This window comes from Tasmannia lanceolata, unplaced genomic scaffold, assembly GCF_043159265.1.
Source record: "Tasmannia lanceolata isolate RefF3 unplaced genomic scaffold, GAP_Taslan_0.1 ptg000037l, whole genome shotgun sequence".
NCBI lineage: Eukaryota > Viridiplantae > Streptophyta > Magnoliopsida > Canellales > Winteraceae > Tasmannia > Tasmannia lanceolata.
This window is the reverse complement of record NW_027518714.1, coordinates 19,697,751-19,769,839: the sequence shown is the minus strand read 5'-3', so window position 1 is coordinate 19,769,839 and position 72,089 is coordinate 19,697,751. Positions and strand designations below refer to the sequence as shown.

At 37.9% G+C, this 72,089-nt stretch overlaps 1 protein-coding gene, 2 long non-coding RNA genes and 2 other non-coding genes across 6 annotated transcripts; 4 read left to right on the top strand and 1 right to left on the bottom strand.

The window, feature by feature from the left end:
* Positions 1 to 8,680: 8,680 nt before the first annotated feature.
* LOC143862743 (U6 spliceosomal RNA) lies at positions 8,681 to 8,786 on the top strand. Its single transcript, XR_013240460.1, has one exon. It is a non-coding gene; the product is annotated as a U6 spliceosomal RNA (small nuclear RNA).
* A 1,629-nt stretch (positions 8,787 to 10,415) lies between these two features.
* On the top strand, positions 10,416 to 11,057 carry LOC143860054 (uncharacterized). Its single transcript, XR_013239562.1, has 2 exons — positions 10,416 to 10,545; positions 10,624 to 11,057. It is a non-coding gene; the product is annotated as an uncharacterized LOC143860054 (long non-coding RNA).
* A 2,355-nt stretch (positions 11,058 to 13,412) lies between these two features.
* On the top strand, positions 13,413 to 13,514 carry LOC143862741 (U6 spliceosomal RNA). The gene has a single exon (XR_013240458.1). It is a non-coding gene; the product is annotated as a U6 spliceosomal RNA (small nuclear RNA).
* A 3,721-nt stretch (positions 13,515 to 17,235) lies between these two features.
* LOC143860694 (uncharacterized) lies at positions 17,236 to 17,719 on the top strand. Its single transcript, XR_013239786.1, has 2 exons — positions 17,236 to 17,379; positions 17,454 to 17,719. It is a non-coding gene; the product is annotated as an uncharacterized LOC143860694 (long non-coding RNA).
* A 33,915-nt stretch (positions 17,720 to 51,634) lies between these two features.
* Positions 51,635 to 71,878, bottom strand: LOC143860693 (protein NLP2-like). 2 transcript variants are annotated; one of them, XM_077371474.1, is made up of 6 exons: positions 71,704 to 71,878; positions 70,599 to 71,573; positions 69,939 to 69,986; positions 69,112 to 69,822; positions 53,236 to 53,359; positions 51,635 to 53,017 (listed from the first exon to the last, which is right to left on the bottom strand). In XM_077371474.1, exons 2-6 carry the CDS (start codon positions 71,550 to 71,552, stop codon positions 51,972 to 51,974), a joined length of 2,883 nt encoding a protein of 960 aa, XP_077227589.1. In that variant the 5' UTR covers positions 71,553 to 71,573; positions 71,704 to 71,878; the 3' UTR covers positions 51,635 to 51,971. The 2 variants fall into 2 exon arrangements, with proteins under 2 accessions (XP_077227589.1, XP_077227588.1); XM_077371473.1 differs by having other exon boundaries at positions 70,599 to 71,878.
* Positions 71,879 to 72,089: the final 211 nt, after the last annotated feature.

Below are 72,089 nucleotides of genomic sequence, written 5' to 3'. Positions count from 1 at the left end.
GCCCTTCCTCTCCTCCTCAAACCCCTCCATTCTTCCCCCTGTCCCTTCATTTGTTCTCCGCATACGCTCCCATCCATTTTTCAAATCCTCCTCTATCTTTCCGACATCTTCCTCTCTTTTTCCAACATCTTCCTCTCTTTTTCTTATTTCTTCCCATGCTGCTCTAATCATCTGCCACTGTCTATCCACTACATCTCTCTCTCGCCAAAATTTTTATATGCTTCCACTCATCTTCACTACTTCCTTTCTTCAATTCACTTTCTACTCCCAAAACTATCCCCTCGGATTCCAACTGTTCCTTATCGGCTTCCATTGTCTCCTCAACATCCTGCAGTTTACACATGACAGTCAATGATCAAATTTAAAATATCAACAAGTAAAATAAAATAAAGTAGGCAACATAGTCCTGCTCGACTGCATTACCTCATCCTTTAGGTATTGTGACTTCTCTAACAGAGATACTTTCAATGTCACCAGCACCTGAATTTTTGGAAAACATAGTCAGTTAACAAGATAGTAGTATTGATATATACGTTAAAAAAAATTTAATATCTCACCTCAGATTTCTTTATCTGCTTCTGCTCCACTAATCGATATGTCTTTGATTCGTTTGCTTTCCAGTCCCATTTAAGCACACGTGGACGAGCAGTTGGATTGATGGGAATCCAAAATGTGGTATGCTCGTATAACCATACTTGCATACATATGAAACACCATGTTAATCATACTATAAACAACGCAGTTAGAAAATTAAACGTCAGGAGTCCAAATTACCTGAATTACCAACGAGCAGCCACCAAGGTACCTGCCACCCTTGCTGACTCTGTCTAGGTAATCTACAAGCCATTCATACACTGCCATCGCCCAATTATACTTGCCAATCTTTCCTATGTCGTCGATGTAGGGCCAGAACAACTCGTCAGCTCGATGTGCGCTTTTTGTGAAAAGGACAGACGCAAAAAGATACAGGAGAACATATTTGAGGGTCTTCTCTATCAAAGCTTGATTTCCTTCTCTAACTATTGCTGTAATCTCATTCTCGATAACCGAGGCCTTCACGTTCGCCTCTGGAAATGGCCAGCCAGGCACTTTAGGTTGGGGTTTTGTCCTGTCGAATGACAGAACCCTCACCACGTCCATTCTCTCTCCACTAAGTGGCAATCCTAATGCCAATGCAACATCTCTTGGAAGGAAGGGAACATTTATACTCCCTAACGTGAACGTGTTAGTGCCAGGAGTCCACTTATCGTGGATAGCTCTTATGAGAGGCTTGTGCATGATAATGTCCTCCATGCCAAACAGATGTCGGAAAGGAGTCTTTTTTCTATGGCATGAAAATGGACTGGCTTGAACTTTATCCTGTCCATTGCCGATTTGAAAGAAGCTGGAGAACATCGTACTGGGACGTATGGAGCCTGCAAAACAAATTACATCGCCAAAATATATGTGGTAAATGAAGTAACTTACTATGATTGATACAATTAACAACATACACACTTACATCTGTTCGTCTCTTCTTCACAGCTCCCGTTTTCGTCTCCTCCCCTTTTAAACTCCTTTCTGACCTTCTTGGAGGCTTTGTTACTTTCAGTCTATCACTCTTTCGCATCAACATCTTTCAAGGCTTTGCAATGGCTCCTGACCGGATAAAAATGTATGGCAATGAACAACCAAATCAAAATCACCGAGATCAATTCATAACCCAAAAACTCAGTTATATTGACCATCATTAAAATTCTGATCCTCATCATCTTTAAAAGAAATTACCAAGAAAATCAATAAAATCCAACCCATAGCATAAACTCATATTCCCAATCAGTACTATTATGAAGAAAAGCTAGCAAGCAAACAAACAATTATTACAATTCTCATACTAAGCTGAAAATATGTATCGTGTCTATAACCTCTAAGGTCTGCCTTCTTAGATATCAAGCAAAGCAAACAAGAAACAAAAGAGCTGACCAATAAGTGCAAAGATCAGTGTTTTATATGAATTTTCTCAAAGCACAACAACAAGGACAAACCCCCAAAACAGATTAGGATGTCTGTTAAAATTCTGATCCACATGAGCATCAGGCAAGTATTAGCTCACATGACTTTTTTTAAAACACTCATAGCATCAGACCTTTTGAGAAAGAAAGCAGATAAGCACTAGCTATTGGAATTCAATGACCACCTTTGGACCAATAATTTAATAAATGAAATCCAAGATAAAACAAGTGAACCATGACTGCTTCAACAATGAACATGGGTCTCCACATGGTATTAAAGAAGGCCCATCAAGTAGAAACTGTGGTCTTGAAATTCACACTCAAGGGTTTCTAGCTACCTATATTGGGTTACTGTTAGGTAAAGGGGGACTCTATAGGGCAATATAGGGGAGCTGTACATGGTATTGAAGAAGGTGTTATGGGTCCTTAAATGGGGTGGAAGAAGTCCACATAGAGGGCCCATCAACTTCCCACCATGGTCTCCAAGTTCACAGAAAAGGGTTTTCAGCTACGTAGGTGGGGTTACTAGTACCTAAAGAGGGTTTTGAAGGGCAATATAGGGGAGCTCAACGTGGTATTGAAGAAGGTGTTATGGGCCCTTAAATGGGGTGGAAGAAGTCCCCATAGAGGGCCCATCAACTGCCCACCATGGTCATGAAGTTCACACTCAACGGTTCCTAGTTACCTATATTGGGTTACTGGTAGGTGGTGGGGGACTCTGTAGGGCATTACATGGGTCTCCACATGGTATTGAAGAAGGTGTTATGGGTCCTTAAATGGGGTGGAAGAAGTCCCCATAGAGGCCCCATTTACTTCCCACCATGGTCCCCAAGTTCACAAATAAGGGTTTTCAGCTACCTAGGTGGGGTTACTAGTACTTAAAGAGGGTTTTGAAGGGCAATATAGGGGAGCTCAACGTGGTATTGAAGAAGGTGTTATGGGCCCTTCAATGGGGTAGAAGAAGTCCCCATAGAGGGGCCATCAACTGGCCACCATGGTCATGAAGTTCACACTCAACGGTTCCCAGCTACCTATATTGGGTTACTGGTAGGAAGTGGGGGACTCTGTAGGGCATTACATGGGTCTCCACATGGTATTGAAGAAGGTTTTATGGGTCCTTAAATGGGGTGGAAGAAGTCCCCTTAGAGGCCTCATCAACTTCCCACCATGGTCCCCAAGTTCACAGAAAAGAGGTTTTCAGCTACCTAGGTGGGGTTACTAGTACCTAAAGAGGGTTTTGAAGGGCAATATAGGGGAGCTCGACGTGGTATTGAAGAAGGTGTTATGGGTCCTTCAATGGGGTAGAAGAAGTCCCCATAGAGGGCCCATCAACTGGCCACCATGGTCATGAAGTTCACACTCAACGGTTCCCAGCTACCTATATTGGGTTACTGGTAGGTAGTGGGGGACTCTGTAGGGCATTACATGGGTCTCCACATGGTATTGAAGAAGGTGTTATGGGTCCTTAAATGGGGTGGAAGAAGTCCTCATAGAGGCCCCATCAACTTCCCACCGTGGCCCCAAGTTCACAGATAAGGGTTTTCAGCTACCTAGGTGGGGTTACTAGTACCTAAAGAGGGTTTCTCATGGGCAATATAGGGGAGCTCCACGTGGTATTGAAGAAGGTGTTATGGGTCCTTAAATGGGGTGGAAGAAGTCCCCATAGAGGGCCATCAACTGGCCACCATGGTCATGAAGTTCACACTCAACGGTTCCCAGCTACCTATATTGGGTTACTGTAGGTAGTGGGGGACTCTGTAGGGCATTACATGGGTCTCCACATGGTATTGAAGAAGGTGTTATGGGTCCTTAAATGAGGTGGAAGAAGTCCCCATAGAGGGCACATCAACTGCCCACAATGGTCCAGTTCACAGAAAAGGATTTTCGGCTACCTAGGTGGGGTTACTAGTACCTAAAGAGGGTTTGTCATGGGCAATATAGGGGACCTCGACATGGTATTGAAGAAGGTGTTATAGGTCCTTAAATGGCGTAGAAGAAGTCCCCATAGAGGGGTCATCAACTGCCCACCATGGTCCCCAAGTTCACAGATAAGGGTTTACATCTACTTCACGCCATTTATATAAATTACCATTCCTTCCGGGCACAGAAAAGCATACAAAAAAAAAATAGCAACATTTCTTCTGTCCACATCGTATATGAAATGAAATCTCATTTCTCCACTCCACAAATTGTAAAAATAAAATCCTACCATAAACAAATAGCACACGAGCATTTGCATTTATTTTACTCTGTAGGTGGAAATGCGGTAAGTGATATGTACATGAAATGAAATCGTATTTCTCCATTCCACATATTAACGTAAAAAATAAAACCCTAGCATCAGCAAATAACATGCAACTCTATTTTACTCTGTAGGTGGATTTGCAGTAATATACGCACATATGAAATGAAATCCCATCTCTCCATTTCACAAATTAATGTACAAAATAAAACCCTAGAATCAAAAAACAGCATAACATTTCCCCATTTCACAAAATAATGTAAAACATAAAACACTAGCAGCAACAAACAGCATTTACAAACATTTAAAACTATTTTACTCTGTAAGAGGAAATGCAGTAACTAACATGTATATGAAATGAAAAAAATAAAAAACAGATTGCATCAAAAAGGATTCCCCCTCCCCTTTTGCATCTCTCTCAACCTGATTTTCCTTTTAAAAATAAAATAAAAAATAGATTGAATAAAGGAAGGGAAGGAAACGACGTACCAGGTAGGGTTTACTGTTTTCGAGGTTTGATACGTGCTTCACCTTCGTCGAGATCGCCGAAGAGATCGCCGGAGGACAGGACAAAAAATAAACACAGACGAAAGGAGAGAAGAGGGAAAACTGACATGTTTTTTTTAATTTTAGAAGTCAAATCACTCTGTTTCTGCCAGAGGGGCATTATCGTCCTTCAAATTTTCGTAAACCGGGTTTTGACCCCCTTCTGTAATTTTCAATAAACACTTGACCCCTCTGATATTATGTCATTTTTTGGTCCCCCCTCTGTCAAATTTTCTAGTTAAAAATATAGCATGGGGATTGCAGCCACTTTGTAAACACTATGATTTATTCATTTCCTTTTTACTTATAACAGGGTTTCATAGTTAATTTGCGGCCCCTTGATTTGCATTCCCCTTCACTAATATAAATACTCAAACCTAAACCTATCTTTGGATTACTGTAATCAGGAATTGGAATCAAGATAACCTATTCTGTTTCACATGTAAACAGAATGGAAAAAATTAAAATAAAATTTTAATTCAAAAGAGCTCTAATAAAAATTCCATTCTGACATGGTGGAATTAGAAAATTACCTCTTGGGTAAAGGAAACAGATTTTTTCCATATTTCTCCCTTTTAATTTCACCTCGCTGTCAATTCCACCTCACTTATTATGTTCAAGTTTTTTGAACCAAATGCTGGAATTTGTTGGAATCGGAATAAGATGTCCATTCCAGCGGGGCAATCCAAAAGTACATTTACCACCAAAATGATACCTCTTTCACTTTGCTTACTTCATCTTTAAGTTTATCTCAGCTAAATAAAATTACCTAGAGGTCCTCTCCCTAAACCATATTCTGACTTATTGGAGAACATTATGATCTTCATTAAGACAAATGATGAGATCCAATTCGATCCAACTTAATCGGAAAAAATCAACAATACAAAACTTTTCTGATGGGGGGTACCACACAAAAGCAAGATCCCACATCAGAAAAGCTAAGAGATGTGGATGGGCCTATAAGGATTTGGGCAACCTTCCCTTAATGGCTAGCTTTTAAGGGTGAGTTTTACCCTGAGTCCTAGCACGTGGCATCAAAGCTAGGGCACGGTAACCCGGTGTACCCTTCGAGGATGAAAAAGTCCCTCGGGAAAGATCTTGGTAATCCCGGTGTGCCTCTGAGGAAGGTGAACATCCCTTGGAGAAGATCTCGTAGTTCCCACGTTGTCGCCTCATGGAGGGGCGAGATTGTTGGGAGTTCGGAGTTCCACGCAAAAGCAAGATCTCACATCAAAAAAAGTTAAGAGATGTGGATGGGCTTATAAGGATTTGGGCACCCTTCCCTTAATGATTGGCTTTCAAGTGCGAGTTCTACCTGCGTCCCAACAATTTCTATAAGATTACATTAAGTAAATTGGGGTTTGCTAGCCAATTGCACGAAAAGCCATTTCGCGGCTGGCTTTTGCATGTGAGAACAGCCACCTCAGATGAATTAAATGAATAAGATAAAATCTGCCAAAAAGTCAACATGTATGGCTGTTCTGACATGCAAAAGCTAGCCACGAAATAGGTTTCCACGAAATTGGCTAGCAAATCCTATGTAAACTTATTTGGAGAACTTGGATAAGAAAAATGTAATGAGAATTTGCAAGACTGAATTAGTGTAGCTACACTAGCCCATGAATTTAATGGTCTGCGGACAAGAGCGCTCCAGATTTAGCTAAACCCTCAATAAACTAGGAATCATGTTGGAGTACAGACTGGTGAGTATTTATTTCTCATTAGTAATAAATAAAGAAAACAAGATCCTAGGCAATCTCCTTCGTATTGAGATGACCAGACTACGCTCCTATTTTCCTTTCGATTTCATGCAACAAAACATGTCTAGGGTTTCTAGTTCTGCATTCTAAATTACCTAACTACAATAGATACCTGACCAAAATGCAGGATAGTCAAATTGCCTAATGCAAAGAAGACTATTAATTGACAAAGAAGTTCTATGGGCCTTCCCACAAACTTTTGGAAGATCTAGGGCTCTTCTGAATCAAGAAAAGGAGTATGAAGGAAGATGCATGGAGGGTCTTGGGTTTGGTACTTTGGTTAACGGATAATGGGGGTGTTTTTGGCCTGAACTGGTGGTTCAAAGGTTGTGTAGGGCTAAAATAAAGGATTGAAAGGGGTGTTGGTAGATTTTGCAAGAGAAGTGAGTGGAGATAATTAGCGGACAGCGTTTGTTTGACACAGCGTCAGCTTATGCTGGAGGTGGTAGTGACAGAGGAGAGGGTTGGCGGGCACAAAATACTTGACAGTGGAGGGGGTCTTTTGAGTGCAGTCAAAAAGATTAGAGGCACTATCAAAATATGGTTGTGCTGATAACACTTCCCTATGGAAATTATGGATATAACTCTAAGAAGTCTCCGAGAGCTAGCACAATCAATTGGAAAGTGTGCAATAAAGTGAGGAGTATCAGTATCAAAATAAGAGTGTGTAGATATCATTGCCTTCACCTTTTAATATTTTGGATGGAGGGTGGGTTCCCTTTACTTCTAATATTTTGGGCGGAGAGAGAGAGAGAGACGAAATTAGTTGACAGGAATGCCCTCTTAACTGCATAAAAGGACAACATTAATAGAAGGGTATTAAGGTCACTTGGGGTTAGGAAGATAGTGTTAGTGATTTTGCATTTTCAAAATCATGTATATTACATGTTTTAGTGTTTTGGAAAATGTTTTATCAAAAGCGTTTGGGAAAAAGAAAATGTTTTCTTGAAAATATTTGCTTTTACAAAATGATGTAGAAGTGTAGTTGAAAAGATAGTCCCACATCGGATGAGAGAAAAGAAAGAGAAGGGCTTATAAAGCACTACATTTTCTAACTCTTGTTGATTGCACATTGGGTTGAACCCATGGTTGGACCCGCGGGACGGTGCAACGCACCGTTCGCACACGCGCACGCGCGTGCGCGGCGTGGGCAATGGGCTATAGGGCGCATAGTGGCGCTTTTTTAGGCGCCACTATGCATTCCCTTGGATCAAGATGACCGTTGGGGGCGAGGAGCGATTGGAGCCTTTAATTTTTCCAGATTTGATATGCACCGTTGGATCAAGATGAAGGTGGACTGGTCGGATGGGTGGGTCAAATGGTTCGCAGGCCCATCAAGCCGAATGGTTCAGTTGGGTTGGGCTTCGGTTCGGGCCTAACGGTCGGCCCAATGGGCCCATGACTCCAACGGTCAAAGGGTGTGATCAAATGGGTTGTGTCCCTTCCCCCAACAGTCATGTGCCAAGAGGGTGCGATCCACACCATAGATGGTTGATCTAACGATGACTGGGTTGGAGAGAGGTTTTACTCAAACCAACAGTCACCTCTAGAATCGATCAGGACCATTCCATATCAATGGGTGCGATCTAACGGTCAGATTTCAAACATTCTGGAAAGGTGCCCTGTAGAGGTGTTTTCCACACTGAAAAGACACCAGATGGTCTATAAAAAATGTGCAAACTTCAGTCATTTCACATAGAAATCGAATTGGCAATTCTGACAGACTTTACACTCTCTTCTACACTCCTACAAAAATCCCCAAGTATTTCTACATACTGTTTTTCTTTTGTTTACTGTTCTAGATACTGTTTTTCTGCAGAAACAGAATCTAGAGATTTCTCTAAGGCTTGAGATTTCGGAAGGGCATTTCGGGTTTGATTCCGCTAGTGCTACGCGTCATCAAACATTAGTAGAGCTTCCCTACTAGGCTTCATTGTATCTTGGAGGCAATTCGCGGATCCCCTTTGCACACTACTAGTGGGGGCGAATCTTGTCTTAAGGAAAGTGATATCACGCCTTGAAGCAACAAGTTTCTGTTTTCTATCATCAACAGTACCCTCAACAAATTTTCCAACAGATAGTCCCACATCGATTAATTCACATGAACTCTTGTGGCTTATAACTGCTTCCGTGCTAAAAGTGTCTCTTCGGAGACATCCGATAAAATTGGAACGATACAGAGAAGATTAGCATGGCCCCTGCGCAAGGATGACACGCACAAATTTCCTGAATCTGATTCCTATAATTTCCTGAATTGATGCTGGAGTTAACCCGCTCATATAATCAGTCAAAAACTTCCAGCAGAGATAATGATCGAGCATTGGAGGCCACCGCCTCTCCTACTCGAAGCAGCTAAGAACTGTCCCAAATCAGGTGTGCCCATTTCTTCTTCCCAAATCCCTCTCTACCCCTTCTTCTATCTAATAGTAGATAATGGGAATGCATAATGACACCATATTTATGGGAGTGGACAGTTTTTGTAACATTGTGACTGTAGAAAGTCTGCTCTGACGGCGTTTATATGTCTTCCCTTGCCGCCTTCCCTTCTTGCAATAGAACTAGTGGTTTGTTTCTGCCCATGTATAATCCAATTCTTGTTGGGGAAATAGGGTGGAAAAAAATTGATGAGAGGAATAAAAAATATGATAATAATAAAATTAAGGGCAAGGCGCACCACTTAAGGTACTGTCTTTAAGACAGCAGATTCCTCCATAATATATCATATCCAAAATAAATTGCAGGTGGCTCTTGGAATCGCTGCCCCTAGGATACAATGCCAGACACACTTGTGAAATCAATGGCTGCAATCCATTGATACAGAATGAATCAAAAGCCCATAAATAAGTCAAAATAAGTAATATAGTCATGGGATAAGTCAAAAGGTACACTTCATATGAGAGAGAATTGGAAATGGAAAAGGGTATATTTTTAAGTATTTCCCCCTTTTTTCATGACTTACTCCTTTATTTATAGTGCTAGAAGGAATGCACCCCCGCCAATTCTTCTCGTAACCTTTCATGGATGTGTCTTTTAGGACACCATCCAATAGATGGGTCTTCTTAAGACACAACCCTTACTCTCCTTTATTTCATCCAATGGCACCCTTTCATCCAATGGATGTAACTACAACCACCACTTTGAAATTTGAACTTTTGTGGTGTCTCTTAGGTGTAGTGTCTTTTTGGAAGAACCAATTTGAACCATTGGATGGAATTTCTTGTCAACGGTTGAGATCACGCAGAACGAAGAGACATAGCACAAAAGTAATGCTCTTGAGGCTTGAGCCCATGACCTTAACAGGAAATCAAAATACTTACTAAATATACCCAATCATTTTTCTTGAATAAATCAAGCAATACTTGTAATTTTAAATTGATATTTTTGAAAATAACCCAGCAATTCTTGTTTCAAATTCATCACTTTTCTTCCTTGAAGAATGTTGAGATCATATGAATCATATATTTGGCCCATGCTATACATGGCGTAAAATAATGGGCCCAACCCCATCAAAACATGAGGCGTAAAATGGTGGGTCCCACCATATTGTGCATGATCTCAGTTGATCTGAACCGCATTATTAGTCCAGCCATGAGATGTTGAGAACACGTTGATCGGATGATCCTAGACCCTTGATCCATCAAGCCTCAATTAAGGTTCTGTGGAGAAAACTCATTCCATGAAAAGTTATGACCATCCAATAAACCCCAAAGGGTCACAATGTTGTGATGCATCCAAGATATGTTTGTTTGGTCCCAAAGTATCTAAGATAAATTTGCAGGGTCCCATGGCCCTCTAAAAATAACAATCATTGGTGGTAAAATGAAATCTATTGGATTCCCCATCTTCCACTATAAAAATGGCTTAATGACAACACCCTCTTCATTCACCCCCAATCATTAAGTTGTTTGCAAAAGCCATTGTTGCTGAAAAATGGTTCCCTTCGATTTATTGAAACGACTCTCTGTGGCCCTTATGCTCATGCTTTTCATCACATCTTCCGTGTTAGGTATACCACTCTCTCTCTCCCTCGTTCTCTCTTCTATGGAGGGGCCTAATGTAAAACTAATTTCCTTTAATTTGACAGTGGATGCAGCTGAAGAAGTGGTGATGCCCGAGGGGCTCGTATGTATTGGTGAAAGTGGATGCAGTCCCCCCTCCCTTTGCAACCCACAGTGCGTCCAAAGGGGTTACAAAAGTGGAAAATGCACGATTTCTGGTTATAATGTCGGCTGCTGTTGCTCAAAATGACAGGCCTAAGCTTCTTATCAATGTCACCGTATATGCCTACATTTTACTATTAATAAAGAAATAAGTAGCTTATACAAGGTTGCAGATTTCTCACCTTCTCTACGCTCTTTGCCCTCTACGTTAAATTCTTCTAGTTGTTTCTTTATGCAATGGTGCTTTAATTTCTCTTGGTGTTACTGAAATGTCCAAACTATATAGTTAAAAATATAGGATGGGGATTGCAGCCACTTTGTAAACACTATGATTTATTCATTTCCTTTTTACTTATAACAGGGTTTCATAGTTAATTTGCGGCCTCTTGATTTGCATTCCCCTTCACTAATATAAATACTCAAACCTAAACCTATCTTTGGATTACTGTAATCAGGAATTGGAATCAAGATAACTTATTCTGTTTCACCTGTAAACAGAATGGAAAAAATTAAAATAAAATTTTAATTCAAAAGAGCTCTAATAAAAATTCCATTCTGACATGGTGGAATTAGAAAATTACCTCTTGGGTAAAGGAAACAGATTTTTTCCATATTTCTCCCTTTTAATTTCACCTCGCTGTCAATTCCACCTCACTTATTCTGTTCATGTTTTTTGAACCAAATGCCGGAATTTGTTGGAATCGGAATAAGATGTCCATTCCAGCAGGGCAATCCAAAAGCACATTTACCACCAAAATGATACCTCTTTCACTTTGCTTACTTCAGCTTTAAGTTTATCTCAGCTAAATATAACCTAGAGGTCCTCTCCCTAAACCATATTCTGACTTATTGGAGAACATTCTTCATTAAGACAAATGATGAGATCCAATTCGATCCAACTTAATCGGGAAAAAGCAACAATACAAAACTTTTCTGATGGAGCCACGCAAAAGCAAGATCCCACATCAGAAAAGCTAAGAGATGTGGATGGACTTATAAGGATTTGGGCAACCTTCCCTTAATGGCTAGCTTTTAAGGGTGAGTTTTACCTTGAGTCCTAGCACGTGGCATCAAAGCTAGGGCACGGTAACCCGGTGTACCCTTCGAGGATGAAAAAGTCCCTCGGGAAAGATCTCGGTAATCCCGGTGTGCCTCTGAGGAAGGTGAACTTCCCTTCGAGAAGATCTCGTAGTTCCCACGTTGTCGCCTCATGGAGGGGCGAGATTGTTGGGAGTTCGGAGTTCGGAGTTCCACGCAAAAGCAAGATCCCACATTAGAAACAGTTAAGAGATGTGGATGGGCTTATAAGGATTTGGGCACCCTTCCCTTAATGATTGGTTTTTAAGGGTGAGTTCTACCTGCGTCCCAACAATTTCTATAAGATTACATTACGTAAATTGGGGTTTGCTAGCCAATTTCACGGAAAGCCATTTCGCGGCTGGCTTTTGCATGTGAGAACAGCCACCTCAGATGAATTAAATGAATAAGATAAAATCGGCTAAAAAGTCAACATGTATGGCTGTTCTGACATGCAAAAGCTAGCCACGAAATAGGTTTCCACGAAATTGGCTAGCAAATCCTATGTAAACTTATTTGGAGAACTTGGATAAGAAAAATGTAATGAGAATTTGCAAGACTGAATTAGTGTAGCTACACTAGCCCATGATTTTAATGGTCTGCGGACAAGAGCGCTCCAGATTAGCTAAACCCTCAATAAACTAGGAATCATGTTGGAGTACAGACTAGTGAGTATTTATTTCTCATTAGTAATAAATAAAGAAAACAAGATCCTAGGCAATCTCCTTCGTATTGAGATGACCAGACTACGCTCCTATTTTCCTTTTGATTTCATGCAACAAAACATGTCTATGGTTTCTAGTTCTAAATTCTAAATTACCTAACTACAATAGATACCTGACCAAAATGCAGGATAGTCTAATTGCCTAATGCAAAGAAGACTATTTATTGACAAAGAAGTTCTATGGGCCTTCCCACAAACTTTTGGAAGATCTAGAGCTCTTCTGAATCAAGAAAAGGAGTATGAAGGAAGATGCATGGAGGGTCTTGGGTTTGGTACTTTGGTTAACGGATAATGGGGGTGGTTTTGGCATGAACTGGTGGTTCAAAGGTTGTGTAGGGCTAACATAAAGGATTGAAAGGGGTGTTGGTAGATTTTGCAAAAGAAGTGAGCGGAGATAATTAGTGGACAGCGTTTGTTTGACACAGCGTCAGCCTATGCTGGAGGTGGTAGTGACAGAGGAGAGGGTTGGCGGGCACAAAATACTTGACAGTGGAGGGGGTCTTTTGAGTGCAGTCAAAAAGATTAGAGGCACTATCAAAATATGGTTGTGCTGATAACACTTCCCTATGGAAATTATGGATATAACTCTAAGAAGTCTCCGAGAGCTAGCACAATCAATTGGAAAGTGTTCAATAAAGTGAGGAGTGTCATTATCAAAATAAGAGTGTGTAGATATCATTGCCTTCACCTTTTAATATTTTGGATGGAGGGTGGGTTCCCTTTACTTGTAATATTTTGGGTGGAGAGAGAGAGAGAGACAAAATTAGTTGACAGGAATGCCCTCTTAACTGCATAAAAGGACAACATTAATAGAAGGGTATTAAGGTCACTTGGGGTTAGGAAGATAGTCCCACATCGATTAATTCACATGAACTCTTGTGGCTTATAACTTATTGCTTTCGTGCAAAAAGTGTCTCTTCGGAGACATCCGATAAAATTGGAACGATACAGAGAAGATTAGCATGGCCCTGCGCAAGGATGACACGCACAAATCGAGAAATGGTCCAAATTTTTTTGCCTTTCTTTTTCTCATTTATTGTTAACATGTTCACCCTTTTCTAACATTAGAAGTAGCTAAAACCCATTATTTGATAGGAAAATGTAGGCAAAAAATCAAATTAAATGTTCCCTACATCATGTGTTGTGATCAAATCTTATCCATTGATCCGCTCGGCCTCTTCATTTCTATCACTAAACTGTCACCAGTGTTACCAATTTAGGAGTAACATAAAAACCTGATATCCCCCCCCTCCCCCCCCCCCACGGATAAGATCCCCCCTTCAACGTTTTCGGTGAGAATGGTTCACTGCTTCAGGATAAATTCACCCCTTTAATGTTTTTCCTTGCCTCGAAAGTTAACGGATAACGTTAGAGGGGGGGGGGGGGATATCATTTCCCAAAAACAAAATCTAATAAGACCATAAATACTAAATATTTTAGCACATTTCAGACGTTGAACATTTTTCTTGACAAAAATGTCCTTTGACTAAACTCTAAGGCCATGTTTGGCAACAGAGAAATTTTTTTCAGGGAATATTAGGGCGTCTTCGGCAAGGCTTCTCATTCTCGCCTCAATAATCATGCGGAAACCGGCACTTACAGGAAAGTTGACTTTTGCGGTTAAATCGGCGTCAAAAGGGATGAAAGTGGACTGGATAGGAGGCGAATTTATCAATGCCCAAAAAAACTGATTATATGGAATTACAGTGTTTTTAATTGGAAATTTTTTCAAAAAAAAAAAAAAAAGATTTATCAAATGGGTCCCGCTGTTGATTTATCAAATCATTCACATAATAGGTCAGTCTTTTGGATCTCCCATAGTCCAAAAATCGTGCAATTAATTCAATCTAACATATAATAATGTGTAATTTTTGCGTCAAAATGGACAATCAAATATTACATATAGGCAGTCGTTCACATTCGAAAACAAATTACACACATTATTAGATGTTATGAATGGATTATTGTCGTTGATTTGGGGTCATATAAGATTGAGAGCAAGGCATATCAAATGGACGGTTCAGATCAATCACAGATAGGACCCAATACCACACACATGCAGAACACTCTCATTTCTATTAACAGGTACAATGCTTGTTCAAAACAATTTCCCCAAAAGACAGCTGAAAATGACCTGCTAAAAACACTAAGATATTAAATCTGACTGTAGAATTGAATGTAATTATCTGAGTAATTACAAAAAAAGTAATGCCTAAAATATGGTTTGTTCCTTAACAAGGGGAATGCAAATATGCAAGAGGATTTTCATTCTTCCAAGAAGTGACTACAGAACATTTACATCTATAGCCAAAAATCCCATTGATCACTGCTTTTATTAAGTATATAAAGCAGCACTGCACATACTGGACTGTACAGTCTGTACAATGGACATAGCACCCTGAAGAACCAGTAGTAGCCCCTTAAAACAGAAAAAACTTGCATTAAAAATCTCTACGTGTACATACATACTATGTATGGGGTTTCACCCTCCACCCCACTCCTCCTTGACTGTAACCCCCCTGTAAGACTTGTCCTGAAACTGTATCCAAATGAAAAAATTCTAAAGTACACACAACCGATACACAAGTCGAAACTCTGAACTCTGCGAGGGCATGTGCCCAAGGCTACAACTTGTGAGCCTCCCCCTGTCATGACCCAGTCATCAAGTAATGACGACTCGCAGAGCTACTTTCAGTAGAAGTCAAATCATGAACGAGAAGCTTAACACTACGAGACCCAATAGACTCCAAGATCTCAATGCACTCCTGCAAATCAGAGTCGCTCGCCAAAATCGCCCACTCTTCTTCATCGTCCAGATACTTGACTTGGAATGCCCCAGTAGGTAATTTGAACCTCTTCATAATTTCCTCAAACAAGTGAAAATAACCCATCCGCGGCATGAACTTTAATCTCACCGTATCTTCTTTGTAAGTAGCCTTCACTGTTACCATGGACCCACCATCTCTCGAGTATGACTCACTTGTCGAATGTCTTTGCACACTCATGGTTGGGGAGCTTGATGATGCACTCGCATTCATAGTTGAGCCTGAACTATTTGCAGAATCCGTCATGCCAGATGAAGTGGCTTGGTTGTGGTCTACTACACTATCATCCACATCGAGCCCATTATCCCTTTCATACGCTTTAGAAGTGAGAAAAGAGATCGAGCTCTCCGAAGTCGAATCACCTTTGCTAGTAGCCCAGTGAAAGAATTTGAAAAATGACGGGAGGAATAAAATTGATGAGAGGAATAAAAATATGATAATAATAAAATTAAGGGCAAGGCGCACCACTTACAATAGGATAATATCCAAAATAAATTGGAGGTGGCTCTTAAGACATAACCCTTACTCTCCTTTATTTCATCCAATGGCACCCTTTCATCCAATAGATGTAACTATCAGCACCACTTTGAAATTTGAACTTTTGTGGTGTCTCTTAGGTGTAGTTTCTTTTTGGAAGAACCAATTTGAACCATTGGATGGAATTTCTTGTCAACGGTTGAGATCACCCAGAATGAGGAGACATAGCACAAAAGTAATGCTCTCGAGACTTGAACCCATGACCTTAATAAGAAATCAAAATACTTACTAAATATACCCAATCATTTTTCTTGAATAAATCCAGCAATACTTGTAATTTTAAATTGATATTTTTGAAAATAACCCAACAATTCTTGTTTCAAATTCATCACTTTTCTTCCTTGAAGAATGTTGAAGATCATATGAATCATATATTTGGCCCACACTATACATGGTGTAAAATAATGGGCCCAACCCCATCAAGACATGAAGTGTAAAATGGTGGGTCCCACCATATTGTGCATGATCTCAGTTGATCAGAACCACATTATGAGTCCAGCCATGACATGTTGAGAACACATTGATCGGATGATCCTAGACCCTTGATCCATCAAGCCTCAATTAAGGTTCTGTCGAGAAAACTCATTCCATGAAAAGTAATGACCATCCAATAAACCCCAAAGGGTCTCTGATTATGTAATTTCACGCCTGTACTTTTCATGAATGAATCCAAGATCATATGAGAGATTTGTTGGTAAAAATCTCTAATGAACAGGAAACATGCCATTCAAAAAAAGATCACTAATGAACATTTCATATAAATTTCCTTCATTATTAAGCTTGGCTTGATTGTATGATTAAAAAGTTAACTATTATTCTTGATCGAGGGAACTGATGACGTGATTTTAAAGCGTACAGACAACTGTAATTTTTTCGTCTTCAGCATAAGTTTGTTGAATTTTATTTTCTTTTAACTTTTTCTCCACTTCTTGGATTTATTTTGTTATATTCAAGTAGATTCTTTGTCTACTGGAAATGGTGTTGAGGATAGATGATTTTCATATGTAATTTTCTTTAAGTTTGTTGATTTTGTATCGGGTACGACACACATTTCCTGTTTTTTTTTTTTTTTTTTTTTTTGATGAGTAAGCTAGGGTTAGGTTAAGCATATCTTGAAGCCATCACTAAAAGATATCTATTTAGTGGCGATATTTTAAAGTTGTCATTATTATATTTAGTGACACACCTATAGTGGCGACTCAGTGGCGACACATCCAAGATATGTTTGGTGGGTCCCAAAGTATCTAAGATATATTTGCAGAGTCCCATGCCCCTCTAAAAATAACATTCATTTTTAATGCAAAACCAACAAAATCTCCAAGGTGGTAAAATGATATCTAAAGGATTCTCCTTCTTCCACTATAAAAATAACTTAATGACAACACCCTCTTCATTCACCCCCAATCATTAAGTTGTTTGCAAGAGCCACTGTTTCTAAAAAATGGCTACCGTCGATTTAATGAATCGACTCTCTGTGGCCCTTATGCTCATGCTTTTCATCACATCTTCCGTGTCAGGTAAACCTCTCTCTCCCTCTTTCTCTCTTCTATGGAATGGCCTCTTGTAAAACTAATTTCCTTTAATTTGACAGTGGATGCAGCCGAAGAAGTGGTGATGCCGGAGGGTCTTGTATGTATTGGTGAAAGTGGATGTAGTCCTCCCTCCCTTTGCAACCCACAGTGCGTCCAAAGGGGTTACAAAAGTGGAAAATGCACTATTTCTGGTTATAGTGTCGGCTGTTGTTGCTCGAACTGACATGCATGAGCTTCTTATCCATGTTACCAGATATGACTACATTTTACTATTAATAAAGAAATAAGTAGCTTATACAAGGTTGGGGATTTCTCAACTTCTCTACCCTATTCGCTTCTGCGTTGAATTCTTCTCGCTGTTTCTTTACGCAATGCTAACTATATAGTTCAAAATTTAGGATGCGGATTGCCGCCATTTTGTACGGGTATATAAGGCGCGAGTTTTTAAATGGTGCCTGACCGTCAAGTACCTTGCTAGCGGTACCAGCCTTAATAATTGATCCAACAGCAGACCACTTTTTCAGAGTCTGATGTTGGATCAAATATCAACGGCAGTACTTTTGAGGTACTGCCCCACAAGGGACTTCAAGGTCGGGCACCATATAATCTCTCTATAAGGCGCAGGCAAACACCGTGATTTATTCATTTCGTTTTTACTTTTAACAGGGTGTCATATTTAGTTCACGGCCCCTTGATTTGCACTCCCATTCACTAATATAAATACTCAAGCCTAAACTTATGTTTGGATTAGAAAACTACCTCTTGGGGACAGGAAACAGATTTGCCATATTTCTCCCTTTTCATTTCGCCTCGGTGTCAATTCTGCCTCACTGATTCTGTTCATGTTTTTTGAACCAAATGCCGGAATTTATTGGAATCGGAATAAGATGTGCATTCCAGCAGGGCAATCCAAAAGTACATTTACCCCCAAAATAATACCTCTTTCACTTTGCTTACTCAAGCTTTAAGTCTATGTCAGCTAAAGATAATCACCAAGAGGTCCTCTCCCATAAACAATATTCTGACTTAATGGAGACTATTGTGTTCTTCGTAAAGACAAACGATGAGATCCAATTCGATCCAACTTAATCAGGAAAAAGCAACAAGGCAAAACATTTCTGTTGGGGGGTACCACGCAAAAGCAAGATCCCACATCGGATAAGTTAAGAGATGTGGATGGTCTTATAAGGATTTGGGCATCCTTCCCTTAATGGCTAGCTTTTAAGGGTGAGTTTTACCCGGATCCCAACAAAAGGTATCAGAGCTAGGGCGTGGTAACCCCGGTGTACCTTCTGAGGACAAAAAAGCCCCTCGGGGAAGATCTCGGTAACCCCGGTATGCCTCCGAGGGTGGTGAAATTCCCTTGGAGAAGATCTCGTTGTTCCCACGTTGTCACCGCGTGGAGGGGCGAGATTGTTCGGAGTTCGGAGTTCCACGCAAAAGCATGATCCCATATCGGAAAAGTTAAGAGATGTGGATGGGCTTATAAGGATTTGGCCACCTCTTATTGGCTGGATTTTAAGGGTTAGTTCTACCCGGGTCCCAACAATTTCCGTAAGATTACATGTACGTAAATTGGGATTGGCTAGCCATTTTGCGGCTGGCTTTTGCATGTTCACTGCTTGAGGATAAATTCACCCACTTTACTCTTGAGGATAAATTCACCCCTTTAACGTTTTTCTATGGCTAAAGCAAGGCTTGTACAACCAAATGACCAACAAAAGTTACTCAGATAATTGATTAAGAGAAGTGAAGTGCGCGGACACTATACCAGAGAAAGAGAAAACAAAGTTACTTGAATTCTTAATGAAGAGAGTGCTTCAAAGAAAGGTTGAAGACTATCAGCCAGTGTTGCTATGCCTACTCTTAAGCACAGAAGAACAGTGCAATGGATTTTTTGTAACACAGTTGCAGACAATTACTGCTGTTAAGAAAGAGAGTATATATTTTTTTTTTTGAAGAAGAAAGAGAGTATGTATTGAAGTTGTAATAAGCAGGGGTTTTGTTCATTTTCACCCACTACTATCGCTAAGCTATCAGTTTTTCCAATTTAACAGGACATATCTGAACTTAAGTTCATTCTTTGTTTACAAACTGTTGGAGAGTTATAGAACAAGCATTAAATTTAGGACAAGTAGAAAAGAAGATGCAAGAAATGAGAACAATATCATTTATCCTTTGTAATTTTATTTTTTTGTTTTTCCCTCTCCACCCCTCATTCTCATCTTTCTTTTGCCTTATAATTTTCTTGGTGAGAGTTATGTTTTATCTCTATGGATGATGATGTTTTTGGTTTTGTGCTTTGCTTTATAGGTTTTGAGTAAGGTTGGTAGAAGAAGAAATTAGAAGACTGTAAGAGAATCCTGGAAGAGTAGTTTCCCTTAAAATTCTTTGTTTCCCTTTGTCCTTATTACAGTCTTGTTTCAGTTATATAATCAAGGTGATCTTTTGTTGGTTCAATTTGTCGTGTTGGACTGAAAAGAGGGTTGTCACAGTTCGTCAAATGACCCTGTTTTGCTTTCTGGAATCGAGAATATGGATTCGCATTATGTACCCTTTTGAGAGCTGCCTATTTATTAAAACCAATCCCTTTTGGTTGTATTTTTGTAAAATTATGTATGAATGACGAATGACTAGTACTTCATTTGGAGAGAGATGAAATTGGCACTCCCTTATATTGAGAATGAGACCCTCTTTTCTATTAAACACTTCTGATAGATTGTTGTCTGCTTCTTATCTTCTATGGGGGTCTAGGACATCTAATTAAAAGAGTAAAGAGGAGGACTTTATCTAAACATGGGAATGCGGATATTACTTTCCAGTCAACATTTGTGTTTCAGGAACATATCTCATGTCAGTGCCATTGCATCTTCTGTAATGTCGATCACAGGCTAAGAAAGCAATTTCCTATAATGTTGTCCGTGCCATTGGATCTTCTATAATGTTGATCACAGGCTAAAAAAGTGAAGGCTGCACGGAAAAGATATGATGTGATCATATCTTTAAAATGATAGCTTCGCTACTAAAAAAATTATCTAATTTTTTGTTAAGGTGGACCGTGAGGTTATTTAAAATATTATAATTGTAGTTTTAACTATTAAATACCTTACTGAAATGCAAGTGTGACAACCCAAGAGGGGGGGGTGAATTGGTCAATTAGAAATTTTAGGCTTAATTAAGAGAAGATTAAAAGTTAATCCACTAATTAAGCACTAAGTAAATTAACCCTTGTTCAAATAGATATATTAATGAAAGCTAGGGTTTAGACATTCTAATCATGCACAATTACTAACCCTTGTTCAAATAGGCATTATAATGCAACTACGATTTATATATTTCAGTCAAGTGCATTTACTAACCCTTGTTCAATCAAAAGCATAAATATAAGCTAGGGTTAGAGTTTACCAATTACCACACGTGCAAAAGAAGAAGGAGAAAGATAGAAAAGAAGTGCCATCCACAAGAAACACAAGATTTTTATAGTGGTTCGGTCTATCACAAGACCAACCCTACTCTTCCAAGTTTTCCTCCTTGGATGCTCCACTAAAGTTGGGTTTCTTGAATGGGGAATCACCAAGCCGTACACCACAACTTCTCCAACTCCAAAGGGCACACACCCTTTCTGCACGAAGCCTTGCGAGGGACACTCCCTCTTACATGATTCACTTTTATTAACGGGCCGAATCGGTGACCCTCACAATGTCTTCACAATTTTAAACGGGCCAAAGAGAAGACCCTGAATGAAGAATAAATAAAATGAAAACCACTCAATGCCTCTTAATAGGCAGATTACGACAATGTAAGCTCACAATCACTCCAAAGAAAAATACAAATGTAAAGCTTATGGAGTTCCTCTTGATAAGATGTGGAAATACAAGTTCAAAGAGGTTTTGCTTTTGATTTGAAAGTTTAAGCTCAAAAAGATGGGATTTGATCTTTCAAAAATGTTCAAGCTTGGTTAGAAAGGTTTGGATGGTGTATGTGTAGCCCACAAGGAAATATGACCGTTTGGGGGTAAAACCGTAAAAACTGGGCTGAAAAAGTCAACCTACGCAAGCCCCAACGGCTCTTTTTCCAGGCCGCGGGGGTCGCCCGCCCTTATCGGGCTCTCTTTTATAAATTCAAATTTCAAACCGGTGCGGTCGACCGGCCCTATGGCGGTCGCTCGGCGAGGACAATATGTTTGAATACAATTTCGGCTCAAAAACACTATCCCGGTCGACCGACCCATGGCGGTCGCCCGCCCAAACCTTGACGAATTGCTTCTGTTTTTACAGAAGCAATTCTGCGGTAGCCCGGCTAAGCCCCGATCGACCGGCTCGCTATTTTCCTGCAAGTGCTGAAATTCCAACAAGCTTGCCACGATCGTCCGAGACACCTCGGTCGACCGGCCCTGTATAAAATCACATTTAACTTTAAAAATCAAGGGTTTTCTGGCCATGGTCTTTGGGCTTAAGTCCTAGGTTTTCAAACACTTTTTTTGGTGTATGTATGGTTTTCAAAAATATAAAAAGTTAAGTATGAAAACCATTTAAAAACCTACTGAAAGTGCATTCTACATAAAATCAAGGGGACTCTAAATACATTCTAAAAATGAATACCATTGAGTCTTCTTGGAATGTATCAGCCCCTTTGCACTTTCTTGGACTTCTTCAGTTTGTGAGTGAACTTCTCAACTGATTTGGCTCTTGTGATTTCTCCTCCAATCTTCAATGCAAGTTGAAAGGTATATGAGGTTGTGGACCCCGATCCGAGAGAGGCGGGGGATGAGCCCCCAGGAGAAAGTCTCTCTGGAATCATCCACATGAATGGAGAGCTCTACCAAGGAACTCTCGAAAGAAGTGCCCCTCATAGCATGAGTGGCGATGAAAGGTGAGATACCTCTCGATTCGGAGACTAGCCCGGATTCAAGGCGTACCTTAAACAAAGAAGAGTTGTCATCCAAGGAAGTTGGCCCTGGATCCCATACTACGCTCTGTTGCAACGGATAACCAGAGATATAAAAAGAAGGTTCCTGCCTGGTTACGAATTTGGAAGGTCCGAAGAGCACCTCATCCACCCAAGTACCTAGTCTCTTATGCCATTTACTTATTGATTTTGAAGAGTTTTGGACGAAAGTCATATGAAATGGGAACGAATATCTCCGAGAAGACGTCTATCTAATCATGCATGTCTTGAAGATGATTAATAAGCACACATAAAAAAATGAAATAAGTGTCACCTGAGAATAACTAGGTTATGAATGTCATACCTAATTGGTGTCTAAGGTCTGGTGTGCAAACACATGCATGCTACAGCTAAAAGTATAGGATATGTACATGAAAGTAAGAAAACACAACAAAACACACAACACAAATCAACTCTATACACGAATTGACAAGACGAATCCTAAAACTCTAATGCAATACTTGACTCGGACCAGAATGGCCATCCACCCTGGCTGCTCTACGTATCCCGGCCTCGGGAAGAATCAGAATCAACATAGTTCGATGACCTATTCTAAACTGCGATGCCTAACCATCTAGAACCGCTATCCTAGACTCAATCCACTAGACTCAACTGATTTTTTAAAGCTTTTTGTACAATTGCTTAAGTTCATCTGAATTGTAATTTTTAGGACTCTCTATATGCCCTAACTAATGCAAGTTGATTAGCCTTAAGTTAATGCAGGTGGACCCTACATCCTATGTGTAACTAAGCTGTGCATCCTAAAGAAAACCATGGGCTGACTATATGCTTCCTAATCTAGCCATCGGTTCGACTAAATGTCTAACCGACCAGGACTCGAGGCCTCCTAACTCTAGGGATACTCACACGACAAGACACACCATATCAATACAAACATGACAGACTCCTAATTCTAAAATACCCCAAATATCTAGGACAGACTCCTAACTCTAGGGAAAAGATCTTTTTGAAAGGTTTGAAATGTTTATTTTTAAAGGTTTCGCTGGACTTGGGATGTGGATCCCAAGCTGCACTATGTACCATGTGGAAAGGGATCAAGCCAACATAGTTCGAAACAGATTTTCCTAACTACTCCTAGGACTGGAGATTTTTTAGAATGTTTTGAAGATTTTTTTGGTTTTTCAAGTGTTTTTGCTACAAGAGGACATAATACTATCATCATAAGGGTAGGACAGACTCCTGATATCCCGCAAAGGTTGGACAGCATCCTATGCTTTTCGGGGGAATTGGACAGAATCACACCTCTGTAAGGGTTGGACAACATCCTATACCTTGCAGGAGTGGAGAAAAAACACATGACTTGATGAGAGATTGGATAAAATCCTAACCCCTATGATGATAAGACAGACTCCTGAAAGAAGAACTCCTATGCTGAAAACTGACTCCTACGCTAAAGAATTGACTCCTAGTGCACAACCCTAAGAGGGGAGTGCTAATGAGACTAAGCTAGTCTCCTAAAAGAAGAGGAGATAAAGAAGGGTGTTAGTGAGACTGGGCAAGTCTCTTAAACACCGAGGTGGGCTCCAAGTATCCTTATCAGTGCCCCTGCAATGATAAAAAGGGTAGGGTAACTATGAGACTAAGTTAGTCTTTGACTAGAGGGGGTGAAAACTACTTGAGACTTGGATAGTCTCCTATAGGTTGACTCACTAGTGAGACAATGCCTGTCTCCAAAAGGTTTGACTTTTCTATCAAGATATAGCTTGTCTCTCTAAAAGGGGTAAGCTCCAACTAGCACTATCATTGCCCGTGCAATGAAGAAGTGCTACTAATTTCTAAGGACGTCTAAAATGTTGGGATAGTCTAAATAGCAAAAAGAGGGAAGTGCTATTTAGACTGTGCAAGTCCCCTAAGGATGGGCTTGGGCTAGCGCCTTCGTCGCCTTTGCGATGAATGGAAGGATCTAATGATTTGAGGCTGTCTTTATAAAAGACAAAAGGAAGAGAGATACTACATGGACCAAGTAGGTCTCCCTAAAAGATGGGCTTGGGATATCACCTTCATTGTCCTTGCAATGAAGGGATATAAAACCTAAAAGACTACATGATTAAAATTATTTTACATTTCACTCAATTGACTATCATTATAGAGCCATAACAGAAATAGAATTAAAGCATGATGTCATTTTCAATTCTACAAGTTGAGTGTCCTCACTCTATATTCTTACAAATAAATAAATAAAAAATACTAGCACTGTTCTGAATCTCAACATAAGGATATCAGGTACGAAAAACAAATCAACAATTAAATGGGTAAAGATGATGCTTTAGCTTGAATGACCTGCTACTCTACAATAATGTATTCAACTCAATTTCTCATTTATATAAAATCATTCTGATAACGATGTCTTAACATTAGAATTCATCTTTCTATCAAAATAAGTGATGCATTCATAATGAGAATAGAAAATAGCAAATTCAAAGAGAAACCATGCTTCGTATTGACACTACAGCTCATATTTTAGAAATTCTTATATTCTTCCCTGTTTTTTTTTTATCAACATAATATCATATTTCAACTATTGAAATGATCCCATTGCAAAACTGCTGAAATGATTCCATTGCAAAATATACACTCATAACATAAATTCAAAGAGAAATCATTTTTTTCAATTTTTCCTTACTTATACCATAAATGTCCTGTCTATTAGCTGGACATAAATTCCAATTAACCCTGCCACTAAAGGATTCTCGTCAGGAACTAACTACAAGTCATGAAAATCACCATAATACTGGACATATCTATAATCATGTATCTTCAGATGATCATCAAGGGGAAAAGAAAAACGCCACATGCTGTAGACACCCCATTTTGACCGGACCCAAGTTCGCTATGCTTGGGAGAAACCCCATCCGATCATTTCCGCCATGTTTCGCATTTTTCCGTGAGAGGTTGAGAGAGATTATTCATAAGAATCCAAGCGAGGGAGAATTTGGACCCGTTTGGTGGGCCCGCATTGAACATTTGTTTAAAATTCGAATCAACCGAGGGCCCACATTGTGGGGCCCACGTTGTGGGGCCCGCGTTGTGGGGCCCACATTGTGGGGCCTCAGTAGGGCCTCTTGTGAGGCCTCTTATGAAGAACAATAATGATGGATTCTCCACTAAAGAAACATGATGGGCCCTCCACTAAGAACAATAATGATGGATTCTCCACTAAGAAACATTATGGGCCCTCCACTAAGAAGAATGATGATGGATTCTCCACTAAGAAACATGATGGGCCCTCCACTAAGAAGAATGATGATGGATTCTCCACTAAGAAACATGATGGGCCCTCCACTAAGAAGAATGATGATGGATTCTCCACTAAGAAACATGATGGGCCCTCCACTAAGAAGAATGATGATGGATTCTCCACTAAGAAACATGATGGGCCCTCCACTAAGAAGAATGATGATGGATTCTCCACTAAGAGGGACAACATGATGAGCTCTCCACCAACACATCTCTCTCTCTCTCTTTCTCTCCCTATATATATCTTCCTTCCCATCCATAAAAAAGGGGAGAAAAAAAGGAGATTTACCTTCCATTATCTCTTTCTCTTCCATTATCTCTTCCAATCACTCCCTCAAATCCCTTTCCCTATATTCTTCTTCCATTATCTCTCCCAATCACCTCCCAATCCTTCCCTCTAAGAGAAAGCGAAAGACGGCGGATCGGATCGGCGGCGGCAAGATCTTCACCACAGGTAGGTGCATTTTTCTCAAAATATTTCTGTATTTTTCCGAATTTTTCTGATTTTTTCCGCAAATTGTGTTTTAAAAATAGAAAACTCTTCAAAAAAACATCTTTTGACGAAGAAAAATTAAATTATATACCAAACAGATTCCAAATTTAATGCAATTTCGTGGGAAATTAATATGGTACTGATTCATTTTACCATGAATTTTTAAGGATTTTTGGAGTTTATTTGGTATATTATTTAATGCTTTCTTTGAAAATTATCAGATTTTGTGAGACTTGTTACTGACATCAAATCACCCTTAAAATTCTTAAAATTTTTACAGTAGTCTTATCTTCCATATTTCTTGTTACTGTAAAATTTTCGAGTGATTTGGATCTGTTTTCATATGGGATGTAGTGTTAATTCTTAATCTGGTCTGAAAATTGTAAAATCCGAAATCGGTAGTAAATAGTCTTTATAATTTATGAAATTCTCACCGTATGCTCATTTTATTGATATCTTATTTCTGTAGAAATTTCATAGAATTTATATGTCTATTTCTTGTAGTTTCTGTGTTAATTTGGCAATCTGGTCATTTAATTGTTAAATCAAGATTAAATATGAATTTAATGTAAAAATCTGCAAAACTCATCTATTAAGCTACATACATTCCCATCTTGCTGCTGTAGAAATTTCAACTCATTTCGAATTCGTTTGCAATAATTTCACTTGTAAAATCATTCATATGCTTAAAATTGATACAATCCATTGAAAATTTGAAATTAATTACTACCAAGTGATTTTCAACATTCGAAATTCGAAATTAAAATTGATAAAATCCATTGATAAAATCACATTTACTCAAACTTAATCTAACAAAACCTGAAGGTATCATAGATTGCGCGAACTTATTGCACACACTTACATCACTTGCATCTAAACCCCTGCATCTCACATGCACACACGTCCTATTTTAGGAACCCGGAGTGTTATCTAGCATGGTTGACTGGGATTTCATCACCTGGTGCCTCTGTGCTAGAGAAGCATTCCACCCTTAGCCTAGTACCTTTATGGTACGTAAACGGATCTCTTGTTCACGTACTGATACGCCGGACACTGGTACAGTATATCGAACATGGATTCGCGCTAAGGGAACTCTTGGCCTTACCCCTAGATTAACCCACACATGCATGTAGTATACGAACACATGTGCATCACGTGTGTGAGCCTAGTTTAGGATATCCTACCCATTTGTGTCTAGATTAGGCCGTAGTCCATCTTCCAATGGCTACGATCGGTCCTAGGTACACAAACAAAGTCATGAGTCGAGATCCTTTCTCCACTCCGCTAGATTAGGGTTAGGGTTGATGCCTTCAGGTAACACTGATAAAATGTGCGAAGATTAAAAAACTTTTCCTTTGGGGTTAGGATGTAAATCCCATTCATTTCCAAAGATCTCATAGGATTAGTCATTCATGATCCATCCGCTGAAAGCAATCTTATGCTATCTCATTTCATCTTGATCACAGATTTTCAATCTTATATTATCTGATTTGACTCGTGTTTTCATTTCCTTTAGAGAGTCTTTGACTCATTTATCCTTTAGTTGGTGTTAGTGGAGTCTTTGACTCGTGTTTCTTTTCCTTTAGAGAGTCTTTGACTCATATATCCTTTAGTTGGTGTTAGTAGAGTCTTTGACTCGTGTTTTCATCTCTTTTAGAGAGTCTTTGACTCATTTATCCTTTAGTTGGTGTTAGTAGAGTCTTTGACTCATGTTTCTTTTCCTTTAGAGAGTCTTTGACTCATTTAGCCTTTAGTTGGTGTTAGTAGAGTCTTTGACTCGTGTTTCTTTTCCTTTAGAGAGTCTTTGACTCATATATCCTTTAGTTGGTGTTAGTGGAGTCTTTGACTCGTATTTTCATCTCTTTTAGAGAGTCTTTGACTCATTTATCCTTTAGTTGGTGTTAGTGGAGTCTTTGACTCGTATTTCTTTTCCTTTAGAGAGTCTTTGACTCATATATCCTTTAGTTGGTGTTAGTGGAGTCTTTGACTCGTATTTTCATCTCTTTTAGAGAGTCTTTGACTCATTTATCCTTTAGTTGGTGTTAGTGGAGTCTTTGACTCGTATTTCTTTTCCTTTAGAGAGTCTTTGACTCATATATCCTTTAGTTGGTGTTAGTGGAGTCTTTGACTCGTGTTTTTCATCTCTTTTAGAGAGTCTTTACTCATTAATCCTTTAGTTAATGTTAGTGGAGTCTTTGACTCGTGTTTCTTTTCCTTTAGAGAGTCTTTGACTCATTTATCTTTTAGTTGGTGTCATTGGAGTCTTTGACTCGTGTTTCCGTTTTTAGAGAGTCTTTGACTCATCTGTTTTATTTGCAGTATTATTAGAGAGTCTTTGACTTCGTTATCTCATTTCAGTGTTATCAGTTGCTCTTATTAGAGAGTCTTTGACTCGTTTATCCTTTAGTCGCTTTTATTAGAGAGTCTTTGACTCATTTATTCTCCAGTTACTGTCATTAGAGAGTCTTTGACTCATTTGCTCTTATAATAGTATTATTAGAGCATAGTTGATTTGCCGTAAGTGTTTGATAGGTAGAGAGTTCGTTTCGAACTACGTTGGCTTGATCCTCTTCCACGAGGTACGTAGTGCAGCTTGGGATCCACATCCCAAGTCCAGCCAAACCTTTAAAAATAAAAATTTTAAATCTTTCAAAGTTACAAAAATATTCAAACCATTTTCAAAAAGATCTTCCTCTAGAGTTAGGAGTATGTCCTAGCTGTTTAGGTTGTGTTCTAGAGTTAGGAGTTTGTCTTGATTTGTATTGATATGGTATGTCCTGTCGTGTGAGTGTCCCTAGAGTTAGGAGGCCTCGAGTCGATCGGTTAGACATTTAGTCGAACCGATGGCTAGACTAGGCATATAGTCAGCCCGTGGTTTTCATTAGGTTGCACAGCCTAGTTACACATAGGATTGTAGGAACCACCTGCATTAGCCTAAGGCTAATCAACTTGCATTAGTTAGGGCATATAGGGTGTCCTAAAATCCACAATTCACTGGAATTTTAATAATCATACAAGAAGCTTTAATAACTGGTTCGGTCTTTTAGATCGAGTCTAGGATAGAGGGCTAGATGTCTTAGGCATCATAATTTAGAATAGGGCATCGAACTACGTGGGCTCCGATTCTTCCCGAGGCCGGGATACGTAGCGCAGCTAGGATGGATGGCCATTCTGGTCCGAGTCCAGTCCTGCATTAGAGTTAGGACTTGTCTTGTCCCGTCATACATAGCATAGATTTGTGTCTCATGTTTTGATATGTTTTCTTACTTTCTTGTACTGATACTATACCTTTGGTTGTAGCTTGCATGTGCGTGTCCACCAGAAACTTAGACACCCATTAGGCATGTCACTCATAACCTAGCTTTGCTTAGGTGACACATTTTTCATTTCATTTTACGTGTTTATTTCTCCATTCTCAGGAAATGCATGCTTAGGTAGACGATTCCTGAGGATTGTTCCCATTTCACATGATTTTTACTCAAACTTCTTTGGAATTAATGAAAATGGCATAAGAGACCAAGTGCTTGCACTCGGGCGAATTGGGGGTGCTCTCAGACCTTCCCCATTCGTAACCAGGCACGAACCCATATATATTTCTGGTTATCCATTGCACAGAGGATTTGATTTTAGGGTTCCATGGCCTATCCATGGATGGCGACTCTGAGTTATTATAGGTATGTCTCGGTTTCGAACCCCGGTTCCGGATCAAGACATATCCCTTTTTTTTATATCGCCACTCGTGCTATGCTATGAGGGTGGCATCCGTTTCGAGAGTTCCTTGGCAGAGCTCTCCTTCACATTGTGGAGATCTTAGAGGATTGCTGTGGGGACCTCGCGTCCCTCGCCGCACTCGTCCTCTCAGGATCGGGGTCCACTGGCTGGCGACTCTGCTGGGGAGTTCTTGAAACATTGCCTAACTCTATAAAAATGCCATTTTTGCTAACTTTGGAGAAATTTGAGCTAAAATCATTTTAAATGGGAACTCTATCGTTAGAATCCAGGGGCGCCAGGCAGGTGCGTAATTAAAACAAGGGATTCACACACTACACATCATGCATTATCATATTTGTTTTTCCTTGTTTTTCCTTCTTGGCTCCACGGGATAGATTCAATGCGTACCCGACTGGGATGTCTTCACCCTGATGGTACTGTTGAATCTATTTCCAAGCTATGCGCCAACGCTGCAGCCGTAAACACTCGGTGCACTTGTGTTTACAGCAGCCGATGAGCAATGAAGCATACTATGTATAACACTCGGTGCACTTGAGTTATACATGTTAAGTATGTTTCATACGCATGGTACCCATTAGATTGAGTCCGGAGCCCTACTTTGTTTTATATATTATATATATACTTACTGACCTAGTGAAGCCCAACTAGGAAGTACCCGTGTTTATATAAGGATATTGCATTCATATAGGGTCGAACATGTGTTGCTCACACATGTGGAGCCTAGAGTTAGGAGCTTTGCCCCATTTGTAGACTAGGGTAGCTCATTTTATATGGCTACAACATGGTCCTAGCACACTCATCAGTCTGTCTTGAGTCGAGATTTTCTCGACTCCGCTAGATTAGAATTAGGGCTGGTGCCCCTGGTTAGGATTTGTGTGTATGTGTATTTACTTATATATACTGATTATGTATATTATGGTTCTCCTCTTAGTCAGAGATTCCTTATTCCTTTCAGTCGGTTATATCCATTCCGAATTTAGATCTAGATCTAGTCAGTGGATTTTGACCGTCATTACCTTGGCCGAGTTTAGCCCTTGATCTGTTGATTATAGGGTTTGACCCATTGTTGTATATTCTCACCTTTGGTTAGTCCATCTGTTGATCACCCTTCTCTAGTAACCGTTATTCATACCTTTCGATTGAGCTAGGGTGATCCCTTGTATAGTCGTTATGCTGCCGGATTTTATCCAGAACATTTTGAGCATGACGGCTACTCTTTAGAGTCAGTTTACTTAGTCTGGACCTTGACCTCCTCGTATAGCCGTTATGCTGCTGGATTTTATCCAAAAGTATGTTAAGCATGATTGCTATCCTTTGGAGTCAGTCTGCCTTGTCTTGATTCTCATGTATACATCATTTAGTAGGATTAGATCCTTATTTGTCAACCTGTTTGTCTTGAGATCTGGCCGATAGCTCGTTTGCTGTCCTTATGACCATGGTCTATCATTTCATCTCATATTGATCGTACAGTTGTTGATATCCATCATTCAGATTTTAGATCTGGTCTTTGACCCTACTTTTGTCATTCTTATGGCCATGGTCTATTATCTGAGTCATTGATTTTTTGATCCATGTTTACCTATCATATATCTTTTACCCTTGGATCATATCGAAATCATTAATGGAAAAGTTTGATTTTACCTGTATTCTTTGAGTGCATGATCATTGCTGAGATCGAAATTTATTTTGATTATGGATGTTTATCGTTCCTGACTCTTTCATTCCCAAAAAGAAGAGCAGTTATACTCAAATGAGACTTCAAGGTGTGGATTGAGAATTCATTGAAACCCTGTTGATGTAGGTCATAATATCACTGTCTATTTCGCTTTGACCTTCATAGACAATATTTCTTTGATTTTTAGAATAAAATACCCTTTGGTGTATTTCAAGATTACTCTTTTCTCTGTTTGTTCAGAATCTTTATCCCATGACTATTGATCTAGTGTGTGTGCTTCCAAGTCAAGAGTCTATGTTTAGCGAAAGACCATTTTTTCTAAAGACTGACTATTTCTAATCATACTTGATCCAGGCAGTCTATTGTTTTACCCACATTGTCAACATAAGCCTTTTGTTGCCCCATTTAACCTAGACCTTGTGGAGTTGCCTTTTCTGTGATTTCTACTCCGGGATTGAACTTTATAGTTATCATTATCATGAGGAAAGGTGTATCACCTATAAGCCTTCAGTGTCAGTTCACTACCTTTGAAGAAGTGTCCTGTATCTTTAGATTTGTCTTTCATTGAGTGTACATCAACTTTCTTCTCTCTAAGTTGAAAAAGTTCAGTTACGTAGATGTTAAAAAAAAAAAAAATGAAGTCATGTCTGTCAATCTTTCTTATACAGAGTCAGTATTCTGTTTTCTATCAGAACTGTTGAAGAGCCCATTGAGGTGTGTCAAAAATCATCAATGTACTTACAGTCTTCAATTCAATAAAATTGTTGATTTCGTATCTTTGATACTCTATGATTCACTCTTAGATCTAATGTTTAAACAACTAAAGACCCCCTTCTCGGATTAGAATGCAGACGAAATTCACCTCGAGATCTGAAAGATGGTCGAACGAGAGGAAGAGCGTCGAGCATAGCCACTTAAAGAAGAAATCAAATCCATTGATAGTGGTATCGAAATCCGAAACTCGGGATGGATGGATTGGAAAAACTTTATCTCCTAAGGAGCGCAAAGAATTGATAAACCTGTTTAGAGGGGTTTGAGGTAGTTTTGCTTGATCCTATAAGGATAAACCAGGGGAATGCCCTGTCGTTGATCAAAGCAAGACTTCATCTGCTTTAGACATCCAGTTGAGGAATAAAATTTTAAAGAGATAAGCGTCAGGCATCCTGTGGAGCTGATGAGATATTGAGAGAAGATTTTCAGACAGAGTTGTGGAATCTTGAGCATAAATTCAAGATCTTTGAGACGGGAGTGGAGCACAGTGGTTGAAGTTTTGCCAGAAAACCACCAGACTCCTCAAAAAAAAAAAAAAATTTCAAAGGCTTTGAACCTTAAACAAAAGGGCTTGTACATCAAATACATCAGGAGGCCATCCTTGATCGTTTGAGCTTTTATAGCCAAAATCCTAATGTTTTAAAATCCATTTGTAAACCCTTTGGGCCAAAAGCAAAATTAAACAATTTCTTTTCAAACACATTATAAACCCGGGGCATTTATGCACCCGAACTACGTCGGACCTGATCCCCATTTCTTCAGGGGTACGTAGGCAACTTGATTAATTCAAGTTCGGTCAAACCTTGGAATAAAATCTCTTTCAAATTTTGAAGCTAAATGCTAAACCATTCTTTGAAAAACCCCAAAGCGAACTATGCGGATCTGATCCTCCATCTTTGGGGTACGTAGGTAGTCTGGCTAGACCAGATTCGGTCCAAATCCTTAGAACCTTAGGTATTCAACCCTTTTGAACCAAAGCCCACCTAGAAAGCCCTTCTGGTGAAACAAGCAAAGGTTCGAGGCGAATGAAAAGAAAAACAGAAAGAAAAGAATGAGAGTCTGAAGACCCGCTAGGTTGAAAACTCGAAAGGGCGACTTAGAGAAAGGTGAAAGTTGTTTTTCTTGCTAAGTCAACAAGCAAAGGGATTGACTTATCAGAAAATAAGGGTAGTGGTCTGCTGGATAGAAAAGTTGAAGAGACAATCTAGTCAGAGGCAAATACTTCTCATGAAAAGTTGAGTTGAATAGAAGCAGAAAGAGTTCCTCAGTTACGTAGAATTCCCAAGTTTGGGTGCAAGCAAAAGTTGAGATAAGTGGTCTTTCAGACTGAAAGCTTGGAAAGCAAAAGTTATGACTTCTTTTGAAGAGAGAAATCAGGGAGACGGAGAAGCCACCTCTGCACAGGGCAGAATCCTGGAATCCGAGTAGTGTCAGCGAGACTTATTTTGACACCTTTTTAAACTAGGGGCATTAAGACCGAGCAATCCGAAAGGGGTAATAACCATGACGGAGATCCCGATGGAGGAAATTAGGCCATCTTGACATAGTTTTTTAGACTACTCTGAGAGTGGCTGACCTTACCATTAAAAAATGATACATTTGATTTAAGAGTGAATCAAAATTTAGTCAAATCATTTGAATATTGTAAGTCTTCTTTGAAAGAGTCTTCAGGAGTCTGTTCCTTGTTTATCATTGTTTTCTTTTAGAATCAAAAGTGTTTGGCACTGGAGAGAATGGGTGTATACCTTCCAAAGTGAAAAGAAAATTCAAAGTAGATCCTGGTTTAAGAATCAAAGAAGGGCAAGAGATTTTTTATTCTGACCTGCCTGAAACATCAAAGCCTCAAACACTGAGCAAAATGAAGAATTCTTACGTTCAGCCTTTGTAGAGTTGGTTTTACCACTATACCAAAGAAAGAACCCATGCAAACTCAAATTTTTTCTACTTACCTTGGTTCTGCCTTCTTAAGACTTTGTCATGGAAGCACATCATACTAGGGGCATCTTTTATGACTTGCGTCATAAAAGATATTACACAATGATAACTGGGATATCTATTCTTAGCAAATAGAAACCAGAGAAGCTTGAACATACTCTTTGAGTTGAATTCCTTGATCCAATTGTTTCTTTTGGAGTCAGTTTCAGAAACTTTAATTCCCAGCGGAGTATAAAATCTACTCCTGCATCCTTCAAACCTCATCAGAATGCTTCTCACCTGTTAAAGAGAGTCAGCACCTGAAAATCTCATCAATCTATTTGAGTTTTGCTTTCAGCAAAGATCATGCGCTCCTAGTTATTCTTGGTAAGAGATGACTGGCCCATTAGTGAAATTGATCAAAGATGGTAAATTCTTCATTCCTTTTGAAAGATTTTAACAGAGTTTGAAATTACCGAACTTGCGTTACGCGGTTTGGTCTTTTTGAAAGATTTTAACAGAGTTTGAAATTACCGAACCTGTGTTACACAGTTTGGTCGTTTTGAAAGTTTTTAACAGAGATAGAAATTACCGAACCTGTGTTACACGGTTTGGTCCTTTTGAAAGATTTTAATAGAGATGGAAATTATCGAACCTGTGTTACACGGTTTGGTCTTTTTGAAATGTTTTAATAAGGAAAATATTTCCGATCCTGTGTTACACGGATTGGTCTTTTCTTCCTTCTCCCGGGTATTTAGTACCCCGATGATTAGTAGTGTAATGTCAAGTAGTGACTTACCTAATCATCGTTCCGCAATGTGCAGCTTCTTAACGAGTTAGGAGTCATGTGTATCTACGAAGAGGTTTGTAGGGGACTGTTTAGCAGGACCTACGAATTTGGGTTTATGTGGAACTGTTTAGCAGAACCGCGTGATCCAGAGTGATTCGCTACCTTGAAAGAGAGGAGTCAGAGTTACTCGGATAGTTAAACAGATTTATTTTCAGTAATGATCTGTATAACTATCGCTAGGCTTGAGACTTAGTCTCGCCTCTGGTACTTAGTACCCAGATGATTAGTAGTGTAATGTCAAGTGGTGACTTACCTAATCATCGTCCCGCAATGTGCAGCTTCCTAACGTGTTAGGAGTCATGTGTATCTGCGAAGAGGTTTGTAGGGGACTGTTTAGCAGGACCTACGAATTTGGATTTACGTGGAACTGTTTAGCAGAACCGCATGATCCGGAGTGATTCGCTACCTTGAAAGAGAGGAGTCAGAGTTACTCGGATAGTTACACAGATTTATTTTCAGCAATGATCTGTATAACTATCGCTGGGCTTGAGACTTAGTCTCGCCTCGGGTATTAGAAGTTTGAGTTTAGCTTGAATATTCGATTACCCTAATAATTGGTCGAGTCTTTGACTGATCGGCATGATTTAAAAAAAAAAAAAAACTCTTTGAGTGTTTGGTTTTGAACTTGTTTTGGACGAGTTTCAATACATTGGTCTTTGGCCTATTTTTGTAGGTTTCTAAAAAGAAAAAAAACTCTTTGAGTGTTTGGTTTTGAACTTGTTTTGGACGAGTTTCAATACATTGGTCTTTGGCCTATTTTTGCAGGTTTCTAAAAAGGAAAAACTCTTTGAGTGTTTGGTTTTGAACTTGTTTTGGACGAGTTTCAATACATTGGTCTTTGGCCTATTTTTGCAGGTTTCTAAAAAGGAAAAACTCTTTGAGTGTTTGGTTTTGAACTTGTTTTGGACGAGTTTCAATACATTGGTCTTTGGCCTATTTTTGCAGGTTTCTAAAAAGGAAAAACTCTTTAAGTGTTTGAGTTTGTGCTTGTCTTAGACAAATTGCAACGTGGTTTCTAAGAAAAAAAAAATGAAAGCTCTTTGAGTAATTGAAGTGATTGGTTTGTTTGTTTGGTTTGTGCTCTTTGAGCAATTGTTATGTGTACTTTGGCTTAGCCTGATATATAAAAAAAAAAGAAAAAGAAAAAATGTTTGTGTTTTTGTAATCGTTCGTTCGTTTTTTATTAATTAGTCGAGTCATGAGTATTAGGGAGAGACTATCTCTTTGAGATGTCTTAGTTGCCGAGTTAAGAGTCGGTGAGAGACTATCTCCCTATTGTTAGTAGAGTTTTATCTTTGTGAATATCGTTTTAAAACTGAAAACCCAAAAATTTGCTTTGTTTTGGTTTCGGGTCAGTCAAAATGTGTCGTCTGTTCAGCTTTGCCATTCGCGTGTTACACACGCTCTGCCAAAGAGGGGCATCTGTAGACACCCCATTTTGACCGGACCCAAGTTCGCTATGCTTGGGAGAAACCCCATCCGATCATTTCCGCCATGTTTCGCATTTTTCCGTGAGAGGTTGAGAGAGATTATTCATAAGAATCCAAGCGAGGGAGAATTTGGACCCGTTTGGTGGGCCCGCATTGAACATTTGTTTAAAATTCGAATCAACCGAGGGCCCACATTGTGGGGCCCACGTTGTGGGGCCCGCGTTGTGGGGCCCACATTGTGGGGCCTCAGTAGGGCCTCTTGTGAGGCCTCTTATGAAGAACAATAATGATGGATTCTCCACTAAAGAAACATGATGGGCCCTCCACTAAGAACAATAATGATGGATTCTCCACTAAGAAACATTATGGGCCCTCCACTAAGAAGAATGATGATGGATTCTCCACTAAGAAACATGATGGGCCCTCCACTAAGAAGAATGATGATGGATTCTCCACTAAGAAACATGATGGGCCCTCCACTAAGAAGAATGATGATGGATTCTCCACTAAGAAACATGATGGGCCCTCCACTAAGAAGAATGATGATGGATTCTCCACTAAGAAACATGATGGGCCCTCCACTAAGAAAAATGATGATGGATTCTCCACTAAGAGGGACAACATGATGAGCTCTCCACCAACACATCTCTCTCTCTCTCTTTCTCTCCCTATATATATCTTCCTTCCCATCCATAAAAAAGGGGAGAAAAAAAGGAGATTTACCTTCCATTATCTCTTTCTCTTCCATTATCTCTTCCAATCACTCCCTCAAATCCCTTTCCCTATATTCTTCTTCCATTATCTCTCCCAATCACCTCCCAATCCTTCCCTCTAAGAGAAAGCGAAAGACGGCGGATCGGATCGGCGGCGGCAAGATCTTCACCACAGGTAGGTGCATTTTTCTCAAAATATTTCTGTATTTTTCCGAATTTTTCTGATTTTTTCCGCAAATTGTGTTTTAAAAATAGAAAACTCTTCAAAAAAACATCTTTTGACGAAGAAAAATTAAATTATATACCAAACAGATTCCAAATTTAATGCAATTTCGTGGGAAATTAATATGGTACTGATTCATTTTACCATGAATTTTTAAGGATTTTTGGAGTTTATTTGGTATATTATTTAATGCTTTCTTTGAAAATTATCAGATTTTGTGAGACTTGTTACTGACATCAAATCACCCTTAAAATTCTTAAAATTTTTACAGTAGTCTTATCTTCCATATTTCTTGTTACTGTAAAATTGTCGAGTGATTTGGATCTGTTTTCATATGGGATGTAGTGTTAATTCTTAATCTGGTCTGAAAATTGTAAAATCCGAAATCGGTAGTAAATAGTCTTTATAATTTATGAAATTCTCACCGTATGCTCATTTTATTGATATCTTATTTCTGTAGAAATTTCATAGAATTTATATGTCTATTTCTTGTAGTTTCTGTGTTAATTTGGCAATCTGGTCATTTAATTGTTAAATCAAGATTAAATATGAATTTAATGTAAAAATCTGCAAAACTCATCTATTAAGCTACATACATTCCCATCTTGCTGCTGTAGAAATTTCAACTCATTTCGAATTCGTTTGCAATAATTTCACTTGTAAAATCATTCATATGCTTAAAATTGATACAATCCATTGAAAATTTGAAATTAATTACTACCAAGTGATTTTCAACATTCGAAATTCGAAATTAAAATTGATAAAATCCATTGATAAAATCACATTTACTCAAACTTAATCTAACAAAACCTGAAGGTATCATAGATTGCGCGAACTTATTGCACACACTTACATCACTTGCATCTAAACCCCTGCATCTCACATGCACACACGTCCTATTTTAGGAACCCGGAGTGTTATCTAGCATGGTTGACTGGGATTTCATCACCTGGTGCCTCTGTGCTAGAGAAGCATTCCACCCTTAGCCTAGTACCTTTATGGTACGTAAACGGATCTCTTGTTCACGTACTGATACGCCGGACACTGGTACAGTATATCGAACATGGATTCGCGCTAAGGGAACTCTTGGCCTTACCCCTAGATTAACCCACACATGCATGTAGTATACGAACACATGTGCATCACGTGTGTGAGCCTAGTTTAGGATATCCTACCCATTTGTGTCTAGATTAGGCCGTAGTCCATCTTCCAATGGCTACGATCGGTCCTAGGTACACAAACAAAGTCATGAGTCGAGATCCTTTCTCCACTCCGCTAGATTAGGGTTAGGGTTGATGCCTTCAGGTAACACTGATAAAATGTGCGAAGATTAAAAAACTTTTCCTTTGGGGTTAGGATGTAAATCCCATTCATTTCCAAAGATCTCATAGGATTAGTCATTCATGATCCATCCGCTGAAAGCAATCTTATGCTATCTCATTTCATCTTGATCACAGATTTTCAATCTTATATTATCTGATTTGACTCGTGTTTTCATTTCCTTTAGAGAGTCTTTGACTCATTTATCCTTTAGTTGGTGTTAGTGGAGTCTTTGACTCGTGTTTCTTTTCCTTTAGAGAGTCTTTGACTCATATATCCTTTAGTTGGTGTTAGTAGAGTCTTTGACTCGTGTTTTCATCTCTTTTAGAGAGTCTTTGACTCATTTATCCTTTAGTTGGTGTTAGTAGAGTCTTTGACTCATGTTTCTTTTCCTTTAGAGAGTCTTTGACTCATTTAGCCTTTAGTTGGTGTTAGTAGAGTCTTTGACTCGTGTTTCTTTTCCTTTAGAGAGTCTTTGACTCATATATCCTTTAGTTGGTGTTAGTGGAGTCTTTGACTCGTATTTTCATCTCTTTTAGAGAGTCTTTGACTCATTTATCCTTTAGTTGGTGTTAGTGGAGTCTTTGACTCGTATTTCTTTTCCTTTAGAGAGTCTTTGACTCATATATCCTTTAGTTGGTGTTAGTGGAGTCTTTGACTCGTATTTTCATCTCTTTTAGAGAGTCTTTGACTCATTTATCCTTTAGTTGGTGTTAGTGGAGTCTTTGACTCGTATTTCTTTTCCTTTAGAGAGTCTTTGACTCATATATCCTTTAGTTGGTGTTAGTGGAGTCTTTGACTCGTGTTTTTCATCTCTTTTAGAGAGTCTTTACTCATTAATCCTTTAGTTAATGTTAGTGGAGTCTTTGACTCGTGTTTCTTTTCCTTTAGAGAGTCTTTGACTCATTTATCTTTTAGTTGGTGTCATTGGAGTCTTTGACTCGTGTTTCCGTTTTTAGAGAGTCTTTGACTCATCTGTTTTATTTGCAGTATTATTAGAGAGTCTTTGACTTCGTTATCTCATTTCAGTGTTATCAGTTGCTCTTATTAGAGAGTCTTTGACTCGTTTATCCTTTAGTCGCTTTTATTAGAGAGTCTTTGACTCATTTATTCTCCAGTTACTGTCATTAGAGAGTCTTTGACTCATTTGCTCTTATAATAGTATTATTAGAGCATAGTTGATTTGCCGTAAGTGTTTGATAGGTAGAGAGTTCGTTTCGAACTACGTTGGCTTGATCCTCTTCCACGAGGTACGTAGTGCAGCTTGGGATCCACATCCCAAGTCCAGCCAAACCTTTAAAAATAAAAATTTTAAATCTTTCAAAGTTACAAAAATATTCAAACCATTTTCAAAAAGATCTTCCTCTAGAGTTAGGAGTATGTCCTAGCTGTTTAGGTTGTGTTCTAGAGTTAGGAGTTTGTCTTGATTTGTATTGATATGGTATGTCCTGTCGTGTGAGTGTCCCTAGAGTTAGGAGGCCTCGAGTCGATCGGTTAGACATTTAGTCGAACCGATGGCTAGACTAGGCATATAGTCAGCCCGTGGTTTTCATTAGGTTGCACAGCCTAGTTACACATAGGATTGTAGGAACCACCTGCATTAGCCTAAGGCTAATCAACTTGCATTAGTTAGGGCATATAGGGTGTCCTAAAATCCACAATTCACTGGAATTTTAATAATCATACAAGAAGCTTTAATAACTGGTTCGGTCTTTTAGATCGAGTCTAGGATAGAGGGCTAGATGTCTTAGGCATCATAATTTAGAATAGGGCATCGAACTACGTGGGCTCCGATTCTTCCCGAGGCCGGGATACGTAGCGCAGCTAGGATGGATGGCCATTCTGGTCCGAGTCCAGTCCTGCATTAGAGTTAGGACTTGTCTTGTCCCGTCATACATAGCATAGATTTGTGTCTCATGTTTTGATATGTTTTCTTACTTTCTTGTACTGATACTATACCTTTGGTTGTAGCTTGCATGTGCGTGTCCACCAGAAACTTAGACACCCATTAGGCATGTCACTCATAACCTAGCTTTGCTTAGGTGACACATTTTTCATTTCATTTTACGTGTTTATTTCTCCATTCTCAGGAAATGCATGCTTAGGTAGACGATTCCTGAGGATTGTTCCCATTTCACATGATTTTTACTCAAACTTCTTTGGAATTAATGAAAATGGCATAAGAGACCAAGTGCTTGCACTCGGGCGAATTGGGGGTGCTCTCAGACCTTCCCCATTCGTAACCAGGCACGAACCCATATATATTTCTGGTTATCCATTGCACAGAGGATTTGATTTTAGGGTTCCATGGCCTATCCATGGATGGCGACTCTGAGTTATTATAGGTATGTCTCGGTTTCGAACCCCGGTTCCGGATCAAGACATATCCCTTTTTTTTATATCGCCACTCGTGCTATGCTATGAGGGTGGCATCCGTTTCGAGAGTTCCTTGGCAGAGCTCTCCTTCACATTGTGGAGATCTTAGAGGATTGCTGTGGGGACCTCGCGTCCCTCGCCGCACTCGTCCTCTCCGGATCGGGGTCCACACATGCTATGAACAAGTCATTACAAATTTTAAACAACTCATAACCCCATGCCAAAAAAATCTTCTCTAAAGAATTGATTCCAAGACAAATCATATATGAGCAGGTTATGATTTTTCTAAAACCCTAAGGGTGGAAAATAATGTTGTCCAAAGCCATACTCTTTTAATTATAATACCCTTTTCAATGTTTAAAAAAAATGCATAGAACCAAGCATGAATGTTTTGTCATGATGATTAAATATAATGCACAACCACCTGAATCCTTGGAAATTTTAACAAACACACCTTTAAACAAATGAAAAAATATAGCCACCAAGACAAATTAAGGAAATGTGATGGCTGTAATAGTATATGCCTGAACTTAAGTTGTTATCAACATAGAGATTAAACCCCAAAACCCATATTCTACACCATATTTCAATTCCCACTGAAGCACTAGCCCAGCTAAAGAAATAAACTAGCATGTAAAAATCAAGACCGGATCCAAGGATTACAATATGACAAGATGTTACCATATGTTTATGCGAAAATGATTTTATTCAGTTATTATAACTAACAATACTAGAACAATACTACTTGATACTTACACGAAACTCAGCTTGTCACTCATTGTAAAAAAAAAAATACACTTGCTAATAAAAATCATTGACCTGATGTCGCGACTACAATTTCAAAAGTAATCACACAATATACAAGGCAGAACTATCATGAAAACAGTCAAGTAATGGACTAAATAGCTTTATAAGTCCACGCCCTTTCAATAAAGTAATGCATATAACGTTATCAATAACAAATTAAGATTAGCTGATATAATATCACATCCTAAATTCTTTTTTATTTTGGGAAAAAAAACCACTTAACATGGCTTCTTTAAATTCTAAAAATTTTATAAGCAAGGAATCAACAGGTGATATGAAACTTATCCAATATGAGAATAATACAAGGTACAAAATTGAATGAAATAATGTGAGAGTGGTGCTACTATCCCATCCAACTGTCCTAGAAGTATGATCATTTAAATAGTGATCTCAACTCAAATCTGTTTTCAAGTTTAATCTACAAGTGGGATCTAATTCCATAAAAGACATGATACAACAGACATTCAAGTATGACTATTACTCATGTATTTTCAGGACCTCTTACAAACCTTTTACACATTAAAGTTTCACAACTTCTCTAACTATGACACTTTTAACATTATTTTATAACTACCACTAAACAAGAAGAGCTCCAAGCTATTATCTTAGCAACTTTATGTTACTCATCACCCAACAGTTGCAATCTCTCAATCCATTTAATATACATACAAGTATTTACAAAATCATTCCAAATAGTTAATTGCATGCTCATATACCTTCATTATTCCAGGTACATGCTTTTATAAACGTGTCACTGTGTGACCAATATTATGACATTATTCCCTTGATTATCATTGCTTAGTGCTGCCATACATTGCTTGTCTTACACATTTATGAGCAAACTCATGACCTGACCATTCTTTTCAAGTAACTAAAAAAAATCAATTGTATTAAATAATTACCCCTCTAAACAAAACTACAATATGACCATTTTTTGACAATTTTCCAAACAAAATCCTTCTCAGAAAGCACAATCTTATTTCAACTTTTCAGGACAAATTAACTAAAGGTGAAACAGGTTATCATGAAGACAATTAAAAAAAAAACGAATGACTATCTTGACTAATAATACTCAACCATCAATCATACGAAATTAATCAAGGCCAACAATATGCTCCCAACACACATTAATAATCACACAATGAGAAACCAAACTATCATGTCACTGTTTAAAAGATTTCTATGCTAGGAGTTACCTGGATACACATTCCACCATTTCTAAGAGCAAAACCCCAAACAATAGACAATCTCATTCTCTCAACAACTGCTCAATCAATTAAAGTTACAAGTCATACTATGGCTACTGTCTACAAACTTAAATCAAATGGAGTTGAAAATGTCTGGATTTCGATGTGATTAAAATATGAAAAACATCTACCATTTTCATAATAGAAAGGTTCTAAAAAATATATAGATTTATAAATCAATTGAAGAAATAATCATGTCGAGGCTGAAATAAACACAGATATGATAAAATTTTATAAGGTTGACATGCATTTAGGTTATTATCAGCACTGAAAATCTTTTAACAATTAAAACAACTAAAGATCAAGTTGAAACGAAATCAGTTCAAGCTATAAAAAAAACTGAATAAAATAAAATGATTAAAAGAGATTAGATCGAAGACTTTAAAGCTTTAAAATAGAGTTCTATAAACTAAATTTCAGATCTGGAATTTTCTCTACCGAATCAGTAAAAATTAGCTTAAAGTTTGAGATCTGAATCCCACAGAATCAACAAAAGAATAAAATAATATAATATATATAAAAAAATCAGAAGCAAACATACAGATAACATTTACAACAAATTTCACGAAATTCGTGAATAGAAATCATTATATGATCTACAAAATCAAATGAGATCTTAGATTTCAAACTACTACTAAAAAAAATTGTTTGTGAAATCAGAGTCATATATAAGGAAATCAAACTATTATAATCATCACACATATAATAACAACATTCTATCAGATAATCTTCAGATGACAGAAAAGAACAAAAATTACAAAAGGATTATCTCAGATCTGAATAATGTAAAGATTAATCCATATAAACTAATATTTAAATATTATTAAACACTTCTAAAATCAGAGATCATGATTAATACCTTCTTTTAAGAGAGAAAATAATGCTAATAACTTGATCGAGGAAAATCCACAGCTCCAGTGAGGTTAAAGCTCAGATTTAAGGTTTGGATGCGTAGATCGGAAGCTTGCCGGAATCCAGCCGGAGAAGATGATCAGAATCCGGTCAAATAGGAGTATTGCCGGAGTAAGCCGGAGAAGACAATCGGAAATACAAAGCACAGGTTACGGTTTATGAATTTTCTCTCTATTTCTCTGCTTCTCTCCTTTGGAAATTAGGTTTTTTTAAAACTAAATTCTCCTCTCAACTTGATTACGACAAAATAAAAGAAATTCGCAGATTTAAAGCTTTATAATGGCAGATCTGAGTGTTTAAAGGTATGAGTTTAGGGTTTCAACATCCGAAGAAGAATTTCTTAGTATTTTCACAGATATAGCTGAAGAAGAAGAAGAAGAAGAAGAAGAAGAAGGAAGAAGATTTGGCCGGGCTCACTGGAGCTTGCCGGAGAAGACGAAATTGATCGGAAAAATGGGGAAAAGGGGTTAGGATTGGATTTGGGGAAAAACTTTCTCTCTCTCTCAGCTTTCTCTGATTTTCTTTTTTTTTCAAAACGAGCTTTAGTTTCGTATTTATAGATATTTTTTTAAAATTGATATTGACACTCCAGGTTGATTGGGCGCGCGGAAAATTGATGAAGGGCGCCCGTAAATCTTGTTTTATTCAGCCATGCACGTCCCTCTTAGGATAAATTCGCCCCCTATCCGGATAAATTCACCCCCCTTCCTGGTTTACACTACGGACATCTCTCGGCTTGTACGCTAGGCAAACGCACTCGGATTTCGACGAAATTTTGCAGGGACCTAGCTAGGACCCTAAACTAGCCTAGGGTGAAGTTTGGGAAGCTAACTCATTGGTTTGATGAGGTTTTACTCAAACACGGGAGGTTTAGGGCACGGTCAAAATGGGGGTGTCTACAGAGGTGTCACCATGGCATGTTCAACTCCAAGCTTCTTCTTGACACTTGATAGGGAACTTGTGGGATCGTGAACTTGAGCTTCTTAACTTTGAACATCCTCCAAATGATGATGTCTTCACTGTGAGTGCAAGCTCTTGATCATCATGTGTGCGGATCTACCAGCCATGTGTTGAGATGAGTTGTGTAATGACGATTATGACATGAAATTCCTGTATATAACACAACACCTCAAAGCAACACATCAGTCCATAAATTCTAATCAATTTAGTTTGCTAGCATCAAAACAATAAGGTAAGGTGAATATTTGAACCCATGGAAACCCTTGGGCTTACACTTATAAATGTTAATTTTTCTGTGGCAATAAATATATGTTATCGATATTAGCACTACCGTGTTTTGACAATTTCTCTAACTCACCTTGTCTTCTATTATTTAACAAGTTGTCAAAGGGTTTTACAAATTCTCGTATTGGTGCAAGAAAAGAGGCACGATTTCAATACGTCGGAATTGAGCTAAGGTACATCAACCTTGGGCCTTTGTATTGGCAGCCCTTGTACTGAGAAACTACGCATAATGTATAATGTGTTGTTAACCATTATTCCAGTTGCAAAAATGCAATGTTAAACTATTTTAATTTGAAGTTAGAACTTTAGAATGGAGAATGAATGCATCTCATTTGCAAGCAAAGAGGCAATGAGCCTGAAGATTCTTCATTTAAGATTATAATATGGAATAGAATGAGGATAATATGTTGGAAAGAATGTATCATAAATAATTTATGAAGATATCAAATTTAATTTAAGTTGGGCCAGCCTGTTTTGAGCACATGGCCCAAGCACATCTTTAGAATCTTAAGGAAATTTATATCCATATTTTCATCCAGTACGCTTAGTCATCTCAGTTGAGGTACTATTTTGTAAACCTTTTCAGTATCTTGGAAATCCTCTTTAGAATTTCTAATATTGTGATCCATGCAAAAATGAAATATAATATTTGTGATTTTTTGAGATGGTGGTACTTCCTTATTTTGCTGACATAAGTGAGAAGATTCTCTCTTACATTCATATTATTTTTGGAACTTTGGATAATTTGGAATGAGGGAAATTTTGAAATTAAAAAAAAAAGCATCATCATTAGCAATATAATCCACCACATTATTGTTGAGGTGTCTGAAGGAGCCCAAAAGATTGACAGTTATAAGGATGTATTTCCTAAGTTGTCTGATATCTGATTGGGACTACGTCTACCAAACTTAAGTCCCCCTTGTTATATATCGTGATGCATGGATCTTGGTATACAAAACACATAAGTTGTCTGATATCTGATTGGGACTATGTCTACCAAACTTAAGCCCCCCTTGTTGTATATCGTGATGCATGGATCTTGGTATACAAAACACTTTATATACAGAAAAAACTTCCAACCAAAATGTACCACAGAAAAACTTGTACAATAAAAATTTCCCGAGTAAAGAAAAACAAATGACGGAGCAAAGAAACACTTGTAGTAAACGTAAGACTTTCTAAACAGAGCACTTCACTTATAGCTTCTTATCATGATCATTGGTAGAAGGAACTTGGTCATGTCATCGTGAGGGTCGTCATGCCCAATGCAAACCTCATGTGACTTTCTCAATATGATCTTTCGAAGGAGGAATGTCATCATGTCACCCTGATCCTCATCAAGTCTCTTACAGACCTCATGTAACCTTGTTCACATCCGATACTTGAATCCGATACTTGAATGCAAGTTCAAATGATAGAGACCAAAATCCTGTAATAAACTGTGTATAGGCGCGAGTCACACATATGTCTACTCTCTACCTCTGATTCTTAAAAACCAATGTATGAATTAAAGCTTTATATATACTCTGTCTAGCTCTTCTTGAAATCCTAAAAATTTAAACTTTATTTTGAAGGGTTACGACCTCTGCAACGGTCAGATTACCCTATTAATCTTGATTGATTTATTTATTTATTCCTTTCTTTCTTTCTTATATATATATATATATATATATATATATATATATATATATATATATATATAATTCCATAGGCTAGCCATATAGGCAAAGCCATGGGGCCTCACTCATGTGAGGACTTGTGTGAAGGGAAGAGAGGCAGAATCCATATTTATAACCTCCATTCTATCCTCAAAACTTTCACCAAGTCGATGTGGGACTAAAAAATCCCAAGTGCTCTTTTACATTGCTTCATACTCTTTTGTGAGGTATAATTTTATATTATTTATTTTAAGCATTAGTCAAAGTTACTTTTTTCCTTCACTCTCAAAAGTAACCTTTTTTACTTTTAAAAAATATACCAACAATCCCCCACTATTTTTAAAAGAAAATAAATAAAATAAATAAAAAATTCTAAGTCAATATATCAAGTAGAACTGAACTTACCCCCGTAAATAAGAACAGAACATTTATCATAAATCATCTCAGTTGGAGTTTTGTAGGACAGTTACGATACTCAATATACTGTGGGCACTGGTTCACGCTGCGGTCGTGCTTTCTATTTACTTAGGTCATGCGCTTACCTCCTTTCGCAAGTGCTCTAGAACTATACCAGACTAGTCCATAGGAATCGACCCTGACTTCCTCACTTGAATAGGCAGACTTATCAAGGGTTCTTTCGCAACAATTTATTCACCCCCACTAGATCTATAAGTCTGTTAAGAACTTTAAAAGTTCAGCCTCACCGTGCCAAAGTAAACAATGCATTTGCCTCAGGAATGGGACTTTTAATAAGAGTCATCTCTAATACTCTTGTAAAGTTTAATGCAATGGAAATATAGCCTCTCGCTAAATTTCTCAAGAGACACCACTTAGTTGAAATCCTTTGAACTCCTAATGTGAAGAGTGATCACATACCATTCTATATTTGAAAACTTTCACCATTAGAGAGTAGGCTCTCACTCAGACGTCCCACTTACTGGTAACAACCCCATTCCCCTTGAGGTTTGACATATTCGATCTCTATGTAATGCTTTAATAAGAGGATTTGCTAGCATTTAATTTGTTGGAAGATGAAAAGACCCGTATTTGGGGCTAACTTTTAGACATTTTTTTTCAGAAATCCCAAAATCCGAATCGCTACCCCAAAAGGGAAACAAGCTGACTATAAAAAAAAAGGAAACCAATACGACTCACAAAGTAAAGGTATTTTGTCCGACGAGACCACAAGGCCAAACACTCTTTCTTCTATCCCTTTAGCTCCCTTGTTTGTGTTCATATTATCATGTCATCATGTTATTATCTGTACCTACAATAACTGTAGTAAGTGAGTCAAAACGAGCTAAACAAGATCCCTTAGTGGGCTCACATAATAAAAGTGCAGAGTAGGCAACAATTTGAATAGGCAACAATTTGAATAGAGATATGAAAATTGAAATAAGAGAATGAGTACGATAGTAAAAAAGACATGAGAGCAAAGAAAGAGGATATCAATTGATCATATTAGAGATAAACAACGCAAGAATCAAAACCTCGTGTTGGAGGAAAAACATAGATAGGTACTGTAAAAAAATCACATCGTATACCAAAGTATACGATCTCAATTCCGAATCATCATATGTATATATCCCAAGTCATCATCACCTGGTCGAAGCGGGTGGAAGCATAGGTCTTTATATATATGCCACGCATATATATAGGTCAATGACGTTACCATACAGCGACAAGGAGTAATCCATAAGATCATACGTCTTTCTTTAAATCAAATTCAAAACTCTCTTTTTTTCTTTGAAATTCCAAGGTACATAAATATGATGTATGAACACAGGGAACAAAACTATATTATCAAAACCATTAAAGGAACCATTATTATGAGAGTCCACTATCACTTGCCTGAAATTTTTGAATGTAAAGAGATTATGTGAAATGGCTTTAGGCGTCAATCGGAAGGTGACCTGTAAATATAACACGTCAAAAGTGTCAATCGATTTATTCTTCTATTTCCGATCCTATTTGTTTCTCTTAAATTATTTGTTCTTCGTATAATTCTATTCTAAACTTTTTTACTAAACTTTTCGCAATTGCAGCCCACTAACCTTCTTTACCAAATTCTAACTGCTTTAAACTCTTCAAGGCTAAATTTACAAAATCTTCCCAACCCTATTTATTGCTAAAATCAGTTGTTTCGTCTAAAATTCCAGAAAAGACGACAACAGTTTGTGCCATTATAAACAATACATCTATTTCCTACTTGAGTTTCCAAAAGAGATAAACTTAGTTTATAATGTTATTAAAAAGATCTTATGTCCCAAATCAGTTATTTCCTAAGTTTTTCAGAAAAGACGAACTAATTTAGTGCGGTTATCAAAAATGGATTTTGTCCCAAAATCAGTTATTTTTTTGGTTTCCAGCAAGTATAAACATTTCTTATACTATTATTAAAAGTTTTTCTAGCAGTTTTCATTATTTTCAAATAAGACGACACGTTTTAGTGCCATTATCAAAAATGAATTTCATCTAGAAATCAAATTTTCTTTTCTAATTTCGGCAACAATAATAACATCATTGGAAATTTTTAATACAATTGCGAAAACTTGAAAATTAGTACCTTCCTCGAAATCCAAAATCGAATTCGAATGAAAATTTACAATTCTTATATTTTTAGGGCTTAAAAATCTTAAAAATAAATTCTAAATTAAGTATCTTGATTCTTTTTAAAGAACATAGAGAAAATCGATAAACCTTATTAGAATTCAAAAAAAAAATTATAAACGCAAAAGTTAGGTTCTCCGGGCACTTACTCAAAGACGAAGCATACCCTCGAAGCAATCCCTTTCTTCTCCTTCTCTATTTTCTTTTCCTCCCTTTTTTCCTCTTTTTTTTTTATTGTACTCTCTCTTTCTCTTTCCTTCAATTTTTAGGTGATTAAAAATAATCCTGAATGGGTTTATTTTTAAACTTAGCCTAGAGTTTTATTTCAAGAAAGATTCTAATTATTAGATTCCTGTTTATAATCTAACACTAACATAAGAGGGTAGAAATATCAATATTGGATTTTCTAGCTTATTCTAATATATTATTATTATTTATGTTATATTAGGTTACTTTTACATTTATCTTTTTTTTAAATAAAACAACTTAAAAGTTGCCTAATAAGACAAAACTCGTAACTATGACTAACCCTAACAGAAAAAGGGTCATAACTTGCTCAAATCATGTCCGAATCGCTAAAACTTAGGTCCATTGGATAGGTATTCGAAATACTCATCTACCGAGACCAAAATCATGTCGAACAGACAGGATTTGATGCCCCAAAACTAGGTTTTACTAAAAGTGACGAAAATACATTATGACCGTTGATTTTTAAGATTGTTTAATCTAATACAGGATAGGAAATACACAAGAATCTTACAGATTGGGGATCGATCCAATATCTAATTTACATATCCTATGGTCTAAAAACTCAAAATCGAAGATCTAGCCGTTAATATTCGATCAAAAGATCTACGGTCTAGATTTAATTAAGGTTTTGTATCTTTATAGGCATTTTGTAGGACCGGGTCATTACATAAGATATTGCAACAACACCTTTCCCTTCTTTACTAATTTTCGAATATGATGATATGTCATTGAGATATGTCTTGATTCGCTTGTAAAGCGTTTATTAGTCGCAAAATATATTGCTGACTTATTATCACAATATAATGTCACTGGTTTGAATAGATTTTTCAAGGAATGGCATATTCCTTAACAATCGCCTCATCCATATAACATCTTTACCTGCTAGAGACATAGAAATGTACTCTGATCCATTGAAGACATAGTAATACACTTTTGTTTCTTTGATGACCAAGAAACAACTCCACCACCCAAAGTAAGCAACCATCCACTAGTAGATTTATAATCCTTACCAAATATCCAATTTGCACCAATATAACATTCAAGTATGGAAGGAGTACCACAATACTGTAATCCATAATTTATTGTACTCTTTAGATATCTTAATATTCTAAATATTTCATTCCAATGCTCAGAGTTAGGATTACTGGTAAATCTACTTAAAGTACTTACAGCATATGCTATATCGGGTCTAGTACATGTCATTGCATACATTAGACTCCCAATAATTTTAGCATATTCAGGGTGATTAAGAGATTTACCATTATTCTTCTCTAATTTTTTTATTAAAGTCAATGGGTATATCACTTGGTTCACAATCAAAACAATTAAATTTTCTTCACACTTTCTCTATGTAATGAGATTGTGTTAAAATAATTTTTCCACTTTCTCTTATTACCTTAATTCCCAAGATGGACAATCAAATATTACATATAGGCAATCGTTCACATTCGAAAACAATTACACACATTATTAGATGTTATGAATGGATAATTGTCGTTGATTTGGGGTCGTATAAGATTGAGAGCAAGGCATATCAAATGGATGGTTCAGATCAATCACAAATAGGACCCAATACCATACAGATGCAGAACACTCTAATTTCTATTCAAAACAATTTCCTCAAAAGATAGCTGAAAATGACCTGCTAAAAACACTAAGATATTAAATCTGACTGTAGAAATGAATGTAATTATCCGAGTAATTACAAAAAATGTAATGCCTAAAATATGGTTTGTTCCTTAACAAGGGGAATGCAAATATGCAAGAGGATTTTCATTCTTCCAAGAAGTGACTACAGAACATTTACATCTATAGCCAAAAATCCCATTGATCACTGCCTTTATTAAGTATATAAAGCAGCACTGTACATACTGGACTGTACAATGGACATAGCACGCTGAAGAACCAGTAGTAGCCCCTTAAAACAGAAAAAACTTGCATTAAAAATCTCTAGGTGTACATACATACTATGTATGGGGTTTCACCCTCCACGCCACTCCTCCTTGACTGTAACCCCCCTGTAAGACTTGTCCTGAGACTGTATCCAAATGAAAAAATTCTAAAGTACACACAACAGATACACAAGTCGAAACTCTGAACTCTGCGAGGGCATGTGCCCAAGGCTACAACTTGTGAGCCTCCCCCTGTCATGACCCAGTCATCAAGTAATTACGACTCGCAGAGCTACTTTCAGTAGAAGTCAAATCACGGACGAGAAGCTTAACACTACGAGACCCAACAGACTCCAAGATCTCAGTGCACTCCTGCAAATCAGAGTCGCTCGCCAAAATCACCCACTCTTCTTCATCGTCCAGATACTTGAGTTGGAATGCCCCCGTAGGTAATTTGAACCTCTTCCTAATTTCCTCAAACAAGTGAAAATAACCCATCAGCAGCATGAACTTGAATCTCACCGTATCTTCTTTGTAAGTAGCCTTCACTGTTACCATGGACCCACCATCTCTCAAGTATGACTCACTTGTCGAATGTCTTTGCACACTCATGGTTGGGGAGCTTGATGATGCACTCGCATTCATAGTTGAGCCTGAACTATTTGAAGAATCCGTCATGCCAGATGAAGTGGCTTGGTTGTGGTCTACTACACTATCATCTACATCGAGCCCACTATCCCTTTCATACGCTTTAGAAGTGCGATGAGAGATCGAGCTCTCCGAAGTCAAATCACCTTTGCTAGAAGCCCATGGGCTGCATCTCTCTTTTGCAAGATGAGAAGGCGATCCAGTTTCTAAAGCAGATAACTTGGATTCATCACAACTATCAACTGAAGGCACACTGACTTTGTCTTTGTCACCCTTACGTGTATCAGAGAGTATTGTGTTGCCCAAGGATTTCATGTCATCACTTTCCAACTTCACTGAGAACTGCTCTCCCTCGATAGAATGAATAAAGGATACAGTTGGCATTACATCTGAAGCTGACTCTGGGTTTCTTGCTCCCGAGTTTTTCTGAGAAGAGAAAATGTTGCTGCAAGATTCTAGACCTAGGGCACTGGAGGGTCCAGCAACAAAACCCCTGGTAACAGGGTCGTACTTCAATGCGCCCTCTACTCCTTGCACAGATTCCATCACCATCTGGATTTTCCTCAATGACCGGTTCACCTTGTTTATCTTGCGAGATGGCCATCTTGAAATCCCATGTTGTCTGCAAATCCGTTTCAGCGTAGTAGGGCAAACTGCAAAAACAAGAAACAAACAAAAATTTAATAAACAGTCAGCCTCATGAAGCAAAATTGAGGTACGGGCTCTTCCGTGTTATGGTAAGCTCTTTTTTATTCAGAAGAAACTGTTTTTTTATATCATATTCAGAAGAAACTTACATTTTTTTTTTTAATAATAAACAAAGCAGAAAGTCATTAAATAGTTAACATGTTGATGCAAACAAAAGTATCACCCCCAATGCTTTTTGCAGCATCCTTGAGAGACCCTGAAAAATACTGCTGAAGAACACTCAAGCTAATGTTCTTTTCTGCTGTACTACGCTTTTTCTCCAGTTGTCTCCTTGAACCAGGTGACTCCTGTAACAGAGAGAGTTAACATAGTATCAGAACATTGTACCACTTCATAATCATATAAATCACTCAAATCATTGTTTAAAGACGATGCATGAGGTTATGCACTTTCTAAGTTTGGAATGAATTTTTTTGTACAAACAGCCAGCCGACCAAACTGAAAAAAACACTAGATATGATTGGATTGTTCATGCCCAAGTTGCTTCTGATAAGGATTATCCAGCTTTCAGCCCAAACATGTTTTCACTGAAGTTAATGACTCCTGCCAAAGTATATTAAGCCGAATGATTTGTCGCAAAGTTCCAGCACATATACTGCAGGTCATTGATTTACTGAGGTATTTATAAAAAAAATCAAAATAGTGATAAATTACAATATTATCTAATGACATCTTGCACATATTTCTATTGAAGCTTGCTCATCTAAAATGGGACTCATCTCCTCAGACGCTCTAAATAGCCACAACACAATAAAGGAATCAGAAGGCCGCTGCCATGAGATAGAAATAACCAGATTCGCAGCACCACACCAAATTTCACATGTAATTCATATATAATACATACTTAGAAACCATCACATAAGCAAGAGAACCATCCATAGTAATTCATATAAATATACACTTAAAGTTGTAGAGTTTAGTGAGGGAAGGGAAAGTATTTTGTGGATTCGTGAGTCTAAACACACACACACACACACACACACACATCTGTGTGCCCACGCGCTAGTGATATTGGCAATACTATTTCTTTTTTAATTGGCTTCTGAGCACTTTTTGGGAATTGTAATAACCTTTGACATCTGGTTAAATAATAAAAGACAAGGTGAGTTAGTGCAAGTATCCAAACATGGTAGTGTGAATATCAGTAGTGTCTCTCTAAGCCATCAACTTATGATATGAATCAAAGAAAACTCCTTGCTTGTGCAACCTTGGATGCATTATTCTCTATGTGTCGGTGTGAGGCATCGACAACCCTAATGGTGTAATGCCCTAGGCAAGGTTTTAAATTTTGATTTCAGTTTTGGTCTCCATGGAAACAGAAACATTTCAGTTCCGGTTGGAAATCTTAATGGAAATAATGAAAACATGTGCAAATGATAGAATTTAAAGATGAAACTTTAGGAAAGGTTTGAATAAGCACAAATAAATACATAGAAATCATCACGTAGGGAAGAAAACCATCCGTAATGGTTTAAATACATGCATTGTCACACATGTTTGATAATTTAGTACAAACGAAATTTCACATATAATTCATATAAACATTTATACATAATATATGCGGCACATTTTGCATGAAATTCATATAATTGTAATTACGTAATATATACTAATATGATTACAAGTCACTTCTTCTCACTGGAGCATCCAAAGGCCTACGTTGGATATGCCCAAACCATCTTGGGTAGAAACAGTGAGGAAAGACTTGAGGGCTAGGAACATAACAGAGAACATGACCCTGGATAGGATAGAATGGAAGAAAATGATCCATGTAGACGAATCCAACTAATGTCAGGATTAGACTTAGTCAATTTGAGCCGGGTAGATCCTTTCACCTTCTTCATGAAAATTTTCTAAAGGATTCATTAGCCGACCGCAACTAGTTTGGGACAAAGGCTTAGTTGAGTTGAGTATACTAATATAATATACCACTATTACACTTATAATTTTGGTTTGCGTATTTCAATCATTTCGGTTTCAGTGTCGATGGGGATGGAAATAGAAATATTTCGATTATTTCATGTCAGTTTCGATGGAAATTTAAAACCATGACCCAAGGTAGACCTTTGTGTGATGCCTCAGTGATTCTATCCTTCTTTTCTATCAAAGGTATTTCTGAATCTTTTTCTCTAATTCTCTTCATTTCTTCTCATCTATTTTTTTTTGTGATTCCAAGATTTTAAACTCCCTGACCAGTGAGATCTTGTTTTCTATTTAACTATGGCAAAGGCTTGACATACGCCTAAAAAAAACTTGAGTGGATTTCCACTTCATCGCAAATCAGATCTTAGATGAACTTGGATTGTAAGTCTACACCCACTACTCAAAGTTCTTCTGATTTTTACTTTCTTTTCCATAAAAATGTATTTTTCTGATCAGGAATAAAAATAAAATGATAATGCCAGTCATTTCAATCTGTTGTACATATTATTCCTGAACTTTTCAGAATAAATAAAATTTGGGACGGGGCCTATTTGGAATGACAATTGTTATCCTTATTACAGTGGCTAAACTTATTTGTTCCTGTTCATTCCTATCGCCACAAAATCAATAAAATGTTTTATAAAATAGTCTCATTTATGCATTAATTGGGAATTTATTTCATCTCTACCAAACATGGTTTTAAATTTTGGCCGGAATACCGAAATTTCGGATTTCGGCCAGGACCGAAATTTAAAACCGAAACCGAAATTTAAAAATTTCAGCTTAAATTATAAGATTTTCACCGAAATTTCCACTGAAACCATAATTGCCGCCGAAATTTCGTTTTCGAAACTGAAATTTCAATCCTAATGCTACCAAATAGGTTTCTGTGATTCTGATCTTTTATCATCAAAACTTGTCTCCTTAGGACTAATATTTATAGTTGTAGTTAAAAAAATAAAAATTCTTGTCCTTTTTTATTCTTTTGATTTGATTTGATTTCTGATTGTGAAGAACTACAAGATCACCCCTTTCATTCTGGGGTGACAAAGGGATGGTGTTATTCGAGCATTTTTTTCTTACTTTCATGAAGGTATGGAGAAAGCAACAATCCATAGGATTTCCCTAATCTCCCTTCCCAAAAGGATTAACATGAAATTCTTTTTCCATTCCACATTGACCAAGTGATTGAATATAGTTACCATTTAAAAAAACAGAGAGATTGGATATAGTCATAAGAAGTTGCTTGGTATAAATAACTCCTTGGTCTTTGACCCCTCTAGTCATTATGAACGCCCCGCAATCACTGCAAAGGGATGCATCATTGAGGGAACACAAGCTCAAGGAACTCACACCATAAGGCCTTGCATTGTGCCTACAATGTACATTCCTTGTTTACATAGCATGACACTACCCACTACTCATATGCAAAGAGTCAGAAATCTACATTATGCTTCTGTTTACTGACCTTTCATTCCAAGGGATGATATTTCCAGAATATGATTAGCTAGAGAGAACCTTACAACTAAAGAAGGATTACATTCCCCCTAGGGGACTTCCATACAGATTTAAAGAGATTAAGAGCCCATTATCAAAATGTATTGTTGGTCGTGTAGTTCCCAACTTCCCATACATTTAGGGAAGACCTATGATCTGTGGACACGGACACGAGTGTCGCATGTCGACACGGACACGGAGTGTCGGACACGGCAAACCCCCAAACTTTAGAAACGGGGACATGGCTAAAATAGAAAATATATGTAATAATGATTTGTAGATATGGATTCATGTGTCCAGTTTCAACATGGATACGAATTGTCTAAATGAGGTAAACACAATATTCAATAAAAAAACAGAATGTCACACTTGACACGGTACAAAAACATGTCCACACACCCACATTAAGTCTTAACACTTCCTGCAATACAAGTAAAAGTGTCCAAAGGAGTGTCGACACGTGTGGACATCCGTGTCGTGTCGGACACGGCAGGACACGTGAGTCGGCAATAAATTCGAAGTGTCAGCAAAATCATAGGGGAAGACAATTTTAAAGTCATATTGCTTGGCAAAGTGGCAAAGCATATGTAGTATTGTTATGGAGTAGTGATGCAAACCTAGGGTTCATGGGTTCTTCCAGATAACTATTGGAGCACAAGTTATTGAGTTTTTATATGGTGACCGACCGTCAAGTCCCTTATGGGCGGTACCACGCTTGATGTTTGATCCAACAGCAGCTCACTTTTTAAGATGTTGATGTTGGATCAAACATCAAGGTGGTACTTTTATCGTACCACCCACAAGGACTTGACGGTCGGGCACCACCTTAAAACACCATTCAGAAAAAAAAAAGAAAAAAAAGTGACTAACCTTAAAAATAAAGCAGCCTTTCAAAACCAAAAACCTTAAAATTAAAGCAAGTGTTCTCAACTCCAAATCAAATTAAACCCTCGAGATGATTTCTCGCTTGCTTGAAGTCTTCACGTGCAATATTAGCCTTAGATATAATTCACCATGAGCATAAGTTCATTCTTAAGAAGCCATGCAAATAAAAATTCACACACGAAGAAAATAAAGCGGTTTATAATAATGGGCAACAAATCAAATCAAATCTATAAAAGAATTAAACACTACACTACTAGGGCCCAAAAAGTCACCATACTATAATAAGAAATCTCAGGTTGGAAAATGAATAGGTGGGGGTTGATCTCAAGGTGAGGTAGCAAGAAAACAGATCTGGGCAGGAACGGCTGTAGTGGAGTAGATCTCAGCCGGTGGTGTGTGTATCGGTGGGGATGGGGGTGAAGCCGCGGAAGTCCAATCAGTCCAAGGACTGTAGCAGTCACCGTATCACATGCCACGGAGGGAAAAAGGCGATATATGCACACCCCGGGCAGCAGTCTCAATTGGCGGCCATTGATAAATAATATGATAATGTAAAGACTATTGTAATGTGACGGCAGTCTTCTTGTGGGTGAAACAATAAGGGCAGCAGGTCAGAAAAGGCTAGTAGCACTAGGGCGAAAGAAGTGGCAAAGAAAGGATGAACGGGTGCTGAAATAGGGTAGGACTGCCTGCAAAAGAGAATGGGAAGCAAGTGGAAACACGGGGACGAAGAGGGGGGGTAAAACACTGCTCCTACAGGAAAACCGCTAGAGAGACAGCGCGGTGATATGGGGCAGTAGTCTGCAGTAGGTTGTATAGGACTGCTGCTGACTCTGCTGTTATGGAAGAGAATAACAGTGCAGAGATATGGGCCAGTAGCCCGCAGCAGGGTGTATAGGACTGCTGACTCTGCTGTTATGGAAGGAAAATAGTTGGGGGGTGGGGGGGCTCTGAACGACTAATCAGGATCGATCGCAAATTGTGGAGCAGGGAAGGAGGGTGGAAAGAAGAAGAAAGGAGAAAAGTGGAGAAAAAGGACTGGTTGCAATCGGGACTCGGGAGGCTGGGGTGCAAGCCACAGCGTACATCTAATGCATTCCACTTATTGAACAGGGTCTATGGTCGGTCTGTGACCCTTCGATGCCAAAGGCGTCCATGGGGTGATCAAAGGAGGAGAAGTAGAAGAAAAGAGCAAGAAAGAGTGCCTCCCTCCAAACGGCGGCTATTTGGTGGGTTGGGGGCTTGGGGCTTCATGCCAAGTTAGGTTTCCTTTCCCCTTAGGCCTCTCTTTATATGAGTTTAGGTGAAAAATATGCGCCTCCTATGTAATGGCCAATGAGATAAATGCTTCGTAAGTCATTTAACTTCAATAACTTTAGCGAGTGAGTGACTTAAGTTTAAAAGGTGGGCGATGGTCAAAGGTATGAGTGTGAGACAAATATAACAAAGTGAGTTATCAGCCCTAGTTGACGTGAACACCCTGCATCTAGGTTACTAAAAACATAGTTTCAAATTTCCCCAAAATTTCACTGATACGGACGAAATATTTATGTTTCCATCTCCACCGAAACGAAATCTACATGAATTCCTCCCATGTTATTTCCTTCGAATATTCCCACTTGAAACGAAATTTTCGAAATTCGATCGAAATTCCCAAAATTCGACTGAAATGATCGGAACGACAAAAAAAATAGAAAGATGTTGTGATTTGCATTTCAGTTCATTTCATTAATGTAGAGAATGAATATTTGGTAGGCAACATCATTAAACTGCATAGCAAAGTAAACTTATCTTGTGCATGGGATATCAGATCAGCATGGGGACCAACGCATGTCACTAGTTGTTAGATTCAATTAACCATTATGGATGGCTTTCTTGCTTATGTGTTGACTACTAAGTATGTATTTGTGTTTATTCTAGCATTTCCCAAAGTTTCATATTAAAATTTCATCATTTGCATAAGTTTGTATATGTTTTCGTGATTTTACAAGATTTCCACTGAAATTTTCATTGAAACCGAAATGATTCCATTTCCATGCTGATAAAAACCAAAACCAAAACCGAAATTTAAAACCTTAACTAAAAATGCTAATGATCCCAAAATAGAAACTCTCCAAAAATAGAAAGTGCTCAAAAAAGTCTCCACAAATAGCAACTAAGCTAAAATGGCAAGAGATAATGGCTCGACCACATCAAGTAGGTTTTTGTGATGGGGCTTTGCCTACCTTGTTTTTCACTACTGCCCCTCATGGGCAATGGGCTCTTTTCCGTACATTTTCTTTGCTTAATAAAATTAGTTTTCACCTATTTCGGTTCAATTATGCCGTTATTCGGTGCATTTTCGGTTGTGTTTTTCACAAACTTCGGTTATCCGGTTTCGAATTCGGTTTTGGTAAAAAAATCGGTGTAACCGAATAAACCGAATTTCTAGATGTAACTCCAACAATTTCTTTGTCCTCAACGCCCCCTTATTTCCAAGAATTAGTCACTTCAATGATAAAAAATCAAACTCAAACCAAGAGATTGGGATCTCCACAAATAGCAACTAAGCTAAAATGGCAAGAGATAATGGCTCGATCACATCAAGTAGGTTTTTGTGATGGGGCTTTGCCTACCTTGTTTTTCCCTATTGCTCCTCATGGGCAGTGGTCTCTTTTCCGTATATTTCCTTTGCTTAATAAAATTAGTTTTCACCTATTTTGGTTCAGTTATTCCATTATTCGGTGCGTTTTCGGTTGCACAAACTTCGGTTATCCGGTTTCGAATTCAGTTTTGGTAAAAAAAAAATCGGTGTAACCGAATTTTGAGGGAGAACTGATGCAGGTGGCCGCGAAAGCGTCGTCGGATTCGCCGAAAAGTGATCAAATCTTCGGTGGAAAATCTGGATTCTTACAAGGGGATGCAAGAACACCTAAATCTGAAAATAATCTTGCATTAAACAAGATAGTTGGATGAAGAAAAGGGAAAAAGATTAGAAGAATCCTAGTCTCAATTTTCAATTTTCAAGAAACACAAGGGATAAAATAGGAGAAAAAAATCTCTCTCTAATTTCTCTCCCAAGGAGGAATCTCTACAATCTCAAATCTCAAATCTCAAAAACTAAGTACAAATGAGAGTAGAGAGGCTTTATATAGGCAACCCCCTAATACAACATGAAATTTCTAGAATACCCCTAAATTTAACTAGAATTTCCCAAACTACCCCTACTAGTGTAAAAATGACATCAAAGCACAAGTAAAGCCACTAAAATCACTAAACTAGCACTACACAAAAGAAACACATATACTAATGAGCAAATATGGGCCGATGTAGTGAATGCCAAGGGGATGCTCCTGCATCAAACTCCCCTTCTTGAAAGAACTCGTCCTCGAGTTCCCCACCAGCCTCACTATCGTGGTAGTCCGCCTGGGTCAAATATGTAGATAACCCACTCTAGCAGTAGGAGTAGGAGGTCGTCAAAATCAATCCACCGCACGTAACTCAGTAGAAGTAAATCATCCCGACAAATGTGGCGGAGTGGAAGAGTAGTATCTTGTATCAAATCAAAGATCGACTGACAATAGCGGAGAAGTAGTGGACTGCCATGTGCATCGATGGTCTCGTCTACAATGACTACCGGCAGGATCATCTCAACATGAACTATATCTGCCAAGTATAAGTCATCTGTGACATCTGTTAGGGTCAGAAAAATCTGGAAGAAGATTTTTAGGATTTGAAGTGGTTGTAATCATGGTTTTAAATTTCGACCGAAATCCGAAATTTCGGATTTTGATGGAGACCGACACCGAAATGACACTTATCCGAAACGGTATTTTATTTCGGCCGAAATTTTGTTTTCGGGCAAAATTTCGTTTTTTCCAAAATTTTAACCAAAAAACCTGTTTTTTTTTATTATTTTAATATTTGACCGAAATTACAGAAATTTTGGCCGAAATTTAATATTGAATAAAATAGGCTTTTATTTGTTGTACCGGATTTCGACCGAAATTTCGGTCGAAATTTCAAAATTTCACGGGTCCGAAACCGGTACCGAAACCGAAATTTTAATCCATGGTTGTAATGTTTTTCGGGACATAGCTCAGGAGGGATGCTTTAATTTTATATAGTTTCTCGATGAAGAATACCTCTGTTTGATATTATCGTCTTTGTTGATGACAATTAAGCTAGTGGATGTCGGCTTAACATTGAAACTTTCTTCTCAGGTGTATCCATTGGCAGGGTTGTTTTGTTGGGGTAAAACAATTGCTTAAAGTTTGTAACTCTTTCTCTTAACTGTTCATGTTTGTAATGCCGTAATCATGTTCCAAATAGAGAGCATACTCTTTTAAAAGTAGAGAGTTTAAAGTTCACTTACGAGTGTATATTCTGCTTAGAGAAGCATATGAAATGGCATCCTCAAGCAACTACAATGCTAATTCAAAGGGCATGCGACCAACCTTGAAGGAATGTGATTGTAAAGAGACGGCAGTTCGCAAAATTATTCGCAGTAACATAAACAACAATAGAGGCCGGCCGTATTATAAATGCGCCAGAAACAAAGTGAGTATTTTATTTGGTAGTTTTCATCTATTTATTTCTTAACATGTATAAATTCTAATGTTGGAAACGACGTGCAGGGCTACACGTGTGAATATTTCGAATGGGCTGACCTTGATTTCGACGGTACTGAGTCAGCCACTTACGCAAGGATTCACAATCGACGAGAAGGCAATGGCGAAAATAGGATAATCGAAGACCGCGTAACAACACTCGAGAATGAAAATACCATGCGAAAGAATGAATTTAACATGTTTAAAGTGTTTGTAATTATGGGGTTTATGTTTGTGTTTTTCGTGTGTCTTTCTACCTTTAGGTGAGTAGTAGTAGTATCCTTTTGTATGGTTCTACCTTTAGGTGAGTAGTAGTAGTATAAGTGATTGTATTAGGTGACATCAAACTCTGATTGTATTACTCATGGTTCATACTTAATTTCTTAATATTATGGGTGTTGGATTACTTGACCATAGGTTACATGACAATGGGTCAAAGTGGAAGAACAGTAACTCATTTGGTATTTTTCAGTGACTTTATAAATGCGGTTACTGTTCTTCCACTCTGACCCATTGTCATGTAACCTATGGTCAAGTAATCCAAAACCCATAATATTAAGAAATTAAGCATGAACCATAAGTAATACAATCAGAGTTTGATGTCACTTAATACAATCACTTATACTACTACTACTCACCTAAAGGTAGAACCATACAAAAGGATACTACTACTACTCACCTAAAGGTAGAAAGACACACGAAAAACACAAACATAAACCCCATAATTACAAACATAAATCCCATAATTACAAACACTTTAAACATGTTAAATTCATTCTTTCGCATGGTATTCTCATTCTCGAGTGCTGTTACGCGCTCGTCGATTGTGAATCCTTGGGTAAGTCGCTGACTCAGTACCGTGGAAATCAAGGTCAGCCCATTCGAAATATTCACACGTGTAGCCCTCCATGTCGTTTCCAACATTAGAATTTATACATGTTAAGAAATAAATAGATAAAAACTACCAAATAAATTACTCACTTTGTTTCCGGCGCATATGTAATACAGTTGGCCTCTATTGTTGTTTATGTTACTGCGAGTAATTTTGCGAACTGCCATCTCTTTACAATCCCATTCATTCGAGGTTGGTTGCATGCCCCGTGAATTAGCACTGTAGTTGCTTGAAGATGCCATTTAATACACTTCTCTAAACAGAATATACACTCGTAAGTAAACTTTAAACTCTCCACCTTTAAAAGAGTATGCTCTCTATTTGGAAAATGATTACGGCATTACAAACATGAACAGTTAAGAGAAAGAGTTACAAACTTTAAGCAATTGTTTTGCTCCAACAAAACAACCCAACCAGTGGATACACTTGAGAAGAAAGTTTCAATGTTAAGCCGGCATCCACTAGCTTAATTGTCATCAACAAAGACGATAATATCAAACAGAGAGGTATTCTTCATCGAGAAACTATATAAAATTAAAGCATCCCTCCTGGGCTAAGTCCCAAAAAACATTACAACCACTTCAAACCCTAAAAATCTTCTTCCAGATTTTTCTGACCCTAACTCTCTTTGCTAATGACAATTAGATTGATATGAACCTTTCATTTTATAGGCTTTGATTTGGATCAGTTATGACCCAAAATTCATGCCAATCATGTAATCCTAGGGCATCTTTTTCAACACTTCTCATTCTCTACTTCAATGAGTGAGCAAATGGGAAGAAGTGAATCATTTGGGGCAACTTTGTTTAGCTCATAGAATTCATCACAAACCATCACCACATGCAACTGGAGAGTCAGAAATTATAGACACAGGCAAAATGGGAAAGATCTTATGAACACATTCTCTGCTTTTTTTTCCCATTCACAGCAATAAAAAAAGTGCAGACAGCCAGAAATGCTGCGGAAAAGAGTTAAAGAACCTAACCCTAATTTTCAATAACTGTTCTTGTGAATATGAACCATTGCCTATATAGTTTTTTACCATTGATGTTCGACAACCAAAAATACATATTATTGCACATTAATAAAGGCATGATTGGTTATACACTTAAACCCAGGAACTACACAGAAATTATAGATTAAACAGCAAAGCAATGTTCATGGATCCGTCAGAGGCTACAAAGGCAATATTATGGCAAGACTTTACAAAAATCTACAGCACAAAGAAATCCAAATCCAAACCATAACACTCAAAACTAGCCGTCAAGAATCAAAACTAGCCGTCAAGAACCAGACAGCCATGACACAAGAAGAAATGCCTCTGCTTTTGGATGGGAACAAAGCCTGAGGGTGGGATTCTCTTCCGCAGAGATGGCATGGAAAACACCAACCAAGCCAAAACATCAGCACCCACATTACAGCAGAGAGAGAGAGAGAGAGAGAGAGAGAGAGAATCGAAAATAAAAACAGCAAAAACCATATTTCACCAAAATAAGATGAAACCCTATGAAAGGAAGAAGAAGAACCCCTATTTTTATGTGAAAAAGTAACAAGAAACCCTTCATGTAAACCCTATTTGACGAAAATAAGATGAAATAGGGCTGTTGGAAAAAAAAAGTAATAAAGATTGAAATAAGGAAGGTACGAACCTGAAGGGGTTATTCCGTCGTGGAGAAGCTCGGTCGGAGGGGAGAGATCTTCCTGGTGAGGTTTTTCCGTCTCTGCTTACGAGCTTTTAGGGTTTTTCAGCCTCACTTCGAAGAGAGAGAGAGGAGCGTACGAGCTAGCTTTTAGGGTTTTTTTTGTCGAGGGTACGTCCAAGACGCACCCTCGATAACGCAAGAATCTTATTTTTTTTCACCAGCCTGGCCCCACTACACCAGCCAATAGGAGTCGTCCTCTCTCTTCAAGTGAACCATCCCATATGCGCTTCAAGCGTATACTCTTTTTTCTCATATATATATATATATATATATATATATATATATATATATATATATATATATATATATATATATGTACACACACACATACTCACACACTCACACACACACACACACACACACACACACACATATATATATATACATAACATGTGATTGGGCAAGCTAGCTCACCAACAGTTTCCTCTCTCTCTCTCTCTCTCTCTCTCTCTCTCTCTCTCTCTCTCTCTCTCTCTATATATATATATATATATATATATATATATATATATATATATATATATATATGCGTAATGTATTGTGACTGTTTTAAAAATAGAAAACAATACTATTTAAATTTTTGTAATAGATCTACTAACTTAAGCGTCTCATAATATGCATGTTCTTTTTTATTCATTTTGTTTACTTTTTTTATTTTTATTTTTTTAGATTTCTATTCTCCATTGTATTTAACGTATGCAATTTTTCGTTGTTCTAGAGAAAGAGATCTACATGTTATGGATATGATGCACGTATCCCCATTTTTAGATCTTATAGTTCGACGTAAGGTCAAATCAAATTCAATACGCCTCATACGAGAAGCAGGTACTAGCAGGCGCTTCCTAGCCCTATACTTATCAATCACTGCCGCCTTGCCTTCGACCTATAGTGGGACTTAAGTGCACCAACTCTAGATAATTCTTAGCGCGGTAGGTCTGGCATAGATATACAGGCCACTGCGATTGACTACTTTGGGAATGGCTTCATCCCCAGAATCCGAGGAAAGTAGCTGGGGCAATGTTCAAGCTAGGAAGGAAGGATAGGGGTTAACGTGCATCCATGGCTTCTTCCATTCTTATGTCTCGAATCCCTTGAAATAGTAAGAGATTAGATCTTGCAATTTCCATCGATCATTCATTCACGAGAGTTCTTGTTCGAGCAGGCATAGGAACAGTGAATCCAGCATAGAGCAAAGCTCAACCAATTAGCTATAGTTCAAAGGCCAAATGAGTGTTCAGTCAATAAAGTTGACAATATATATATATATATATATATATATATATATATATATATATATATATATATATGTCGTCCGGATTAAGGTACTCCAATTGATGTAAAATCCGATTCCAATGGGCTGAATATACTTATGACTATGGCGCGCGCAAAGCAGCGAAGCATTGATAAGATATTGTCCAGCCTTTACGTATGTAATTATCTTTGTGCCCATTTTCTTTTCTTTTCTTTTCTTTGAAAATGGTAGCCAATTTTATTGAATAAGAGAGACTGAGATGGTCGAAAACAAAGAATACTAAAGTGATAAATAAGGCAAAAGACTTTAAGGAACTAAAAGGTCACAGCGGAAGAGAGTCAAAAAGTGCTAGAGCTTCCTTGGATACTCAATCTCTAGCATGACTATCCGCCACTTTGTTAGCTGGTCGTCAGACATGCTGGAACACTATAGATGAAGATCTCACCCAATCAAGCATTTCATCGAATAACCTATCAAATCTCCCTGGCGGCTTTTGCTCTCCCTTAAGCCATCGAATGGCATTCAGCAAGTCTCCTTCAATCACCACATTGTTTAGACGGTCTCTCTCCAACAACTTCAGACCTTGGTGCACAGCACGCACCTTGGCTTCCGTAGCATCTGTCACTCCTATGGGACCCACAAAGGCCAATATTACCTTCCTTAACTAATTTCTCAGGACACGCCCCACCCCGGCCGGTCCAGGGTTCCCTAGGCTGGAGCCATCAAAGTTGAGGTTATTTCTATGTGCCCATTTTCTATCAAATGTTATTATTTATATTTTATTTTTTTTACATTTTTCATGATTCTTTTAACTTCTGAATAATCTTTCATTTATTGATATTTTAGAAACCAAGACCTAGAACAATGTCTATAGGCTTATTCTTGTTTATTTTACTGTCTTTCCGTTTTTCTTGATTGTTTCTAACTTAGACCTAGAACAATGTCTATAGGCTTATTCTTGATATTTTTTTTTTACACCCCCCACCCCGGCCGGTCCGGGTTCCCTAGGCTAGAGCCATCAAAGTTGAGGTTATTTTTATGTGCCCATTTTCTATCAAATGTTATTATTTTTATTTATTTATTTTTACATTTTTCATGCTTCTTTTAACTTCTGAATAATCTTTCATTTATTGATATTTTAGAAACTTAGACCTAGAACAATGTCTATAGGCTTATTCTTGTTTATTTTACTGTCTTTCCGTTTTTCTTGATTGTTTCTTACTAGTGTACTTGTTAGTGCTCATGCAATTGTGCTAGTATTTAACCTGTTTTTATTGTTTACTTGACCATTCCTTTAGTTAAAATAAGTATTCTACATTTTCAGTTCAAGTAGTAACAAGAAAAACTTGAGAAACAAGCAAACAAATAAGTGGTTGATACGCCTGTCAATACAGTACAAATCAAATAAATGGCATTAAATTATCAAATAGCAGTTTTTACTTGAAATAAATATATCAAAAATCAGTAGAAGTAAAAGTAACATACAAAATGTGGTTGAAACATTGTGTATCGCTCTGTTTTTAGGACCATTAGAACCTATAGCACCCAATTCGCTGAGGCATCACCAATATGATCGATATATAAGTGCCGCTGGTATGACCTATAAGCTGACTAAGACCGTATTTGGACCTTGGTTATGAGAAACCCTCGAGGCATCAACAACATCTAGAAATAAGATGACACCTCTTCAAATTCAATATAGATGCAAGATGATGGCGATTTCATAAGGAGGAACTCCAGCCTAGTATTGTATAGCAATGCTTCATACCCAGCAAAACTCATATCGAGCCAAACTCCATAGAGATAGAGCTCCTCTCAAATCCTAACAAAACTTCTGACTACTTGACCAGAAAATCCAAGTTAAAGATGCAGTGGGATGGCATCAAGGTTTTAAATTTCGGTTTCAGTTTCGGATGCCACAGAAACTGAAACATTTCGGTTCTGATTGGAAATATTGGTAGAAATTCTGTAAAATCGATGTAACATAAGGAAATATGTGCAAATGATTGAATTTAGATATGATACTTCAGGAAATGCTAAAATAAGAACAAATACACACTTAGAAACCATCACATGAGCAAGGCACCCTAACGACATCGAACACATAGTTACATGTGTTGTAGCGCATGTATGATAATTCAGTACATACAAAATTTTGCATGTAATTTATATAAAAGTTTACACGTTAATACATACACCACACTTCTCATGCACTTCATATAAAAATAACGGTGTAACACATGCTGATATAAGATATCACCGGTACACGATTTTGGTGTCGGTATGCGTTTCAATTTCGGTATGCATTATGGTCGTTTCAATTTCGGTATGCATTATGGTCGTTTCAATTTCGGTTTCGGTTTAAGTGAGAATGGAAATAGAAACATTTCGGTCATTTCAAGTCGGTTTGGTGGAAATTTAAAACCATGGATGGCATGTGTATATTCTTCCTAGAAATATGTAGATATTGCATATTGTTCACTAGTACCTTCTTTTATATGAAACTAAAAAGGGGGGCCTAGTAAAAAAAGGGGCATCAATATCAACTACTTAACTTTTTATCACACCCACAAAGTGATCCTACGATTTGATGAATTTTCAAATGGGTGCTTTGTAATTGCTTTCATGGCACTCTGGCTACAAGGTAAATATATTGTTTCCCTTGGAAAAATGGTTCAAAGCTATTTAAATTGGAACATTTGGCGTAAGATATGGGCATGGAGAAAGGCACATCACCAATAAATTTTTATTTTTTTTTTGAAATGGTACCAATAAATTTATTATAAACAAATACAGTAAATTGAGTGATAATAAGAGTTCGAATCTATAAGGCTTATGGGAGCCATGGTTTTAAATTTCGGCCGAAACGTTTCATTTCGGCTGAAATATTTCGATTTCGGCAGAAAACGAAATGAAATGCACATGAAACATTTCGTTTCGGTGAAACGTTTCGGAAATTTCGGTGAAACGTTTCGGTTAAGTACAAAATTTCACCCGAAATTTCGGAAATTTCGGTGAAACTTTTACAAGATTTCATCCAAAATTTCGTACCGAAACGTTTCGGTTTCGCTGATGACGGAAACCGAGATTTAAAACCTTGATGGGAGCATACTGAATATGATAAAACAACGTGCTCTTACAAATTTCTATTATGAGTCTCCAAAAAAGATCAAGTAACAACGACTGACAAAATAGATGGGGAGTGCTTCAATCTAATGAATGTATTCGCACGACTCAATAGTGTTTATGGATGCTTGAAAGCCATTAATTATAAATCATATAGGGCTAAGATCAGAACCTGTTCAAGAAAAAAATTGGCTTCTCTTTCTTCGCTCTCAGGTTTTTGAATCTGTGAGGCCAACTTTACCCTCGAATTTAGTTCATTATCCGATAGTGTTGGTTGAGTGATATTCTCTAAGATGTCAGTAGAAGAGAAAGTCATCTCGGCTCCCTTCTGACTGTGGACTATGCTTTCTTCTGCCCCAACTAATTCTGCATCTGAAACTGTTCTCAAACTCTTACAAATTCTCTGCATTGTAATTGAGAGATTGTTTAACAAAAGCTGTTGTTCTGACCCCACTTTGCAATTGACAGGAAGAAAGAACTCTAATATGTAGTCATCATTGCCGGTGTAGGTACTCCTTAGCCTGATTGCAACGGCCGCATTAAGACCAAATTTGCGTGCGTGATGAGCAAGTGGATATTCTCGTATATTATACCCTTTTACATCAGAGGAGAAGAAAGGGTGATTTGATTCAAGTGCTCTTCCCGCAATGCCTTGCCCTTTCTCAAGATGATGTTCGACACATGCATGCATGAACCCATGCATCTGTTTATCATTCACATAACATGCAGATTCCTGGATGCACAGTAAAGTTTGTGCCTTATATTCATCACATTGACAACAAGCAATCCATGTCAGTGCCAATGGTAACCTATGGGCATGACAAACAGCTCTCAAGACGTCAACTATCTCATCAAAGGCTGCTCTCTGGCTCTTTGAGAAGTTCTGCAAATCAATGGATGATCATATGATAAGCCAAGAGAGCATGGCAAATAATTCAAAGATCCGTAAGTTTAACATCATTATTCTTTTTTCATTTTTTTTACAGTGCCGTAGAATACCTGTGGCTGTTGATGAACTCGAGCATCAACTGTCGTTAAGTCCACAGCCTGCAAACACTAAGAGATTAGTATACCACTGATAACTACTTCGACAATGTATACATATGGACGTATGAAAGTCCTAGTAAATATTTTTTGGCCATATAATAATTGCAAACACTAAGAGATAAGTATACCACTGACAACTACTACAACAATGTATACATATGGATGTATGTAGGTCCCTAGTGTATATTATTGGGCCATACAATAATTTGCTAACGGCAATCGTGATATTTCACTGTAATCTTTCTCCTGGCAAAAAAATTAGCAGCGATACCCCTAACTTTTAAAAATCACAGCAATGAACCATCAGGTAAAAAGCTTACAATTTCAGATTTATTATCATCAATTGCAAATCATGGGATTGGGCATCAAAAGATACACATTTGGTTGAGTTGGTTGCAATAAACGGTGTACACCCATAGAAGTTCAAGAGTAGGGAGCATTTCTGGTTTCAAGTTTCAACCACACAAAATTAACAGGGACAAATCATATATTAGTTGGTAGTTTGGCATGAAGAAGATGTGAGTAAGAACCTCGGAGTATATCTCATATAGTGGAATAAAAAGAGAATGCATGGAAGATGAACTAATTGCAACAAATAGAAGTATATCCAACCTGAATTGCATGGCAAACACTTTCCATCTCTGAATCAAAATTAGATTTTTCCTTAGTCGTGACAAGTTCCAACACGGCACAGCACGACTGATCATGAGGATCAAAAATTGGTACAGCGAGAGTTCCACGGACATCATGGTTGAGTGCGTGATTGACCCGCAAGAACTCGGCCTTACTGTAATAGTTAACATTCGATGTCCATTCAGGCATTCTAGAGATAAATACTCGCCCAGGAAGCCCGGGGAAAGAACCAGGAGCTTCTGATGCAGAGAATGTAAAACCCCTCGACACTTCACGGTACCCAGCAAGCATTTGGTCTAGCAAATACGGTTGATCACAAGTACTTAAAACAAACTCACCTCCTTGGTTAACAGGAACCCAAACTTGTGCGAGAATCCCCCCACCAGAAGATTCCTTAAAATATGACAATGCTCGGAGCATCTTCTCAGCAAGCAACCACCCTGATGAGCTAGAAATGATACTCTTCCCCTTATCAAACACATTGGCTGGACTAAGATTGCTAACTGTTTTGTTGATAATCAATTCATCGGTGTGGGAAGAATCGGATGGATAACAAAATTGAGTACAAGTAGTTTGTTGAAATGTCGATTTATCTCCATCACCTGCATTGACGTAATCCTCATCCTCTACAGAATAGGTTTCGGCATATGGCGCATTCAAATTTGATGGTGGGGGGGAAACAAATCTACTAGGCGTTGATTGAATGGAGGATAAACCAAATGGAGAGGGAATTTGGTCTACTATTGAAGGAGAGCATAATTCAGTATAACATTCAAAATCCATAAGATCAGAGACGCTAAATGGAACCTCTGAAGCAAGATTCGAAACCAGATCCCCTGTCCCTTCCTCTTCTTCTGTGAATTCCTCCATTTGAGGTTCTGAAGAAGCCCAAAAACTGTCTCCCTTCTCTCTACTGGAATAAGGGAATTCCATCTCAACCAAGAACACTAAACCCTAACATTAAAACCCTAAATTTTTCAATCTTTCTATAAAAGAAAGGCTCACTTCAAATACCCAATTGATTGAATTTTAAATAACAACAAAAACCTAGCAGGGAAACAAGACAGAAAGATTCAATACTTACTACATAAGGTCAGAAGAGAACCTTAATCGCCCCTGATACGAGAGAGAGATTAAAATAAAGAGAGAAAAGAGGCCTCTGCAACATTGAAATTGGGATACAGTTACAAAACCCTAAACGACCAGTGAGAAGACCGGAGAGAAACAAATTGAGGTGTGGTATTACCAATAAACTCCTGTTTATTCCAAAAGTATGGTAATAACCTTCTTTTACCTTAATTCTATAAAGCAACGATCTTAACCATCCGAAGTGGAGGACTTTCCATAACAATAGATGGACGGTTATGACAAAAATTGGGTACAAATTCACAATTAATAAGTCTTTTTAAGCAAATGATTGGGATGTTTGAGATTATTTTAAAACATATGAATGGAAAGTTTGCTTCAACT

Excerpts from the sequence above, each read along its gene's own strand:
- LOC143860693 (XM_077371473.1), bottom strand. The coding sequence starts at position 71,552 with ATGGAATTCCCTTATTCCAGTAGAGAGAAGGGAGACAGTTTTTGGGCT. Across the intron at positions 69,987-70,598 it reads GTGTTTGCCATGCAATTCAG|GCTGTGGACTTAACGACAGT; the intron begins GTTGGATATACT and ends TAGTGTTTGCAG. Across the intron at positions 53,360-69,111 it reads CCAATTTTTTTCTTGAACAG|GAGTCACCTGGTTCAAGGAG; the intron begins GTTCTGATCTTA and ends TCTCTGTTACAG.